This window comes from Microtus pennsylvanicus, chromosome 11 (genome assembly GCF_037038515.1).
Source record: "Microtus pennsylvanicus isolate mMicPen1 chromosome 11, mMicPen1.hap1, whole genome shotgun sequence".
Lineage (NCBI taxonomy): Eukaryota > Metazoa > Chordata > Mammalia > Rodentia > Cricetidae > Microtus > Microtus pennsylvanicus.
Window position 1 is genome coordinate 19213843 of NC_134589.1, and position 54955 is coordinate 19268797.

General features: G+C 42.9%; 2 protein-coding genes across 3 annotated transcripts; one reads left to right on the forward strand and one right to left on the reverse strand.

Annotated features, from left to right (window-relative positions):
* The first annotated feature begins 1685 nt into the window (after window positions 1–1685).
* Window positions 1686–17441, forward strand: Meioc (meiosis specific with coiled-coil domain). The gene is made up of 8 exons (XM_075942173.1): window positions 1686–1751; window positions 2028–2162; window positions 6654–6811; window positions 8177–8281; window positions 10345–12217; window positions 12851–12985; window positions 16293–16473; window positions 17150–17441. The coding sequence occupies exons 1-8, from the start codon at window positions 1686–1688 to the stop codon at window positions 17377–17379; spliced, it is 2883 nt and encodes a 960-aa protein (XP_075798288.1). The 3' UTR covers window positions 17380–17441.
* A 4204-nt stretch (window positions 17442–21645) lies between these two features.
* On the reverse strand, window positions 21646–35475 carry Ccdc43 (coiled-coil domain containing 43). Of its 2 annotated transcripts, none has more exons than XM_075990563.1 (5): window positions 35206–35475; window positions 30217–30304; window positions 27875–28010; window positions 26329–26387; window positions 21646–23533 (listed from the first exon to the last, which is right to left on the reverse strand). In XM_075990563.1, the coding sequence occupies exons 1-5, from the start codon at window positions 35401–35403 to the stop codon at window positions 23346–23348; spliced, it is 669 nt and encodes a 222-aa protein (XP_075846678.1). In that variant the 5' UTR covers window positions 35404–35475; the 3' UTR covers window positions 21646–23345. The 2 variants fall into 2 exon arrangements, with proteins under 2 accessions (XP_075846678.1, XP_075846679.1); XM_075990564.1 differs by having other exon boundaries at window positions 35226–35451.
* Between the last annotated feature and the right edge of the window lie 19480 nt (window positions 35476–54955).

The following is a 54955-nucleotide window of genomic DNA, read 5'->3' on the forward strand; positions in this document are numbered from 1 at the left end:
CAGTCTTGGTGACAAGAGCTTTTACCCATCGAGCCATCACACTGGCTCCCATCTTGTCTTTTGAGATAGGCCCTGTCTTTACTGGAATTCGCCTTGTAAGTAGGCTGGCTGACTGGCTAGGCCCAGTGATCTGCCTGTATGTACCTCCCCGGTGCTGGGATTACAAATTTCAGTTATCAAGCCTGGTTTTTTGACATGGGTTCTGGGGATGAAACGCAGGATCTTACACGTAAAGGCAAGTACTGGTAGAGCTATCTCTCTTTGCCCCCCCCCTTTTTTTTGAGACAGGGTTTCTCTGTGTAGCCCTGACTGCTCTGGAACTCACTCTGTAGACCAGGCTGACCTCGAACTCAGAGATCCGCCTGCCTCTGCCTCCCAAGTGCTGGGATTAAAGGCGTGCGCCATCACTTTTTCTGATTTGTGTTTGTTTGTGTGTTGTGTGCAAGTGTATGTGTGTGGGCGCTTGCCTATTTGTGTCTGGACAGAGGCCAGAGTTTGATGTTCTGTATTTCCTCTGTCCCTCTCCATCTTGAGTCTCAAGATGGTTGTGAGTCTGAAAGAGCTGTCAGGCCTACTTGGGCCGCCAAACTTGTCATCGTCCCGCTGGTCGACTTCCATTAGTGCCTGAGCGAAACGAATGTCTGCTTAACCGGGCAGTTCTCAAATTTTGATTTTAAGTGCAAACACCCTAAAACGCCTGTGTTTATTTATTTCTTTAATATTTCAGGATGCGCTCATGCTCGCGCGCACACATTTTGAGGCTTGCCGTGAGGGCGGATCTTGCATTTTCTGAGACCATCATACCCCGATGTCAAGCGCTCACAGGGTCCCCGGGATAGCTTTGAAATAACAGCGACAACAAAAATATAAAAATTTAAAAAAATTAAAACGATAAAAAACAAATTCAGGGTGAAGTTTGTTCAAAAAGTCACACACACAGTTAACACACAAAATACGTTCGCCGTGAAGGAAACCTGAGCCTAGGACAGCGGGCAGCTTGCTCCCAACCACCTAACTCTTCAAGGGTTTCGTTTCCTCGCCCTCAGAAAAAGGCCACAGCAGTGTACGGGGCTGGCAGCTCCGGGGAATCCTGGGAACTAGGGGAGGGGGACGAGGACACAACATGACGATGTTGACACAGAGTGCGGGGCGGAGGGCTTCACGGTCCTCGTCAGTTGCTGTGCAATTTCCCTAATCTTCCTAGCACCGCTCCCAAGCCCCGTAAGCTCGCGCCTCCTCTCAGCCAATCAGCGGGCCGGTGCGCGTCCACTCCGGCCAATCCCGAACGAGCTTGCTTTGGGCGGGAAAAATCGCCGAAGCGGCTTGAGCAAGCCCTGAGCGAAGTCCGCTAACTGCTCCTTCTTCACCCTGGGGGGGGGGGTAACAGACCCCGGAGGCGGTCGCCCATTGGCTGGGCGGCGGGCCAATGAGGGGTGCGGGATGAGGGGCGCCGGGCCTCCTAGGCGTGGGCGGGGCGGGGCGCCGGCGGCCGGTGCCTAGTCGCGAGCCGCCGACAGCAATGTAACGGCTCCTCGCCCGTCGCACCCTCTCGGCCCCCCAGCCACAGAGCGGCTCCAGGCGGCGCCGAGGTGGGGTGCGGGCTGAGGGAGCCGGACCTCGACGTCCTCCCTCATCCCCGTCCCCTCCGGAGCTGGAGCTCGTCCAGGAGGAACCGGGGGGCCCTCATGGAGGTGAGCTCCGGAGACACCTGCCGGCCCCGTCACCCCCAAGGCCTGAGGGAGGGACCTGAGGTAACCGGCGGGGCTTCGAGGACGGCGCCCCGGGAGCGACGCTGAGGAGAGATGGCCGGTGGTGGGTGGGGAGGCGGGCCTCTCGACGCCTGGCTAGCGATGGTGTCGAGGCGCTGTGGCCCGGCGGCGGCTGGCGCCTGTCAGAGCCGTCGAGGGGGCGGCCTCTGGGAGTTGGTGCGCAGCGGGGCGGAGGGACGAAGAGAGCCGGGGACCCCCGAGTCAGGGTCCCCTCAGGACCTGCGCGGCGGTGACCTCGCGTTTCCTTGTCCCGAGCAGCCGAAGGTGGCGTTCCGGGGAGGTGCGAACCGGTGCTGGAACCTCAGCGTGGACACCAGCAGTCGGCTGTCCGACGTGTTCAACAGCATGATGCTGACGGGCTCCACGTCCTTCTACGACTGCTACAAACCCCAGGTCCATGACCAGACCCGACGCCTGCCCGTCCCCGCCCTCCCGTCCCTTCCCTTTTCTTTCTTTCTTTTTTTCTTCAAGACAGGGTTTCTCTGTAGCTTTGGCGCCTGTCCTGGAACTATCTCTGTAGACCAGGCTGGCCTCAAACTCACAGAGATCCGCCTGCCTCTGCCTCCCGAGTGCTGGGATTAAAGGTGTGCGCCACCACCGCCCTCCCCTCCCTGTCCCACTTGTCGCTCCTTGCCCGTCCCTTCCCTTCTCCCCCCCCTTTTCTCCCCCTCCCTCTCCTCCCTGCCCCTCCGCTCCTTCCCCCCCACCCCACCCCCCACCCCTCGTCGGTGCTCTAGCTCAAACCCAGGACCTGGTACATCCAAGCTACAACTCCAGTCCTGTATAGATTGAAAAAAGTTGAACAGAATCAGAAAGCTAGGGAAAACTGGTTTTTTAAAATATTTTAAAAATTACATTGATATTACACTATGTAGAACCCAAATTTTTAAAATTACATTTTTGGGGGAACGGGGGACGGAAACGTGCCATGGCGTACCTGTGGAGGTCAGAGGACTTTTCAGACTTCTCCTTCCATCTTGTGGGTCCCGGGCTTTGAACTCAGGTCCTCAGAAATAGCAGCAAATACTACAGCCCCCTCCCCAAAGCCATCTAACTGGTTAAGAGGAAAACATTTTAAATAGAGTTTGCATAAGACACAGCTGGCTTTGGAAATGAGAGGATTTTTTTTTAATTTTGAAAATTTTGTTATGTATGATAGCTTTTCCAACATGTATGTCAGCGCACCACCGCCGGAGACCAGAAGAGGGCGTCAGATCACCTGAAATGTATGCAGCCATTGGAAGAGCAGCCAGTGCTCTTACTACTGAGTCATCTTTTCAGCCCAAGAAAAGATTTTTCTTTCTTTCCTTCCTTTCCTTTCCTCTCCTCTCCTTTCTTTCTTTTTTTTGTTTTGTTTTGTTTTAAATAAGAGCTCAAGTCCAGGACATGACACTTGCTATGTACTGTACATCAGAGCTACAAGTTTTGTCCCATATATGTTAAAAAAGCTCCACATGGAAACAGGGTTTTGTTTTAATTTTTTTATTACATCTATATTGTCCTATATAGAACCCAAATATTTTAAATTAGATTTTGTGTGTGTGTGTGTGACAGAAACATACCATAGCATACACGTGGAGCTCAGAGGACATTTTATGTGTTTCGCCTGCATATATGTCTGTGTGAAACTGTTGGCTCCACTGGAACTTAAGTTATACACAGTTGTGAGCTGTGGAATCTATGGACTTGAACCTGGGTTCCTTGGATGAACAGCCAGTGCTCATAACTGTTGAGCCATCTCTCCAATCCCCTAAGAAAAGATTTTTCATTGGCTCGTTTCCATCCTGTTCTTAATATATCAGTAATGTAAGAAAATTCATGCTTATTTAGTAAGAAGATAATATTGTTTTATAGTAAGCTTTTATTGTAAGCACTTTTTTAGTTTTTAGTTTCAAACAATTAAAATGTAAAAATTTTATACCTTTAATTTTCTTTATTGTGTCTTTAATTACCTCACTGTTTTGTTTTTTGTTTGTTTTGGCTTTCAAGACAGGGTTTCTCTTCTCTGTGTACCTTAGGTGCCTTGGAATAGGCTTTGTAGTCCAGACTGGCCTTAAACTCAGAGATCTGTCTCCCAAGTGCTGGGATTAAAGGCAGGCGCCACAAGTCCTGGCAAGACAGTTTTGTTAATCAGGCATAGAATAAATTCTTTTTTGTTTTGTTGCTGTTTAATGTGCATGAGTGTTTTCATCTGCATGTGTATATGTGCACAATGTGCTTGCCTGTGGAGGTCAGATGAGGACTGCATCCCTGAAATTGGAGTTACAGAAGGTTGTGAGCCACCATGTGGATGCTGAGGGTTGAACTGGGTCCTCTCCAAGAGCACCAAGTACTCTTAACTGCTGAGACATCTTTCTTGGCCCCTGCAAGTTTTCTTTATTTTGTCTTTTTTTTCCCTCGAAGCTGAGGACTGAACCCAGGGCCTTGCTCATGCTCTACCACTGAGTTAAATCCCCAAACCCAAGTTCTCTTTATTTGAAAAATTTTAAGCAGGTCATCAATATTGATATATTTTCAGTTATGACAATACATAGGAATAATTTAATCTGAATTATAACTTACTATAATATATCCATTTGCAGGTTGAGAAATGGAAGCTCGGTAGCTTGATTTATGCCTTATATAGAACCTGGATCTTTTTTTTCTCTCCTTTTTTCTTTCTTTCTTTTTTTTTTTTTTCGAGACAGGGTTTCTCTCTAGCTTTTGGTTCCTGTCCTGGAACTAGCTCTTGTAGTCCAGGCTGGCCTCGAACTCACAGAGATCCACCTGCCTCTGCCTCCCGAGTGCTGGGATTAAAGGCGTACGCCACCACCGCCCGACTTTTCTTTCTTTTTTTAAAATCAATTTATTATGTATACTCATGCCAGAAGAGGGCACCAGATCTTATTACAGATGGTTGTGAGCCACCATGTGGTTTCTGGGAATTGAACTCAGGACTTCTGGAAGAATAGTCAGTGCTCTTACCCTCTGAGCCATCTCTCCAGCCCTTCTTTTTCTTTTTTAATATCGTCTCATAACTCAGACTGGCCTTTAACTCACCATGTAGCTGGATATGACAGTGCACTTTTGATCATCCTTTCTCTACTTCTCCAGAGGTGAGAGTATAGGTATGGCCACCATACCCAGGTTAAGTGATGCTGGCTTTAATTCATTTAATTATTTATATGAAGTATATAAGCAGTTAACATTTATCCAAATATTTAAATATTACCAGTCTTTCATAAATATTTTAACAAAAAAGAGCCCATATATTTCCCACTATATTATTTTAGTTGTTTTTATCAAAAAGTACTTACTTGGGTTGGGGCTATAGCTTAGTTGGTAGAGTGCTTGCCTAGCACACACAGAGCTCTGAGTGTGATACCTAGCACTGCATAAACTGGGTATGGTGGTACCGACCTATGGTCCTCATGATGGAAAGGTGAGAATGAATGAGCAGACATTGAAGGTCATCTTCAGTTTTTGAGACAGAGTCTGATACTGACCAGGTTTGTCTTGAACTCATCATATAGTTTAGGCTAACCTTGAACTAATCCTCCTGCCTCCATCTCACAAGTGCTGGAGTGCAGATGAGTGCCATTACACCCAGCTGCTTGTATTTCCTTCTAATTGCAGTAATAGCTTTAAAATTTCCGAGAGACATATTTATCTTTTTATTATTTATTTTACAATATCTCTTGATTCAAAATTTAAAAGTTGTGGAAAGGCCCTTGGTTAGGAGTTGGTGAGCTATTTTCTCGACTTAATTTCTTTGTTTTAAAATAGAGAAGCCAGGTGGGGCTGTGCCTGTAATCCCGGTGTTTGGGAATCAGAGACAGGAGGACTGCTGTGAGTTCAAGGCCAGCTTGGGCTATAAAGTGAGTTCCAAACCAGCCTGAGCTATGGAGTAAGACCCTATCTCAACAACAACAAAGAGATAGTATTCATTTCCTAAGTTGACTAACCAAAATAACGTATGTGGAATTTATATGAAAATTAGAGTTTTAAATAGTTGTGTTTTCCATTGAATAAATTTTGTAAAACTCTGCATGGTGATGCACTCCTATAATACTAGATCTTGAGAGATGAAGGAAGGAAGATCAAAAATTTTAGGCCATTTTTGGTGAGTTCAAGGCCAGTCTGGACTACATGAGACCCTATCTAGGAAAGTGAATTTTCTGTAATATTTACTTAAAATAATACTACTATCTATGCAAAGTCTTCTGTGTTTATAATATTAGATCTACAGCAATTATAGCTATCAATAGGTTGTTGCAAAGAGAAAGAAACCTAAAGGAATGATGTCTATTTCTATTTTCTAACTTAAAATACCATTTATATTAAAATTATTATTATATATGATGTGTACATGTGAGTATAAGTGCACACATTCTATGGCACACTTATAGAGGTCAGAGAACAACTTTTGGAGTTTTGTTCTTCCATTGTGGGTTCCAGATATAGAACTCAGGTCAGCAGGTTTTCAAGGACAAGCACTTTTACCCTCTGAAACATCTCACCTGCCAATCCCCTTGTTTCTAATATAAGGGAGCTATTAATGGAGACTTGATGTATCTTTAGTTTAACAAAAGCTCTATATCTGATCGATAACTTTTTGTACATAAAAGTTTATTGCAGCACAAACATGTTCATTTGTTTACATACTGACTGTAGTTGCTCAGCATCAGTGCGGTAGCAGAGTTGAGGCGTTTCAGTTGACTGTAATAGCCAGCAAAGGTTTATGTTCCAGCTTTTGGCAGAGTTCCTGAGTAGCTAAGACAATTATGTTCTAGAGTTGAATGTTGTAATGCCGGCATTATTATGTTTTCTTATTATTTTCCTAATACTCTCTAATAAATGAAATTTTGATCTCTCTGATGTACAAAAATTTCTTTAAAATTTTAGAATGAAGACAATGTAGACCTAAGACAGACCTGCACTCCACTCTCTTCATCAACAGAGTACGCAAGCTCTATAGACTCCTCACTCTTCTACGCGCCGTGGTCTACTTACGGAGATGATATTAAACAACCTTCTAGTTCTCAGATCAGTGTAAAGAACAGGTAAATAGGAATAGTTTCCTCAGGCTAAATGGTTGGGTCTTTTTTAAAAGTATGATTTCACAATGATCAAAGTATATTGGATTTCTCTCTTTTCTATTTTAATATAGTGGGAATATAATTTTATCTTCATGAAAGTTTTAGGAAAGGTTAAACTAGGCAGTTATTTGTGTATAATTTTTAGTTAATGTTTTTAGACAGTGGTTCATTACTTATTTGTGGTCCTTCTGCCTTTACCTCTTGAGTGCTGGGATTGTGGTAATACGTAGTCTCAAATTTCTTTAAAAAGATTTTTAGATTATTTTCTGTGTATAGGTGTTTTGTTTGCATGTATGTCTGTGTGCCATGTGTGTACCTATTGCACACACAGACGGGGGTGTTGAATCCTCTGAACTGAAGTTATGGTTGCTTGTGAGTCACCATGTGGGTGCTGATAACTGAACCTGAGTCCTCTATATATAAATTAATACTGTATAGTGGAAAAAAGTATTGGAGTTGATGGCACCAGTGTTTGTTCAGTTTGTAAGTCACATACTCTTGTAATATAATTTTAATACTTCAAATGATTATCCATTCAACAGATAACTAGATGGTTACTAATGTTTACCTTTCTCAATTAAATATTTTAGTGTTAGTCAAATATATTCTTAATTCTAAAATATCCCACCTATCTCTTGTTGGTTCAGGCAGGTTACCTAAGCTGGCCTCAAACAACAGTTTTTGTTGTTTTCTTTCTGAGACCCTGTCTCTACATAATCCTGGCTGTCTTGGAATTACTATGTAGACCAGACTGGGCTTGAAGTCATAGATATCTGCCTGCCTCCACCCCCAGAGTGCTGGCATTGAAGCAGTGTGCCACTAGCTCATCTTTATTTAGTTTTCAAATAACAATTAAAAAACTGAACAGGTTTAGAATGATGTATAATTGAACTAAGCATGCTTTCAGGTGTGGTACTAAGCATTTTTTTTTAACACGCTAAGTCAGAAATTTGTGTCTTGGTCACTTTAAATTAATAGCATATGTTATAGAGAAATGAAAAATAAACATGTAAGCTAGACATAGGATTTGAAATGGAGAAATATTTATGTATACTAGATAATATATTTAACTTAGAAAATGTTCTTGTCTTTTCCTTGTTTGAAATTATGTATAGAGTCATTTTAAATATCTTAGAGGAAAGATGATAAGAGGGATGGGAATGTATGTAACTCAGGATTAGAATACTTGTCTAGCATGAATGAGGTCCTGGTTTGATCTTTAGCACCATGAAAGAAAAATGAATAAAAAAAGAAAAAGAATGGAATATGTATGGAAGGAGAAATTGATTTTAATAAATAAGATAGTTTATATATGATATTCATTTTTAGGATTCAGACCGAAAGAAATGACTATGGCAGTGAAACAGACTTATATGGACTTGTGTCTAACATTTTGGAAGAACAGGATAAGTCACAGCCATATTTTGCTGAAGGGTTAGTATATAAGCTTTATAGTGTATAATGGACCTTTTCATTGACATATGCTAGGTTACCTTCTTGTTTAACATTTATTTTTATTTAACAGTGGATCATAGAATAATAGGTATTTTAAAGTATTTGTTCCTAGGAACCTTGATTTTGCTGGAGAACTTTCCATACAACTGAAATTCAGTCTAATACTTTATTTGCTTAAGAACGTTGATTTGAAAAAATACTCTTGCATAATTCATTGTTATTTTCCTTGAGTTCATGAGCTAAAGTTTGGCTTCAGAACATAAGTTCCAAGAAGCTCTAAACTTAGACCTTGAAGGATAAAACTCAGTGCAGAAATACATACAGATTTTATTCATGCAGTAGAGGTTTTAAAATGTTTTGTTTTAAATGGGTGTGAAATCCATAGTACCCAAGTGCCCTATTAATAAATAAGAAAATATGTCATACACGTGTAACCAGTTGAAATACTTAGGTTCAAAAATATTTTAAGCAAAACACATCTTTTTTCATTAAAAATTTAAAAACACACTTTTGAATTATATAATAATCTATTCAAAGGAAATACTATCTGCTTAGTTTAAACAATTCATGTAAGACACTAAAGTCCACCTCAGACCTTGATTAATGACTTTTGGAAAAGTGTGGTGAAGATATTAAAATTAAAAGCCATATACTCATGCACTGCTTAATGATGGTGACAGGTTCCAAGAAATGCATCATTAAACTATTTCACTGGAACAACCCTTACCCAAAGCTAAATGGTATAGGCCAACCATTCAGTATAGCTTCTTGATATAGCCAAAGATACAGCAACTGTGAAGTGGTCTGAGTGGGGGCACATGCCTGTAATTGCAGTTTGGGCTGAAGCAGTACAATTCAGAGTAGGAGGCCATCCTGGGCTACATAGAAGGTTTAAGTATTTGAAGTTGACTTGGCTATATAACAAGACACTGTCTACAAATATACAAACAAAAGTCAAAGAGAGATGAGAGACGGTGTAACCATAAAATACATAGGGCTGCTGCTTGTGTAATGACCATTTTTACAGTTAATTTTTTTTAAATAAAAGACAATAAAAATATAGAGGGGCTGGAAAGATGCCACAGTGGTTAAGAGTACTTGCTGTTCTTCCAACAAATCTAAGTTCATTCTTCAGCACCCATGTGAGATGGTTCATGACCTTTGTATCTCCAGCTTTAGAGGATTTAATGCCTTTGGCCTCTGAGGAAACAACACATATGGACATACCCACATGCAGATACATACACATAAACATAATTAAAAATAACAAAAACAAATCTGAAAAATTTAAATATACTACAGTAAGTGCATAAACTAGTAACATAGTCATTATCATCACCTAATATTATATATTACACATAGCTGTGTCCTATACTATTAAACAACTGGCAGTGCAGTAAGCTTGTTTACACCAGCATCACAGACATAAGTAATGACTTGTACTATGCCACTATGTTCTGTTACTACTTCACATTTATTTGACACACACAACTTTTTTTTAGAGATTTATTTATTATGAATACAGTGTCTGTGTTTATTCCTGCAAGCCAGAAGATGGCACGAGATCTCATTATAGATGGTTGTGAGCCACCATGTGGTTACTGGGAAGAACTGCCAGTGCTCTTAATTTCTAAGCCATCTCTCCAGCCCCTGGCACACAACTCTTGGAGCAGACAGCACATTCCATATGATTGACTTGTTTGGAAGCAGTGATGGTTTATAAGAAAAGGTGGGGGGGGGTGCTGGAGAGATGGCTCAGTGGTTAAGAGCACTGGCTGCTCTTCCAGAGGTCTTGAGTTCAATTCTCAGCAACCACATGGTGGCTCACAACCATCTGTATGAGATCTGTTACCCTCTTCTGACCTGCAGGCATCCATGCAGACAGAACACTGTATACATAATAAGTCTTTTAAAAGATTGGTGGTGTCGGGTAAGAGAAATGATTTTTGTTTTGTTTTGTTTTTTGAATCTTCCCTAATGTTTCCAGAGGAAATAAAATCTCTAAGACTTAAATTGTAATTAAATGTGTTTACTTGTTCTAGGACCTGCTCCTCCAATTTAAAGTCAGTTTGGCCAATGAACACAAGCAGATTTGTAGATCACCATGACCTCTTAACAGAAACCAAAAGGCCAATAGATACAACTATCTCTCAGCAAGCTTTTTATAGTGGTGAATCTGTGTCAGCAGTGGAAAAGCAATACTTGCATAATAATAATCTCACACCACAACAAAAAATAGATGAACTTTATCATGGATATACCAGTTTAGACCTTGAAGAACAATGGTTGTACCTCTCAAGAAGTGATCATTCTAATTGTTACAATATTCAGACAAATGATACAGTTAAGGCAACTTTCCAAGAATATCCATTTATCAAAAACTGTTTTACACCACAAACAGGTCTGTCTGATATCATGAAAGAATCAGGAATTGATACTTACTCTTATGGAAGAGAGAAAATATGTACTAAAGGTCTTGAAACACCATTACAACATAAAAGGGCAGAGATATTTCTTTCCCAATTCAATAGATATAATGAAAATGCTGATTATTGTAGATACCCAGAATATGCTCATCCTAATAAGGCAAAGCTTAACAAATGTTCAAATTTTAGTGTTCAAGATGGTAAAAAATTAGCCAATGGTACACCTGAAACACCAACTGTGGAAGCAGATGCCTATACAAAGTTATTTCAAGTTAAACCAGCAAATCAGAAAAAAATGGAGGAGACAATACCTGACCAACAGAATTTTGCATTTCCGAAAACAACACCACATCTGACAGAAAAACAGTTTGCAAAGGAAGCAGCATTCACTGCTGATTTTGGCTTAAAATCAGAATATGGACTAAAGCCTCACACAGCTTGTCCAGCTAATAATGATTTTGCTAATGTCACTGAAAAACAACAGTTTGCTAAGCCTGATCCTCTAAACTCTGAATATTTTAAATCAGTGAATTTATTCTCGAATTCAGCAACATCTTCAGGAGGTATCAGCTTAAACAGACCAACTTGGATGAATGTTCAAACAAAAAATAACCTTCCTATTCCTTATCGAAATCAAGGTAACTTGATGAAATTAAATAGTCATTTAAGTGCAGCTTCAAAAGGTTCTAGCCATTCTTCAGATTTTCCCCAACTATCATCTGCAAATTTAACCTCAAATAGCAATTTATTTCAGAAGTATTGCCAAGAAAACCCTTCAGCATTTTCTAGTTTTGATTTTAGTTACAATGGTGCAGAAAGAATTCAGTCTGTGAATCACATGGAAGGACTAACAAAAACTGGAGAAGACAATCTCTTTGAATCGGTTACAGAGAAAAAAATAAAGCAGCCAAATGGATTTTGTGATAGCTATTCAGCTTCACAGTACGGGATAATAGAAAATGTAAACAAACATAATTTTCAAGCCAAGCCCCAAAGTGGACATTATGATCCTGAAGACATCCCAAAGCATTTTGATGGGTTACCACAAAATGCATATCAAGATCTGTTAGAGTCACAGGGTCATTTTAATAGCCACAGACAAGGAAGTGGAGACAGCAATATAAATAGCCGTGTGAATCGCACACAGGCCTCATGCTTTTCTAATAATTATATGATGGGAGATTTACGACATAATCAGGGGTTTCAACAACTTGGTTCAAATGGGTTTCCCCTAAGATCTACCCACCCATTTGGCCACTCAGTTGTTCCACTGTTGGATTCCTATGATTTGTTTTCTTATGATGACTTAAGCCATTTATATCCTTATTTTAATGATATGATGTATGGTGATAATTCCTTTTCTGGTTTTGTGCCAACGTTTGGATTTCAAAGACCAATTAAAACCCGCAGTGGACCAGCTAGTGAACTTCATATTCGTCTAGAAGAGTGCTATGAACAATGGAGAGCATTGGAAAAAGAGAGGAAAAAGGTAACAGAACTATTCATGTAGAAGTAACAGGGCTTGTTCCATCTGCTTGTCTTTGTTTACCCCAGTGTGGTCTTTATTTCTAAGCTGAATTCTGTGATATATTTAAATTTTATCGTTGATGTAAGGACTTAGCTAGGTCATTTAAAGATTGAAAGATCTTTCTTGAATTGTTTTGAAACAATCGTTATCTGAACTCTTAAAATTTTCTATGAAGTAGATTTGCTTTTTTAAAGTATTAAATTGTTGGAGAATATTAAAATGTATATAAGTATGAGAAAAATATTATGGTATTGTGGTTTATATTTGGGTTTATCTTTTTTTGTTGTTTTATTTTTTTGAGACAGGGTTTCTCTGTGTAGCCCTAGTTGTCCTGGAACTCGCTCTGTAGACCAGGCTGGCCTCAAACATAGAGATCCTCCCTGCTTCTTCCTGTCAGGTGCTGGGGTTAAAAGTGTGTGCCACCACTTCCCAGCTCAGTTTGTCATTTTCTAAGTTAGCATATGAATGTTGTTTATAATAGTTGTGTTTTGATACCAAAACAATTTTATTTAAAGGGAAAATTGTTCTGTTTCTTAGAGCTGTGAAAGATATTATCCACTTTTTAAAATCTAGTATCTAAAAATTATTTTACAGACTGAATTAGCCCTTGCCAAGAATTATCCAGGAAAAAAAGTATCCAGTACTAATAATACTCCAATTCCAAGATTGACTTCCAACCCATCTAGAGTTGATCGCTTAATTGTGGATGAACTTCGAGAACAAGCCAGAGTAAGCTGTAAACATGTTCAATAATGGTCTTTTTTAAATTACTTGATAAAAATTTAAAGGAATTTAGCAAGTTAGAGTTGTGAAGGATTTTATTATCATGTTTACAGCCAGGTGTGATGGCATACATATGAAATCTCTGCATTTGGGAGGTGGAAGCAGGAGGACAAAGAGTTTAAGGCCAGCCTCAGTTATATTAATGAGTCTGAGAACAACCTGGGCTCAAGACAAATGAAAAACACAGTAAAATCACTTTCATATAGCTGAAAAAAATTCTTGTGTGTGTGTGTGTGTGTGTGGATATTGAGGTCATAGGTCAACACTGGGTGTCTTTCTCAATTGCTTTCCACCTCAATTTTTTGAGTCACTAAACCTGGAGCTCAGATTTATCTAGGCTAGTTCTGTGGTGTTATTTTATTTGTGCTATAACAAAGCTTGCCTGAGGATCAGAGTGTAGAGCAAGCCACTAGTTAGCCATAGAAACCAGGCACTCGGGAAGAAGAGGTAAATGGATCTCTGGTGAGTTCAAGATCACCCTGGGCTACACTAGATTGATCCAGTCTCAAAGAGAAACAGAGCCAGATGGTGAGGTCTCATACCTTTAATGCCAGCACTTGGGAGTCACAGGTCTTTAATCCCAACACTAGGGAGGTGGAGCCAGGAAGGGATTTGGCTGGCCAGAGAGAGGAATATAAGGCAGGAGGAGACAGGAGCTCAAGGCATTCAGTCTGAGAACTTGTAGAGACAGAATACACCATTCAGTCTGAGGATTTCGTAGAGGTAAGAGCTAGTGGCTGGCTGCTTTGCTTCTCTGATCTTTCAGCTTTCACCCCCTAATATCTGACTCGAGGTTTTTATTATTAAGACCAGTTAGGATTCAAGTTACATTAGTTTACTAGCAAAACTTAGGTACTCTTTTGTCTCCACTTCCTCAGCACAGTGGTACACACCACTGTGTTTGGCTTTAAAAAAATTAAAAAAATAAAAATAAAAAGCAGGAGTGCTGGGGTTCTGAACTCAGGTTCTCATGCCTGCTCAGCTAGCACTTCACTGACTGAGCCACCTCCCCAGCACAACTCAAATACATCCATCTTTGGTTCTATAACTATGATGAATATTAGGGAAAGGCAAGAATAGTTATATTTAGTCTTTTAATTTGTAATAATTTAATAAGTAATTTGAGTGGGCTAGAGATAGCTGTCCATCAGTGTCAAACACTTTTCCCTAACGTGTGAAGTCTTGAGTTTCATCCTCAGCACCATAACATAATATTTTAGTAATTTAAAGAATCCTACTTCAGCTGGGCGGTGGTAGTGCAAGCCTTTAATCCCAGCATTCGGGAGGCAGAGACAGGCAGATCTCTACAAGAGCTAGTTCCAGGACAGCTAGGACTGTTGGATAGACAAACCCTGTCCTAAAAAAATAAAAAATAAAAATTTAAAAAAAGAATCCCACTTCAAACCCATCTTGGCAAATAATCCCCAAAAGAAAGAATAGTTTTAAAATCCAACACTTTAAAGTGCTTTAAAAGCATGAAAGATTGCTCAGTGTGTAAAGGTGCTTAATGCCAAGGCTGATGACCTAAATTTGATCTCTAGAACTCACATGGTGGGTGGAAGAAGAGAACCAACTCCTGTAGGTTATCACCTGAATTTTAACATAATGGGGTCATGCATATGTATATCCACATACATACATAGAAAAATGTGTAGGAGCTGGAGAGGTGATTCACTGGTTAAGAGCATGTGTTGCTCTTGCAGAAGACTCAAGTTCAGTTCACAGCACCCTCATCAGGCAGCACATCCATCAATTCCAGCAACAGGTAATCCAGTCCCCTTTTCTGACCTCCAAGGGCACCTGCATTCACATGCACATCACCCCATATACATGCACGCACACACACACACACACACACACACACACACACAGATCTTTAAAAAATGTTTAAAAAATTAAAATTATGACATTTCCATAATACATTTTACTGTACATTGCTCATTATCTGCCCCATTACCTTCTTTGTCCACTTTTCCCTTTAAGTAATTTCTTAAATCCAGATTTCACATGATTAAAACAAATGTGTCTTTCTTACCTCCATTACCCTCTTGTCCCTTCCCTATTTAGAAACATAAATTTTAGTTCACTGGAGTTTTTGCATACTTTTTTTCCTTTTATCTATTTATCCCTCAAGGATCTAACTGGTGTATAATAGAAGGAAAATATTTAAGACTGGAAACAGACTTGTTAATTAGTTCCCAATGATAATTATTCTACTTACTTGATATTCACATGTTGATTAATCAAAAAGTTCTTTAATTTACATTGTTTAAGTTTTGAAACATGCTAGGCATATTAAACATATAAACTAATTTAATATACCCAGTGACATTTTAGTTTTGCACATGCATGAGAGTGTGGTTTACATGCATATACATGCATATATATATATGTATGTACATGTGTATGTATGTATTTTACAACTGTGGGCCCACATGTGGGGGTTAATATGTATGTGTGTGCAAGGACCTGTAGAGGCCAGAGGTTGGTATTGAATATCTTCCTTATTCGCTCTCCACCGTATATGTTGAAGCAGGGTCTCTCACTTGAACCCATAGCTCACCAGTTTGGCTAATCTAGCTAGCCAGTTTGCCCAGGGGATCTTGTCTCTGTCTGTGGAGTGCTGGTATTATAGGCAGGCTGCCAAGATTTACATATGAGTGCAGGGGATCTGAACTCTGGTTTTTGAACTTGTACAGCAAGCACTTTAACAATCCATCTCCCTGGTGTCATCTTTATGTTTTGTGGGGTGTTTTGTTGTTGTTGTTGTGTGGTCTGTGTCTCCCCTGCTCCAAACAGGGTTTCTCCGGATAGCCCTGGTTGTCCTTGAACTTGCGTTGTAAACTAGGCTGGCCTTGAATTTACAGAGATCTGCCTGCCTGTCTCCCAGGTGCTGGGATGAAGGTGTGTGTCATCACGCCCAGCTGTAGTTGTCCCTTTAACTCAAATTCTCCTTTAGGTGGTTCTTACTAACAGCGCTCTATTTATAGACTTGCCAAAAACAATATCAGATCTTATCTTTGCACAGTCAGTGACATGACTGTGTTTAATATTTATTTTTCATTATTGTTTGTTCTCAGTAATCAACTCCAACTTTTAAAACTAACATACACAAGCTAATTTCTTTCCCCTAGCATAGTGTTAGGACAGAGTAAACATCCGTTTATTTACTGAACGATTATTGTTGCTTTCATCTCTACTATCTTTCATTAAAGACTTGTTTGCCTTATCAAGGTTTAAATGTTTCCTTCAGGTTGTGACTTTACTAGGCAAAATGGAACGTCTTCGAAGCTCTCCCCTTCATGCTAATATCTCTACTGCACTGGATAGACACTTGGAGTCAATTCACATTGTACAGTCACGAAGAAAGGATGAAATTGTTAATGCTTCAAATCGACAAAGACAAGGAGTGCCTAGATGCCAAGATGACAGAGGTACAAATGACTTGGGGTTTGTTTAATTTTATTTATTTTTATTTTATGTATGACTGCTCTGGAAGGGCAACCAGTGCTCTTAACTGCTGAGCCCCATCTCTCTAGCTCCAGAGGTACAAATGTTAATGCACTCTTTTGATAAAGCAGTGTAATAATTTGAATATTAATAAAGTCATACTTGAAATTGAAAGATTGGATTCCTGCATGCCAGAAGAGGGCACCATATCTCTTATAGATGGTTGTGAACCATCATGTGGTTGCTGGGAATTGAACTCAGGACCTCTGGAGGATCAGTCAGTGCTGTTAACCTCTGAGCCATCTCCCCAGCCCAAAAGATTGTATTTCTAAAATTAATATTCATTTAAAGAACAAATTAGCAAATGATCACATTATTTATTCCCAAAGTACTTTGTTCTCTTTTGTTAATTTTATATACTTAATTATACCTGTCTTACAATACAGTCTCTTTTACCAAAGCATAATTATTGCTATACAGATAAAAGAAAGTAACAACACTTTTAAGTATTTTAAAAAACAAAGTACTTCATTAGCTTAGCCATCACTATTTTTGTAAAAAAAAAAAAAGTTTGGTCATTTAGTAGCAACAGCACTGAGTGACTTAAGATGTAAGGGGTATTAAAGTGAATAATAAAAAATAACCTTATTTATTTTACAGATGTTTTTGCTCTCGCTACAGCAATTAAAGAGATGTGTGTAGCTACCCGGAAAGCACGCACTACCCTGTGGTGTGCACTACAGATGACCTTGCCAAAAACAGCAAGTACATCGGGCCAAGCTGACATGGAAAAGGCCTTCCAAGATCTAGTAAACTGTGAAGATAAAGTCCATGAAAGCATAAATAGTAGCAATCCAATGAACCAGAGAGGTGAAACAAATAAACATTAAGGAAATGCCAGCAGAAGGAAGAGTTAAAAAGCTGATAAGTAAATGTATCAAGATGTGCTAAAATTTTTAATGAACTTGTCAAACTTTCAGTACATTAATTTTCTTTCAGATTTAAAGTTAATACTTCAATGAAGTCTAACTTCTATTTAAAAAATCTGCTTGGAATGAATCAGATAGTTTAAAGTGAACTCAAAGGCAAAGTTGATTACTCCAGGAGTTCTGAGTAGTCAAAGATAGCAAGTTTATTTAATTAACTATCCTCTTACAGCCAAAAATTGCTTAAATCCATTCTTCAGTGCAGGTAAATGCAAATGTGAAATTCTTCTAGGAGATAAGTTTCATTTAGTTCTGCCTCAGTAAGTATAATTCCAAATAATGAGTCTAAGTGACTGTAACCCAATTATGGCTACAGTTAGTAACCAAGACAAGTTTTGATTGTGATTTAAAGTATTTTCCTTATGAAACTGGATAATACCTAGGAAACAAGGAAAACAAGGATAAACCCAATATTCATGTAAAATTTAATATTTAAAATACTACCATATTTATAAATTTGAAATCTTAGTGCCTACGTATATGGAGGGAAATGCATCTGATTCTCCTAGATTAGTGATAAAAGTGCCAGTGTGAAAACCATGCAAGTTACTGAATATAAAACCTGTTCAAATCATTAGTGTATATTCTTTAAATTTTAATTATACTATCAATTATTAAATATTTCCAATTTCAAACTATTTAATTGAATCAAAATAAAACATTCCTTTATCTGGATCTTTTAGACTCGATGCCTAGTAACTAAAATAATGACTCTTGTTTTAATACCCTTAGTTTGCTGTCTTTGATGAGGGTATCACGAAGTTCTAAAATGTATTTTTTAGGTTAATCTTTAACTAGTTTAGTTTTGCCAATTAGTTAGTGTATATTTTGTGTAGTTATGTTCATTTGTTTGCTTCTGTATTTTTTAAAAAGAACACTTGAAAGCTTGGCTTTTTCTGTTTATCATCACTTAATATCTTTGTATTAGAACCTGAATAATTTATTCATTAATATGAAATGTTGATATTATGTGACTCAGAAGATCTTGGGTTTTAAAGTTTCTAGCATGAGTTAAACTATAATATAATGTACTGATGAAATTTAATTGAAATATCCTTGACTAGAAACACTGATGTTTTTAATGTTAGTGTTTTTTCTTAGCTTTAGAAATCTGGTATATATATAAAAAGAAAGAGTGTAATCACACCAAATAAATTTTCTTTAGATGATGTTCGGAAGAAACTGATTGAGAATGCAGGAGTAACTGTTGGGAGAAACATTTTGATCACTGATATGCTTAGAACTACCAAATGAATTACACTGAGGGTAGTGAAATAAACTAGACCACTCCACCACAGTCACTGCATAGAAAGTGGTTAAGGTTGACATAACACATGTTGAATGTTATGAAAACAAATATTGTACTGAATTTAGTCTCTCAGGAAAAAATAAATTACTTTGTTGAAAATATTTGGTTTCATTTTTACATTTGTGTTAATTTCTAATGTATTGTCTGAAAAATCACATGAATTTCATTTAGCTGATAAGAGCCATTCTGGTTGGCTGGGCGGTGGTGGCGCACGCCTTTAATCCCAGCACTCGGGAGACAGAGGCAGGCGGATCTCTGTGAGTTCGAGGCCAGCCTGGTCTGCAAGAGCTAGTTCCAGGACAGGCACCAAAACTACAGAGAAACCGTCTCGAAAAAAAAAAGAAGCCATTCTGGTTTAAATTTTATTTTTAACACATAAGAATATTGGTAGGTGATTGTGATTCAGATAAGATTCCACCTGAGCTCTTTCAAAGATGAAACTTACTTTGCCTTGCTGAATTAAACAAACAAACAAACAAACAAACTCTGAAATACCGGTCTGTTAAGGAAAACCAAACCCTGGGCTGGGGATGAAGTTCAAATGGATGGATGCTTACAGAGTATGCAGGAGACTGATCCTGGGTTGCTCCTGGGCACTATATAAAACATGTGTGGTGCATGCCTGTAATCCAGCATTAGTGGGGTGAGGGCAGGAGGACCAGACAGTCAAAGCTATCATCAGTGACAAAATTTTTAAGGCTAGATTTAGCACTTGCGAGAGTTGGGAGGTCAAGGTAGGAGAATCAGAAGTTAAAGACCAGCCTCAGCTAAATAACAAAAGCCAGTGGGGCTGTCCTGTCACAGATTTCTGAAAGTTTGCTTTAGTGGCATTTTCTATAGTATAGATCAGTCATCCAAAAAGTATTTATTTGTTTGTTTGTTTGTTTATTTCGAGACAGGGTTTCTCTGTGGCTTTGGAGCCTGTCCTGGAACTAGCTCTGTAGACCAGGCTGGCGTTGACCTCATAGCCTGCCTCCACCTCCCTCAGAGCAGTGATTAAAGGCATGCACCACCATTGCCTGGCTAAATTACATTTCTTAACAATAGCAAATTTAGTGTTATGAAAATAGTTTATGGTTGAGGGTCAGTCAGCACAACATGAGGAACTGCGTTAGACGGTTGCAGCATGACAAAGGCGAGAACCACTGGTAAAGATGACTCTTTCCCTCTGGTTTCCTAGCTGTCCTGGAACCTGCTGTTCCTGCCTCCCCAGAGCTTGTATTACAGGCATGCTCCACTACACCCTGCTAGATGGTTCTTACATATTTCTAAATTGCAGCTTAAAAAGTATTTAAAATTATCACACAAAATCTGCAGTGAAGCCGGGCGGTGGTGGCGCACGCCTTTAATCCCAGCACTTGGGAGGCAGAGGCAGGCGGATCTCTGTGAGTTCGAGACCAGCCTGGTCTACAAGAGCTAGTTCCAGGACAGGCTCCAAAACCACAGAGAAACCCTGTCTCGAAAAACCAAAAAAAAAAAAAAAAAAAAAAAAAATCTGCAGTGAAACTGGTAAAGGTGATATTGATATTCTCTAATTCAAAGAAATTAAGTTTTTCTTTTAAAATTTGTGTGTACATGCACACACATATGACAACAGTGGATGTAAGATCAGAAGACAACTTTGTGTCCGGATGTGGGTCCTAGAGATTGAACTCATATCAGAATTGGAACACATGCCTTTATCCACTCAACTGACCTAGCCCATGTTTTTATTTTGCTTTGTTTTTCTTTAAAAGATTTACTTATGTCTGTGTGTTAGTAAGCACATATAAACACATAGAATAAAGTGTTTTTTTAATTAGATGGAGATATCAAGGAAGACATGACACACAATTTATATAAAGTTATTTGAAAATTACCTTAAGCCACCAGGCAGTGGTGGTGCACGCTTTTAATCCCAGCACATGGGAGGCAGAGGCAAATGGATCTCTGTGCATTCAGGGCCAGCCTGGTCTACAGAAAGAGTTCCAGGACAGGCTCCAAAGCTACAGAGAGAAACCCGGTCTCAAAAAACAAAAACAACAAAAGAGAAAATTAATCATTCTATCAGTACCCTTTCCATTTAAATAAGTGGTTACAGAAAAGTTTTGGAGGAAATACTACTATGATTAAAATCCCACCGAGGGCCAGAGAGATGGCTCAGCAGTTAAGAGCACTCTTCAAAGGATTTAGAGGATTTAGTTCCAGGTTTGATTCCCAGCACTCACAAAGTGACTCACAGCCACCTGCACTTCCAGCCCCAGGGGATCCCATGCCCTCTTCTGGCCTCCAATAACACTGCACATACTCATGAAGGCAAAACACCCATATACATACGAATAAAAATTTAATTTTTAGCTGTGTTGTAGTGGTGCATACCTTTAACACCAGCACTTGGGAAGCAGGTGGATCTCTGAGTTCGAGGCCAGCCTGGTCTATAGAGCTAGGACAGTTAAGGCTACACAAAGAAACCCTGCCTCAAAACAAAAAACTAGCAAGTTGAAATAAATATCCTTAAGGGATGGATATAATCTTGATTCCTCCAGAAGCCAAAATCAAGGTTAGAAGGAAACCCCAAATAAGGATTACTAAATTAAAACAGGTTCTTTCCCATACTCTTCAGAGCTGTGGCTCACTGCTACCACATAAAGGATAAAGACCAGTAGTACCTCAGAGGACTTCAAAACCAATTTACTCAAGCTCCAAAAAACATGGTAATCCTCTGAGCTAATCTTTACTTCACAGGAAACTTGCAAACAAATTTAAGGGAGAAGACGTTTCACTTGCAGAGTATCTACAGAGCTGACCAGACCAAGACCATTCCCAAGGAACCAACCACACACACCTTCCCACCAGCTGCTGGCAAAAACAAGGCAGACGACTCTGACTTAAATAAGTTTATTTAAAAAAAGGAAAAGGTGGTTATTTTTGCAGTGTCATGGTTGTAGGATAAAGAGGCAGCTTTCTCCTTAACCATGTTTTTTTTTTCTTCTGCACAAAGGTAGCTAATGATACAAAAACAAGTCAGAAGACTTTCTCCAAATGCTAGTAACTACTAGGTTTTATAGGCCACATATGGTCTCAAATCATGAATGTCTTTATTAACCCTTTAAAAATGTAAAAAAAACATTTTAGTTTGCCCCATACAAAAAAGGACTGGACCAAACTTGGCCTGTGAGTGGTAGTCTTCTAACCCCCGGTATAAAATATCTACTGTATCACATCAGAGAAATTGTTGAGGCTTTAGATAGCTGTTGCCCAAAGTCAAGTAAAAAAGGACCTTGTTTACAGCTGGATGCAGCTGTGGCAGAAGTAGACTTGGAGAGTTTCTGCTCACCCTTGACTCTCCCAGTTTTTCCACTCATAAGTTTGTTAACCACCAATTATACATACTTAAGTATCTTATTGTTAGCAAAATTTCCAGTGTTTCTCTCTCTAAAGGAGTAATTCCTTCAGTTTCTCTAAACCAGGAATTATTAAGTCTTAATACCCATGCTGCAGGTGTGTACAGCCTGTGGCTGACGATAGCTGTAAATTCAGCCTAATGCAAAATCATAAACTTACTTTTAAAACATGATTTTTTGCAAGTTTTAAAAAAAGTCATGCCACAATGTCAAAAGGCTAGACATGCCTGCAGAATAAACCAAGACTAAAATCAAGAGCGGATTCAAGGGAACTCATGATTTATCTAGCTAACAATGATAACCTTATACCCCAAACTAACACATCCTTCTTAAAGCCACAGACTATATGAAAAGTATGTAGCTCTCTATTTTAAAAGATATTTGATTCTCCCATAGGTTAAGTTTTTCTTCAGTATCGGGGATCAATCCCAGGGCCTTATATGCGAAGTAGGCACTCAACACAGCTACAACTTGAGCCCAAGTTGCCATATCAAAAAATAAATAAATAAAAAGTTCTTAGATCTATCACACCCCAAATACCCACCTTCCACTTTCCTATTTGATGTCATATACAATCTGGATCTAGGTAGGGCTCTTCATTAGTTGCTTCAGCCATAAAATACTGCTACTACAAGCCAGGTGTAGCCGCTTATGCCCATAATCCTAAAGCTGAGAAACTCAAGCTCAAGGTCAGCCTAGACTACGGAATTTAAAATTCAAACTTAAAATTCAAATAAAAAACCCACTACATTTTAAATTTCAAATAAAAAAAACCACATTTGAGGCAAATATTGCCTCAGGAGCAGTTTACACTTTTTTTTTTTTTTAAATCTCAGAAGGAATGGTCATGTTTCCTTCAGGATGTTCACTTTCTGAATCTGGCTAATTATACAAAGTGAGGGAAGACCTTTTTAAAAATAAGCCAGAAGGGCACAGGTTTCAGTACTAAAATAGAAAGGTTACCCTAATTCCAGATCTTTGGTAAAGATACTATAATTGATTGCCCACACTACCAAAACATGGCACATTTTGTAATTACAAGTGATTGTGATTTTCCTTTTGAACATGTAAACACGGGGGAAAGCCTTAGGAAATTTTGGGAAATGCATTAGTCTCAGTCTCTTAAGTAGACAGACGCACAATCAATTCCTGGGTGGAAGGAACGGAGTGGGCTGAGGTTATCGCTTGCGTTCCCCTCTCTGTGTCCTTTTCTTCTCCTTCTCCTTGCGCTCCTGCTTGGCCAGCTTGTCCTTCTCCCGCTGCAGCTTGTCCTGCTCCCTCTTCCTCTGGGACTCGTCCCGAAGCGAATCTCGTTCCAGTTTCCGAGCATTGAGAACATCTTCCACATTGGTGTTTCGGAACAGAACTACCAGTGAGTTAAGGGATTAAGGTACACATTCCACAAGCAACAATCCTGCAGTTTCAGTCTGGATGCCCCTTCTCTACACACCGAGTCCTAAATGCACTCGGGGCATTCCTAGTACAAAAAAAGGATCTTTGATTTGGGTTCAGTGATCACAAACACTTGCTCTGGCAGAGGTTCAGGCCCAGACAGTGGCTCATTCCCATACATAACTCCAGTTTCAGGGGATTTAGTGCCCTCTTCTGGCCTCTGTGGGCACTAGACATGAGGTGTGTGTCCAGGCAAAACACTCATATGTTAGGGGGAAAAAGAATCCTTGGTTTGATGGGAACTCCTGAAGGATATTTAAAAAAAAACTTTGGGCTGGGTGGTGGTGGCACAAGCCTTTAATCCCAGCACTCAGGAGGCAGAGGCAGGTGGATTCTTTGGTCTACAAAACGAGTTCCATAGGGGCTGGAAAGATGGCTCAGTAGTTAAGAGCAGAGATTGCTCTTCCAGAGGACCCAGGTTCAATTCCCAGCAACCATATGGTGGCTCACAACTGTCTATAATTCCAGTTCCAGGGAACCTGACACCCATGGCAAAACACACAAAACTGAGTTTCAGGACAGTCAGAGCTGTTTCACAGAGAAACCCTGTCTCAAAAAACCAAAACAACAACAACAAAATTCTCATTTGGACAACTAAACCTGAACTTTGAAATATTTTATAAAAATGTACTTCATTAACAGGGGGTCTAAAAAATACAAATAAAGTTTATACTTACAAATAACGTCGATTCATTTAAAATAAAATTTCACTCCAAGCTAAGTCCAAATGGCTGCTGAGCCCAGGGTAAGTCAATAAAGAGAGTATCACTGGCTGGAAAATGCTCATGCATGTGGCACTATTAAAATGCTTTCAAGTAATTAAGGTTTATTCTTATTGAATAGTTAATTTGACCTTTTCTAGATTAGCGTTTAAGTGAAAAACATGTTATATTGTCAACATTGAACTTATGAGACATGAAATAAGTTTAAATTGAGAAAACAGCCAAAAATTTTATTCCTTACTTCTTTTAACTTTAAGAACAAAATATCAAGAACTGGAGAGATGGCTCAGCAGTTAAGAGCACTGGCTGCTCTTCCAGAGGACTGGGGTTCCATTCCCAGAATCCACAAGTGCTTCACAATCATCTGTAACTCCAGTTCTAGGGGATCTGATGCACTCTTTTGGCCTCTGGGGGCAACAAGCACACACCTGGTACACATACATACATGCAGGCACTAAAAAGATAAAACATTCCAGGCAATCTCCTTTATACTCTTGAAACATGACTTTTTCTAGATTAGGCTACAAAAGTCTCAGACTGAGAAGAGAGCTCAGCAACAGAGCACTTACCTAAGCATACCCAGGGCCTTGGGGTCAAACGCTCGCACCAAAACTGAACCCCTGAGACAATATCTGATAGCCCATTATAAGCCCTCACCTGGGAGGTGAATTTCTAAATTTACCTCCTTAGGAACATCTCAGAGTGACCTGCTAGTGGGGACCTTCCTCAACATGCATTTCAATACTGATCAGATTTTGAGCTTCAAATACTTAGTGTCTTGAGTTCTCCTTCCAATGACGAGGTCTTTGAGAGTAAAGATAAAATTTAAACATTTTAATTTCCCCTCCCCAGTCCTGGGCAACAGAGCTCTGTGATGTGGGATTTCCCTCTGTATGCTGTGATGACCACGAATGAATAAAGAAACTGCTTTGCACCTACAGCAGGGCAGAACTTAGGTGGGGGGTGGGGGACTAAACAATGCTGGGAGACGGATGGGCGGAGTCAGAGAGAAGCATGGAGCCACCGGAGATAAATGCTGGGAACTTTATCTGGTAAGCCACAGCCACGTTGCAATATACAGATTAATAAAAATAGGTTAAATTAATTTGTAAGAGTTAGCCAATAAGAAGCTAGATTTAATTAATGCAGCTTCTGTGTGATTATTTCAGGTATGAGCTAGCTGGGCAGCTGGGAACCAACAAGCAACCCCTCCTACAATAATAGCTCTGGGGAATCTAGCTTTTATTTTTCTCTTGGAAATCCTTCTAGCTAGGTGTGGTGGCTCAAGCCCTACAAGAGGTAAAGGCAATTCAAAAACAGCCTCTGATAGAGCCAGTTTGAGTTTAGCATGGGCTAAAAGAAACTCTTGTCTCAAAAAACAAAAACCAAGCCAGGTGAGATCCAGTGTGGTGGACCATGACTTTAATCCCAGGACTTGGGGAGGCAGAGATGGAAGATCTGAGAGGTCATGGCCAGGCTGGTCTACAGAGAGAGTTCCAGACCATCCAAGAACACACAGAGAGACTGTCTCAAAAACTAAAACCAAAACGCAGCAACAGGCCAGGTGTGGTGGTGCATTCCTTTAAGCATAGCACTCAAGAGATAGAGGCAGGCAGATCTCTGTGAGTTCCAGGACAGCCAGGACTACATAGTATGACCCCATCTCACAAACAGAACATCCCGCCACCCCCTTTGGTAGATGTGACACATGCTTTTAATGACACACTTGGAGGTAGAACCAGAGACTAGGAATTCAAAGTCATCCTAGCAAGCTGGAGACTAGCACCTAGCATGTGTTAACTTGTTTTCTGTGTTACAGTGTATGTAAGTTGACTAACCAGGGCTGTGCTAAGCATGGGGCTCCCAATACTGGCAAGACATGACATCCTTGGAGATAAGAGGGAACCTGTAGCAGCGACAGCAAAATGACAACTGATCTCCAGAAGGACCTTGGAGAAAAACAAGGAATGGACAAAGAGAAGGATACATTTGTCAGAGCCGATGTTTGCTGTCGAAGTACCCGGATCATCTTTCTCATCTGCTTCGGTGAGTGACATTAAGGAAAACCAGGTTGAAAAAAAGGCCTCACACATCCCAAATTGAGTTTGAAAACCAGCCAACAGACATGGATAAGAGAAGCAAGCAGAATTCAGTGAGGATGGAGTCATAGGTGTGAAAATAAACCCCAGAGAGCCATTTCTGAAAACCCTAACTTGGGGGGAGATGTCTCAAGCTTCTACAAGACCCACTCCTAGAGGCTAAAAGGAAAGGTCAGGTGATCTGGAAGACCCTACATTACCTAAAAGCAGGGGTGAGACAGACTCTGAGACAGCACAGTTCCAACATTCGGAAGGAGGAGGCACAAAGATCAGGAGTTCAATTCCACTCGGGCTGCATGAGAACACGCATGCACACATATGTACAAACACTGTAACTCTTGGAGCCTCTAGGAACTTTCAAGAAGTCCACAGCCATGGACTCTTATCTTGAGCCTACTTTAGAACAGAAACTCAGGAAATGACCAGAAATCTGTGTTTTAACTTCAGGAGAGAGACCTCATACTTCGAAAGCCTTTTTTGGAAGCCAGGTGTGGTGACGCACACCTCGGAAGCACAGTGGCAGAAGGCGGAGTTAGGTGGATCTTTGTGAGTTTGAGGCTAGCCTGATCTACACAATGAGACTCTATGTCCAAAAAAGGTTATTTTTTTAAAGAAGGAAGTGTGGTGCTAGACTGTACACAAAAGTATCCGTGATGGGTCATCTTGGCTGTCAGGTGACAGGAGTTGGGGTCATCACGGACACAAACCTCTGGGATGTCTGTGACGCTGGAGGCAACCGTTCCCTGGGCTGCGGTCCCGGACTGAATAAAAGCAAAGACTGGTTCACAGCAACACTGATTTCTCTCTGCCTCCTGACTGTGTCTGCAACGTGACCAGCTGCCACCTGCTCCTGATGGAGGGCATCAGTTCAAACTGTAAGCCAAAGTAACCATTGCCTCGTTTCTTCTTTGTATTTGGTGACAGCAGTAAGAAAAGTAACTAATGCAGTGTCACACAGGTGCAAGGACCCACAGCAGCTTCCTACTCTAGGAATAATACCGACAGTCCATTACAGGCATTATTTGTCTTACACTGAACTTTTCTTGAGTATATCAATTATGTGTTGAAAATATAAGTCCCATGTCAACTATTTTAACATCATTTTGTTGTTGGGGTTTTGTTTTGTTTTGTCTTTTGACACAGGGTTTCTTTGTATGGCCTTGGCTGTCCTAGAGCTCATTCTGTACACCAGGCTGGCCTTGAACTCACAGAGATCTACTTGTCTCTGCCTCCAGAGTGCTGGGATTAAACACGCGTGCCGCCATTGCCCAGCCCAACAACACTTCTTAAGCCCACAAAGGCCCAGGATCATTGCCATTCTGAAAGTGAAAACTAAGCTAGAGATGGGGGCTGGAACTTCTTAGGGTGACACAGACTGTCCGACATCCTTAGCATGAGCCTCAGGAAATGGTGCTGAGCCTCCAGAAAGGATATTCCTCTTCGTCTGTCACATCAGCATATTGGGCCAGCAGGGCGGCTTTCCTCTGCTTCTCCTCTTCTGAAACCATCCTGGGCTTCACCACAATCTGGGCTTGCTTCTCAATCAAGGTGGCAATGGCCTGAACCTCATCTGCAAGGCGGACGAGGAAGACACAAGGAGAAGGTGAAGACAAGCCCCCAAATCACTAGCCTGCCCCCCAGTCAGTGCTGGTCTCTGAGGATGTAAAGTCATCCAGGAGACAGGGCTAAGCTACCCAGGCTTCAGGGCTTCTCAGACATGGTTTGGATTATGTGTACTTACTGGGGTTGTGTGTGCAGTGAGGTCTAGAGGATGACTGTGGGGAGCCAGTTCCCTCCTTTCCGGGGCCCCAGGGATGGAACTTGGGACCCCAGGTTTGTGTACTAGATACCTTTTACTGTTGACCCATCTCACCTGCCCTAGAGGAACTTTTTTAAGAACACCAATGCCTGGGGCTAGAGATGGCTCAGTGCTGAAGAGTGCAGAGGACCCGAGCGAGTGTAGTTCCCAGCACCCACATAAGATGTCTAACAGGCCCCTGTAGCTGCAGCCTGAGGCGCTCCAATGCCTCTGTGGGCCCCTCCATTCACACACACATACCCCCCCCCGACGCATAACACAGTAAAATAAAAGAAACTGATCTTAAAAAAACAGCTTTCAATTCCACGCCTTTTAAAAAATATTACTTATTTTATGTGCATTGGTGTTTTACCTGCATGTATGCCTGTGTGAGGGTGTCGGATTCCCTTGAACTGGAGTTCCAGACAGTTGTGAGCTGCCATGTGGGTGCTGGGAACTGAACCAGGCTCCTCTAGAGCAGCCAGTGCTCCATCTGAGCCATCTCCCCAGCCCTTAATACCATGCCTTTAATTACAACAAACCAAAGGCAAAACAAAACACAAATACCTGGGGCCCAAACCAAGTATATCATGTGATCCTACTGTTATATTCAAGACCGAGAACTAAACGTGTATAATTTTTTTCCCCCAAGACAGGGTTTCTCTGTGTAGCTTTAGCTGTCCTGGAACTCACTCTGAAGACCAGGCTGACCTTGAACTCACAGAGATCAGTCGGCCTTAATAGTGTATAATTTAGATTAGATTCTACTCAAGTTTAGCTTCTATGCTTTGTGTCTCTGTAGCTAATTTATCATCCTAATGAACATATAAACACCCCCCCCCCTCTCTCTCTCTTTTGGTTTTTTTCAAGACAGGACTTCTCTGTAGCTTTGGAGCCTGTCCTGGAACTAGCTCTTGTAGACCAGGTTGGCCTTAAACTCACAGAGATCCTCCTGCCTCTGCCTCCCAAGTGCTGGGATTAAAAGCGTGAACCACCACTGCCCGACTCCTCTTTCATTTTCAAGGGTGAAAGATTCAGCCAAATAAAGCAGAACCTCAACCATAAGTTATGCTATGTAATAAGAATATGAAAAGGGTGGATGAGACAGTGCCATGGTTCAGTGGGTGAAGGCTCCGGCTTTTAAGACTGTTGTCAACTTGAGTTTGGAAGACTATAGCTGACCCTGTATGTGTGATGCAAATCTACTATGGGCATAGGATGGGAGGAAAATAAAGACCAGAAAGATACAGGGATCGTGATGCACACCTGTAGCAAGTAGGAGGCAGGGGGCAAAAGAGTTTGCAATTCAAGGCAATCAGGGGCTACATAAAGAGTTCCAGGCATACCAGGCAGTGGTGGTGCACACCTTTAATCTCAGGCAGAGGCAGGTAGATTTCTGAGCTCAAGGTCAGTCTGGTCTACAGAGTGAGTTCTAGGATAGCCAAGGATAAACCCTGTCTCAAAAAACCAAAAAAGTTCCAGGCAAACATGGGCTATATACAATGAGACATTGTTTCAAAAACACAAGGAAAGAAACATACACCCACACCACAATGAAGATGACTGTGGTCAGTGTGGATTGGAAAGACACAAACGTAAATTCATGGTTAGTAAAACCTTAAAGAGAGCCTCTGAGTGTTTGCAAATTATCTTCGGAAGAGTGAGTACTCAAAGAAAACGAAACTCTTCGCTCCTTAACAACTATATAGGAACAGGCCCTGGGAACTGGATCCAAAACAGTAACTGAGACTAGCAAGATGGCTTGGTAAGGAGAGGCCATCCTCACGGCCTGAATTTGATCCTTACGGATCCAAATCCTGAAACTTGTCCTGACCCTCATACACCTCAGGAACACACAGACCACACACACACACACACACACACACACACACACGCACGCAAGCACGCACGCACGCACGCGCGCGCCATAGGATACAGAGAAAGGTAAATGTTTTTTAAAAAGAAAGGCCAACACTACCTTCTTTTTTCACTTTGGTGATGACACTTTGTGTTTCTGACCATCGTTCCACAATTTCCTTACATATATCGAGGAGGGAATCTTCTTCCTAAAGGGAAAAGCACACCAGTTAATTTCCTGAAAAGCCTTCAAAACCAACGAGCAAGCCAAGGCAGGCATGTGCAGAACACTGCTCTCCTCACTGGACATGAAAGGAAACCCAGGGACGGCTTAGGCCCCAGAAGTGTGTGCTCATGAGAGTAATTTTTTTTTGTTTTTGTTTTGTTTTGTTTGGTTTGGAGACAGGGTTTCTCTGTAGCTTTGGAGCCTGTCCTGGAACTAGCTCTTGTAGACTAGGTTGGCCTCGAACTCAGAGATCTGCCTGCCTCTACCTCCCGAGTGCTGGGATTAAAGGCGCATGCCTGACTCATCCGAGTAATCTTAAATGTCCCAGAACTGACATTCTCTAGGTCCGGAGTGTGCACTCTGCCTGCAGCTAACCTAGGGTAGCCCTTCTCATTTATTCACTCCTTTATTGACAGACTTTGAGGTTGACTTTATATTTTTTTTAAATTTATTTATTTATTTAAGGATTTCTACCTCCTCCCCGCCACCGCCTCCCATTTCCCTCCCCCTCCCCCGACAAGTCCCCCTCCCTCATCAGCTCAAAGAGCAATCAGGGTTCCCTGACCTGTGGGAAGCCCAAGGACCGCCCACCTCTATCCAGGTCTAGTAAGGTGAGCATCCAAACTGCCTAGGCTCCCCCAAAGCCAGTACGTGCAGTAGGATCAAAAACCCACTGCCATTGTTCTTGAGTTCTCAGTAGTCCTCATTGTCCGCTATGTTCAGCAAGTCCGGTTTTATCCCACGCTTTTTCAGACCCAGGCCAGCTGGCCTTGGTGAGTTCCCGATAGAACATCCCCATTGTCTCCGTGTGTGGGTGCAACCCTCGCGGTCCTGAGTTCCTTGCTCGTGCTCCCTCTCCTTCTCTTTTTTTTTTTCTTTTTAGTTTTCCAGGACAAGTTTCACTGTGAGCTTGGAGCCTGATCTGGAATTCTGTAGACAAGGCTGGCCTTGAACTCACAGAGACCCTCCCGCCTCTGCCTCCTGTGTGCTGGGATTAAAGGCACGCCGTGCATCACCACCACCCGGTCCTCATTCTTCATTATTAAAGAAGAAAATGTTTCATTTTTTAAATTGCTAATTGTATATATTGTCTATTCTTGGGATAGAATATATTACGATTAGTTCTTTGGTTTCAGTGCGCGTGTTTATGGCGTGTGTGGCATGTAACACAGTGTGTATGTGCTATGACCCCTGTGGAGTCTGAGGTCAACTGGGAGAGACAGTTCCCTCCTTCCACATACGGGTCTCAGGAATCAAGCTTGGAGGAAAGCACCTTTGCCTGTTGACCCACATCACTGGCCTGATATGTACATACTGAGGAATGGTTAAATCAATCTAACTAAAAAAATTTTTTAATTCACGACTTACCAGTTTCTTGTAGGGAAGCAATATCTAGTCTGTGAAACACACAATATATTATTACATTGTTATTCATGATAGCTTCCATTCCATGCTACAGATTGCTAAAGTGCGTCTCCTTTGCCAAAATCTTTATTTTGTTTCATTGGTTTTGTATTTTTTTTAAGTTTTTGTAGCCCAGGCTAGCCTCCAATTTGTTAAGTAGCTGAGGTTAGCCAGGTGGTGGTGGCACATGCCTTTAATTCTAGCACTCAGGAGGCAGAGGCAGGTGGATCTCTGTAAGTTCGAGGCCAACCTGGTCTACTAGAGCTAGTTCCAGGACAGGCTCCAAAGCTACAGAGAAACCCTGTCTTGGGGGGGAAAAAAGTAGCTGAGGTTAGCCATGAAGTCTTGATTCTCTTACTGCCATCCTTCCAAGTGCTGGGATCAAAGGCAAGCATCATCACACCCACGTGTTTTGCTAGTGTTTAGACAGGGTCACACTCTGTAGTGCAGGCTGGCCTTGATCTTGCAGCAATCCTCCTCCCCTTACCTCCCAAGTGCTGGGGTTACTAATACACACTTGTCGTCAGAACACCAAAGAGTTCAGCTCCCATAAACATGACACACTGATGATCTTAGCTGAGGCTGCAGCATCTCCCTCCACACCCAACCATTTACAGCACACCCCCCACCCCCACGCGCCCTTCAGACCTAGATCTCACCAGGCCTGTGACTGTGCTCATGCTGTGGGATGATTAGATTCCATCAGTCTTAGCTCATCACCTATAGTACTAACACAGGACTGCAACTTAGCGGCAAAGACTCTCCTTTCTCTTTCTAGAACAGTATTGCACAATGCCAGCGGTTTTTGTTTTGTTCCCCCGAGCATTCAAGCAGTGTCAGGGAGAAAGTAATCCCATGGATTAAAGAGAATACATATATGATGCGTGAGTCAATCATTGAGCACAGCTGCCCTTGGGAGGAAAATGAGGAAGAGTGGGGGAAGTTTCTATTCACTCCTGATTGCACACTACCTTGGTCTTACCTCGAGTTCTCGCTAATCCCTAATAGCGAATCCATTTTGTTTCTCCAAGAATGAGATTTCTGCAAAAGTCAAGGGCCTCTGGCATTATAAGCAGTCAAACAGAACCAGGCATGTAAAATACTTTCTGCAGAAGCCATATTCTCCGTAGGATGCTCTCGGTTGCTTCATCCCAGGACTCTTGCCCACTACAAGTCCTGGCATTCTATCCAGAGACAGTTTACATACAGGTGGGCTTTCAGAAAACGATGGGAAAATTACACATGAGATGTGAATTTGGCGGGGGGGGGGGGGGGGAATCATGGTTAAAATGATTTTTGTCTTCTGCAGTTTACACAGAGGAAGCTAAGAACCAAGTAAGTGTCTTGATAATGCTGCCTCTTCTAACAAGAGTCTAGAACAATCACTTGCTTCTCCTTAGCAACAGACACAGACTCCATCACCATCACTGTGGAAAATACTAAGTATCAAACTCAACTTATTCCCGGAGCCCTTACAAACCTCACAGTTGGAAATAACACCCCGAAGTCCTTGCCTCCTATTCTTCCATTTTACAATCTGCAATTCAGGGGCGAGGGAAAGAACTCACTGTGCTGCATTCCCACTGAACCTCCAAGCTGCGTTAGCTCTTTTCCATTTATAGACCAAGGTTTCTTGCCAGTGGGAGCAGAGACAGCTGCAGTGTTTTATTTCTAGCATGTTCTCATCAATGGACTGGACTTCAGGGCATGTCTCCAGCAGGAGCCCCTTATCCAAAGATTACTTTTCGGTTGAAAACAAAAATACTGCCTTCTATTTGTCTATATAAAGGATGGACATGCATATTTATATCTATGCTCACAACACCCTTTGATTCTTGGTGTCTTTGAATATTGACTTTAAGGACAACAGATGAACCCATTCTCCAAACCTGCTCATTGGGATAGACACCAAAGAGAAAGGCTCTGATGAGCTGGAGACTCTCATAGTAACAGTTAGGTTTTCAAGAGCTCCCCTAAACCTTGTGTGAGGGCAACAATTTCTGTGGGACTTAGTGAAGACACAGCAAATTTTACTTTAGAGCTGATAGTATTTATTCACTTATTAGATTTTTATTTATTTTATTTTATATATTATAGGTGTTTTGCCTGCATGTCTTTCTGTGTACCTCATGTGTGCCTGTTACCCATAGAGGTCAGAAGAGGGCATCTGGTTCCCTGAAACTAGAATTACAGATGATTATGAGCCACCCTGTGGGTGCTGGGAATGGAACTCAGGTCCATTGTAAGAGTGTCAAGTGCTCTTACCCACTGAGCCATCTCTCCAGCCCCTGAGGCAATTATATTAAAAGAAAAGACTGCAGGTCAGTCATAGACAACACAGGTAGGGGATCTAATCTATGCAACCAATCTAATTAGTTGTCCCTGTTGGAATGAACTCCACACAAATGATCAGATTAGAAAAGTGGGAATCTTGGCCACCTGATATATAAACATGGCTTTGAAGTACAAATTTCTACATGAGTGAGTCTGCCTGTTTTGTTTTCCCAGGGTCTCATTTTGTTGCTGTTTTTTGTTTTGTTTTGTTTTGTTTTTTGAGGGTTTCTCTGTAACTTTGGAGCCTGTTCTAGAACTCACTCTGTAGACCAGGTTGGTCTCGAACTCACAGAGATCCGCCTACCTCTGCCTCCTGAGTGCTGGGATTAAAGTTGTACATCACCACTGTCCGGATAGGGTCTTATTTTGTAAGCCCAAAGTTGTATGTCCTTCCCAGTGCTGGGATAACAGGCATGCATCCAGGCATACGTGGCATGAATCTGCTTTTGGATTTTTGAGACAGTGTTTCTCTGTGCTCTGGCTGTACTGAACTCACTATATAGATCACAAGATTGCCTGCCTCTGCCTCCTGAGAGCTGGGATTAAAGGCGTGCACCACCACGCCCAGTCCATGAATCTGCTTCTAAGAAGCTAAATGCTTCATCTGCTTTTCCAGCCTGTCTCATCACACTGCCCCACCCAACGCCCATCGATAATTGCTGAATTTCCAAATACTGCTTATCATGAAAGGATCTTCACTACCAGCTTACCTTTTGAAGACTCATTCCTCAAACAGGAGCCAAGAGGGAACTTACTAGTGGCATTTGTCACGGGGCAAGCCTAATACTACCCTCTAATGGGCAGACATCTCAAGAGCAAACTGCATACTGACGGGAATGGAACTGTTTGACGTTTATGATCAAACTGACAGACATCTCAGTGGCTTCAGAACACTATCCAGTCACACCCAAAGGCATTGCTGCCAGGAAAACGGGAATCCCATTCCTCTCCACGCACCTGCAACCTTCAGGCTTCCCAAAATCTGGCTGGGGAGCACCAACCCACTTCCCCCTCACTGTAAGCTTCTTCCCGATAAACCCACTAAGGCTCCGTGACAGCAACGGGCGAAGAGAGCTGTGAAGTATGCCAGAGGTTCCTACATGTCTCGGTGAGGTTGATGGAATGTGCCCGGACTACTCTACTCACCAGGAAAGCAGAGAGGATACCTTGCAGGATGTCCAGCTTCTCTTCCTCCTCCTCATCCCGCAGGACACCAAGGATGTAAGCGCCGTAAACGGCTCGGTCCACTCCCAGCGCCTCCAACCGTCCGTCCAACCAGGAGCCAAAACCCCCGCCATCGCCTTCACCGAGGACTGCCGGGGCCACTTGGCTGGGCGCCGCCATGCTGGGGATAGGGTCCTGCCGGACCCGGAGGTGCCTACCGCAGTGCCTGACGGGCCGCGCCACGGCCCCAGCGCGCATGCCTGGAGAGGGAGCCTCCACCTCCCAGCACGCCCGGCGCGGAGACGCCGGGTGCCGAGGTCTCGTGGTGTGTCCGCGGTCGCAGGGTTCCCCGCACCGCCGGCGCGTGAGTTTTTACGATCAGATCCGGCGTCATGGTCAGCCGCGCGACGGAGAGCTCAGAAGACCGGCGCTCGCCAGGGATTCCAGCGCTTCTGCTGCGCTTCGGCGAGCACTGTTGGGATGTGAAGCCAGGATGCCCAGCGAGTCTTGTGTCCCGAATACCTCCGTCGCTCCCATTTCCTAACCTCCCTTCCTGAAAACCCAAATTCCAGAAGACGGTCTCTAACTCATCACCGTGCGGAGACCATAGAACAGCAGCCTCAGTCATTGCTTTCACGCTTTGCTCGCGTGTTTCTACAGAAATATCTTTGTTGTTTGTTTGGTTTGGTTTTTCGAGACAGGGTTTCTCTGTGTATCTTTGGCTGTCCCGGAACTCAGTTTTTTTTGTAAATTTTTTTTGTTTTGTTTTTGGGGTTTTGTTTGTTTGTTTGTTTGTTTTTGTTATTTTTCGAGACAGGGTTTTTCTGTAGCTTTGGAACTAGCTCTTGTAGACCAGGCTGGCCTCGAACTCAGATTCGCCTGCTTCTGCCTTCCAAGTGCGCAACCGCTCCCGGCACACAGAAATGTCTTTAAAGGATGTCTTAGAGTTTCTATTGTTGGGATAAGACACTGTCACCGAAAGCAACTTGGGAAGAAAAGGATGTATTTCCGCTTCCACTCTTAGGTCCCACTCCCATCATTGAGGGGAAGGCACAGGAACTTAGAAGCAGGAGTCTTAGAACGTAGCTGCTCAGTGGCGTGTTCCTTGTGCTTTGTTCTTATACCATCCATGAGACACCTGCCCAGGAGTGACACCACCCACAATAGGTCGGGTTCTCCTACGGCCATCATTAATCAAGAAAATGCCGCACAGGCCAATCTTGTAGGGGACACTTTCTCAGTTGAAGTTCCCTCTTTCCTAAATGGCTCATGGGTCAAGTTGACAGGCAATAAATAGCCATCACAAGGAACTTATTTCGTTTTCTGCCAGGCACTGTGCTAAGAGGTTTTCATGAAGTACCTGTTGCGAACTTCCCAACAACCCTGCGAGGATAGTATAGTTTGTGTTCAATTAAAAGACAAGAACATGTGGGCAGTGGTGGCACACGACTTTAATCCCAGCACTCAGGAGGCAGAGGCGGGCAGATCTCTTGAGTTTGAGGCCAGCCTGATCTACAGAGTGAGTTCCAGGACAGCCAGGGCTCCACAGAAAAATCCTGTCTTGAAAAAAACAAAATCAAAAAACAAACAAAAAAGGTTAAACGAAACTATACTCAGTCAGAAAGAAACTAACCAGGGGACAGAACTCTACCAGTAGAATCGCCACGTGCTTCGGCTTATTCCAGAATACCATCTCTGGCCTGAAATGAATTACTATGAGTTACTATGCCCAAACTACAGAGGAGGAGGCTATGCAGAGACCTAGTCCAACTGTTTCCTTCACTGATACTTATTAAATACATTCACTGTCACACTGTTGCAAGACTGAAAATTCAAAGATGACTTGCAGAAGTCTGTTCTTGCAAAAATCAGTCCCATGAAAATAGGTGTTTATAGAAATAATGACAATTTTAATGGCATAATTCTTAATTTATGTGTATGGGTGTTTTGCGTGCATGTATGACTGCATGTGGTCTGTGCCTGATGCCTTTGTGGAGGCCAGGAGGGAGTGGATAGGTCCCTGAAGCAGATGTTTGTGAGCCACCATGTGAATGCTGCAAATCAAACCTGGGTCCTCTGGAAGAGCAGCAAGTGCCCCGAGTAGCTGAGCCATCTCTCCAGCTCAGAGATAAATGCTTTTTTTTTTTTTGTGGGTGGTTGTATAAGTGTTTTGATAAGGGTGTGACAGGATCTCCAAGCCATAGGTTAATGCTGCTTGGGATGTACGATGGAAGGGGAGTTGGGAAAATTGAGGAATCCAGGAATACTTCTCAGCAGTGATAGGAAATGGGGTGACCTGCCGGAAGATGCCTGCATTTCTATTGGCCATTAACTTGTATTGCCTCAATCCTGTCAGCACTGAAACAGGACAGTTGCCAGGGTCTGGAGTGACAGTTGGCATCTCCAGACAAGAAACCTGAGAAACATCAGTTCCCAAAGAATTTTAGGGGAAAATATTTGAGGAAAATGAGGTTTTCTGGAATGACCACGTCTGTCTCACGCAGTGGCACTGAAAACCGCCAAGAAGCCAGGCAGTGATGGTGGCACATGCCTTTAATCCCGGCACTCAGGAGGCAAAGACAGGTGGATCTTTGTGAGTCTGAGGCCAGCCTGGACTACAGAGCTCAGAGAAACCCTGTATCAAAAAACAAACAAACAAACAAACAAAACACTGCCAAGAGTATCATGAGGGAGAAGAGCGTGTAGGCTCTGCAGTCCCAGCAGTATTCTGCACTGACCCCAAGTCCACTGTCCCCATTAGCTTTGCCGTATCTGGAGAGCTGTCAAACAAGCGGTCATATATCATATACTGGTTGGAAACTAGGCTGCTCGGCTCCCAGCAGAAGATCCTACCTCAGTCAAAGCAAAAGCCAAAAGGTTTGGAAGGCCAAGAAATGCAGTACTGGAAAGGCCCTGTGTCAGCCCTCTTCTGACAACCCAAATATCCTCAGAAGAGCCTTTGGGAGAAGAAAGCCCACTGCTCCACCATCATGGAGTTCCTGTTGATGTGGGTCGACCATGAGAAAGAAGACAGGAAGACCTGTATTCGCTGTGTTTACTGTGTTTGTCAAGGCCAACATACCCTCGGTCAAACGGTCTGTGAGTTCTCTGACTCTGGTGTAGCCCAGGTGAACAAGCTGATCAGAGGCTTGCGGTCAGTCTGGCCTTGAGATACCAGCAAAACAGGATCACCAACTGAGTCCAGCTGTTCACCAGAAAAAAAAAAAGTAAAGATGTTTACCACTTCTCTCCCTTTATTTTCTTGAAGGTGTGTGCAGTGTTTATGAGTCTATGTTCACGAGTGCACACGTGACCTACTTTTGTGAGTGTGTACATCTGTGTGAGACCGGAAATTGATGCTGAGCATCTCTCTTGCTCTATGGGTTTCCAGTTTATTTTGTTTTCTTAAGATTTGTTTTGAGTTTTATGTATCTATGTGTGGGTATGTGCCTGTGTGTGCAGGTGCCCCCGGAGGCACTGGGTCCCCTGGAGCTGGAGTCACAGATGTTAGAAGCCTCTCAGTGTGGGTGCTGAGAATCAAATGTGGGTCCTCTGTGAGAGCAGTACATGCTCTTAACCATGAAACATCTCTTCAGGGGCCCAGCGTATCTCTCCCTGATCCCAGAGCAATTGCTAGTCTGACTGGCTATTTTGGGATCAGCATGTGGAATCAGAAGTTTCTTACCCTCTGCCTGATCTCAAATACCCCACAGCCACTTCCCAAATAATTGACTGGGGGCTTAATATTACTTTAAATGTCAGATGGTAGCTCAGGCTTGTTACTAGCTAACTCATTCTTAAATTAACCCATATTTCTATCTGTGCTTTGCCACGTGGCTTGATACCTTTGCTCAGTATATCATTCTCATCTTGCTTCTCTGCATTTGCCCACAACTCTCCACCCTTCCGGTTCCCAAAATTCTCCTTATTTTTGTCACCCTACCTCTACTTCCTGCCTATCTACTGACTAATCAGCATTTTATTAAATCAGTTCAAGTGACAAATTTTTACAGTATACAGCATTTCCCCGTTTGTCTAATTAAAAAGGAAGGTTTTGACTTTAACAAAGTAAGATTATATACAACAAAAACAGTTATTAAGAATTACAGTTACAGCCGGGCGGTGGTGGCGCACACCTTTAATCCCAGCACTCGGGAGGCAGAGGCAGGCGGATCTCTGTGAGTTCGAGGCCAGCCTGGTCTACAAGAGCTAGTTCCAGGACAGGAACCAAAAGCTACGGAGAAACCCTGTCTCGAAAAATCAAAAAAAAGAAAAAAAGAATTACAGTTACAATATCCAGTCTATTTGAATTTGACAAAATTAGAGAAAAATATTCTATTATCTATCTTATCTTGGTGTGTTCAAAGTTTTGTACCTAATTTATCTTTTATCATAACTAAAGGAAACTGTAACTATCTAGTCTTCCACTCTATCAAAGACCCTAGAAGGGTGAAATGTTACTAAATGACAGGGACCTCAAGCTGCCTGGACAATCACCCAAAGTTCTTTTGTAATGTTGTGTCATATGGCTCTGGTCTAAGGTCTAGCTTATCTGACAGACTTTTCTGTGAACAGGGAACTTTGAAGGGCTGTCCTACCTTATCTTGGCAAAGCTCAGCAGTTGCTTTCCTTCTGTCCAATTGGTCCAGTTTGGAAAGTAACTGTCAGCAATTCAGGGAAAGGCAGTTTCTTTGCCCATATGGCTAGCTTTTGCCATAAAAAAAAAACAAACTTCATATAGAGTTTCTTCAGTGCCCATTATCTTCTCTGATGTTGATTGGTGCTTCCAGAAGCAGATGTGTCTCAATGTCATGTAAAACCTTAGGTTATTAAACATACTAAATGTCTTATTCTGTAGGTCTTTGAAGTGTTTGAAGATTACCTGTCTATCTGAAATATATATATATATAAATGATATGCATTCTTAACCACTGAGCTATCTCTCCAGCCCATTTTTTAATATTTATTTATTATGTATACAGTGTTCTGTCTGCATATATGCCTGCAGGCCAGAAGAGGGTGCCAGATCTCATTACAGGTGGTGGTGAGTAACCATGTGGTTGCTGGGAATTGAACTCAGGATCTCTGGAAAAGCAGTCAGTGCTCTTAATCACTGAGCTATCTCTCTAGCCCTCTGAAATATATTTTTGTATGACCTTGAAAACATATCTAACATGACTATAAATTTGACTATTATATATGACTATTAATCTATATTTTAATTATATATTCAATTTTTAAATGAGCTGAATAAACTACAACCCTAAACAAGAGTAGACATATACATACAGTATAATAAAATTAACTTTAAATTTGTATCAATAAACCAAAATCTATATCAATGTAAAATATATAAGATTTATAGTTATTTTTTGGGTTACTAATAAAATTCAATAATCTACCCTTTTATCCCATCATTTCTATGTCCCCCCCTTTTCTTTTTAGAATGAGATCTCTGAATCTCATTTCCTTTGTTTAGCTTTTTTTCTGACCATTACCAATAACAACTGTACCCGATCTCACTTAAATGATAATATTGACAACCCAGTTTTGGGGAATGTGGGCATAGTTCTCCAGACTACTTCCTGCTGACTGGGGCACTGGTAATCTTTGAGGGACTCTGAGATAATTTAGGATTAATGGTTAATTTTGGATGCAGTTTCTGTAGGTCTGGATCATCTCAGCATCCTGAAGCTGCTCTGGATACAGAATTCTGAGGAGACTGTAAGATGGGCATTTGGAGATGTTGGATCACCTAGGCCATTTGTTTTTTATTTGTGTCTAGTCGCCTTGCTCTGAAAATGCATAAACTTTTAGAGGAAACACACGCATCTTCACTAATACAAGTACAGACTGTGCCCTGTACACAAGTCAGCCACATGTCTCTTTGCCTCTTCCCACACTAGCGGCTTTTAAAGTGAATTCTGGAGAGTCAAGCTCAGGTTCTCATGTTTGCATGGCAGACTCTTCACCAGCTGAGCTATGTCCCCAGCCCCCTCCTTTATTATTATTTTTTATTTCTTTATGAGTATGGATGTTTTTTCTCCATGTATATGTCTGTGCGCCATGTGCATGCCTGGTACCCTTGGAATTCAGAAGAGGGTATCAGATCCTTGGAAGTGGAGTTACAGATAATAGGGAGATACTGTATGGGTTTTGGGACTTGAACTCAGGTCCTCTGGAAGAACAGCCAGTGCTCTTAACCACTGAGCCATCTCCCCAGTCCCAGTCTTTACTTTTTAATTTGATTGTAGTGATGTTTATCATCTCAGCCATTTTAGGTATGCTGTTTATTCATGCTAAAGATTCGTTCCTTTCTTTTAAAACTTGATTTCATATTTTATATAGCAGCCATTTAATCCTTGACTTTAAATTCTATTTTTTTAAATTATCTGTGTTTGGGGGACTGTCGTGACAAATGATTTTTCAGTGGGTAAAATGTGAACGGGGCAGAATGATGGATACACAGGGGTTTATTACAGTCTGTCAACTTTTATGAATATTTGTTATCTCCATCTTAAAAATCTATGTCTTTGCACTCAATAAAGCTAGCCATTTTTCAGTTCTATATTTGAAGGCTTCTTATTGAAATTGGGCAAATAAGTTTCTATCTCCCTTGATGTTTATCAGTTGTTTTTTTACAAAATAATCACAGAATATTGCATTTTATATTTTTGCCAGCAGATTCTAAATCCATCGGAATACTTTCTTGGAACATTTTTTAATGGTTTAGGAAATTTTGTTTCATGGATTATTTTAAAAATTAGATTTATTCATTTTATTTTATTTGGGAGTGTCTTACCTGTATGTCTGTGTGTTCCATGTGCATGCTTGGTGCTAGGGGAGTTCAGAAGGGGACATCAGATCCCTTGAACTGGAGTTGTGGGTGGTTGTAAACACTGTGTGGGTGCTGGGACTCAAACGCGGGACTTCAGGAAGAGCAGCCAGTGCTCTAACCGCTGAGCCCTCTCTCCTGCCTCTGTTCTGTACATTTTTAAGTGTGCAACCACCCAGATGTCACAGCTACCTCACTTCTGGTCATCCCACGCGAGAGGTATGGCTCTTCGAAGACCACCAGAGCGTAGACTAAGATAGCACAGCTCGGAACAGAACTCTTAGAGTGAAGAGCACACACCTGCTAAGAGTCTCACCAAACTGCTCTTCTGAGGGCTTGGTTTCACTTACATTACCACTTTCTCCCACTAAAAATTTTTATTTATCAACTTGCTTATTTATCTATGTATCTATTTATCCAAGACAGTTCCCCCTGTGTAGTTCCGAATGTCCTAGAAGTTGCTGTGTAGCCCAGGCTGGGCTCAAACCTCACAGACATTTAGGATTACAAGTGTGAACCACCACACCCAATTTAAAACACTTGATTCTATTTAGTTAGTTAGTTAGTTGATTTTTTTTGTTTTATTTTTTGATTTTTGTTTTTTTAGACAGGGTTTCTCTGTGTAGTCCTGACTGCCCTGGGTCTCACTCTGTAGGCCAGGCTGGCTTCAAACTCAGAGATCCACCTGCCTCTGCCTTCCGAGGGCTAGGATTAAAGCCATGTGCCACCACCACCCAACTTAATTTCAATAAACTATTTTTTTTTCAGAAGATTGTAAGATGATGGTATCCAGTGGTGGCTTAATTTGCATATTCCTATTTGGTAGCAAGTGTGAGCATTTTAATACAATTATCGGTTATTAGACTTTCTCTCTCCTCTGCCTGTCTCTGCTTCCAGGATGCCATGATGTGAACTGCTCTGCTCAAGTGTGCCTTGCCCTCCATTCAGAGTGAACGCTCTGAAGCTGGGAGGAAAACAGACCGTGCCTCATTCACAATGCTTTTCTTAGGTATTCAGTCCCAGGAACACAAAAGCCTGATTCAGGGCAGCTCGTTCTTCCAGAGCTCCCCGTGTTCCTGCCCCATCTGGAGTGGTCATTCTTCAGGTGCCTTGTCATCTTGGAAGTCTCCCTCAGCACCCTGCTCTAGTACACGTTCTGGAGAAGGGTCACGCAATGAAAGGATGTGTTTGCACTGGTTTTTGTTTTGTTTTGTTTTGCTTTTTGTTTCTCTGTAGCTTTGGATCCTGTCCTGGAACTAGCTCTTGTAGACCAGGCTCAAACTTGCAGAGATCTGCCTGCTTCTGTCTCCCAAGTACTGGGACTAAAGGCATGCACCCCCACTGCCCGGCTAGGCGACACTTTCAACCCCTTTTTATCCTGAGACATCTCGCTGACTCGCCTGACTAGTCGTATACTCTTAGTCTTCCTCTGCTCCCGCAGTAGCTGCTGTTAGATGTATATCTACCCATGCCAATTCTTCATTATTATTATTTTTTAATTGTTTTCAGCCAGAAGTAATGGTACATGCCTGTAATCCCAGCACTTGGGAGGTGGAGGCAGGAAGATAAATTCTGGATTATCCTTGGCTAGACAGTGAATGTGAAGCCAGCCTGGGTTGCATAAAAAAAATGTCTAAAAAAATAAAAGTCTGGGCTTTGCAGATACTGCTGCCTCCTGTTGTCGCTTGCTATAGCTATGATCAATCCCACTGTGTCCTTCGAAGTCTCCACTGATGGCAAGCCCTTGGGCTGCATCTTCTTCATTTTTATAGATTTATTGATTATGTATACAGTGTTCTGCCTGCACACCAGAAGAGGGCACCAGATCTCATTATAGATGGTTATGAACCACCATGTGGTTGCCAGGAATTTAACTCATGACCTCTGGAAGAGCAGTCAGTGCTCTTAACCCCTGAGCCATCTCTCCAACCCCCCAAGGGCTGCATCTTCTTCAGGAGTTTCAAAGGCAGCAGATAGATATCCAAAGGTTTTGGACATAAAGGTTCCTCCTTCACGGGATTATTCCAGGATTCATGTGCCAGCGTGGTGCCCTCCCATGCCATAATGGCACTGGCGGGAGATCCATCTACGGAGAAGAATTTGAGGATGAGAACTTCATCCTCAAGTATACAGGTCCTGGTGTCTTGTCCATGACAAATGCCAGACCAAACACAAATGGTTCCCAATATTTTTTCTGCACCACCAAGAATGAGGGGCTGGATGGCAAACACGGGATCTTTGGAAGGCGAAAGAAGGCATGAACACCATGGAAGCCATGCGGCATTCTGGGTTCAGGAATGGCAAAACCAGCAAGAAGACCATCATTTCTGACGGTGGACAGCTCTAATTCTTTTGATTTGCAGGCTTCTTATCCACCAGGCCATCCCTTCTGTAGCTCAGGAGAGCGCCCCCACCTCATCTGCCCACAAAACCCTGCAATCTCTGCTCTCACTAAAGTTCTCTGGGTTCCATAGTCTTCTTATTCCAAGTCCAGCTGGATGGCAGAATTAACTTTATGATTATGAATAAAAACTAAGTCAGAAAAAAATGAAAAAGAAAGTCTGCTGGGTAGTGGGGGTGCATGCCGCCTTTAATCCAAAAATTTGAGGCAGAGGCTGATGGATCTCTGTGAGTTCAAGGCCAGCCTGGTCTACAGAGTGAGTTCCAGGATAACCAAGGTTACAGAAAGAAATCCTGTCTTGAGAAAACAAAAAAACAAAACAAAAGGTCCAATTTGAGGACTTGGTGATATAATGTGTTCATATTTTAAGGGATTGTCTTGTTTCTGTACAGCATTGTATAGTGAAATCCTTTCATCTCTTGCTAGTTTGTATTTCAGGGGCTTTTGAGCCTTTGCTATTTCGAACAATACAGCTGTAGATCCCTTGTCACGTGACTTCTGCTTTACATGTGAACGTGTCTGCACGGTGATGAGGGACGTTCTTCCGTATATGTGTTGTTCTTATTGGTTAATGAATAAAGCTGCATTGATAGCCAGCCTGGAAGAGATAGAGAGAGAGCAGGAAGAGTCAAGGAGACACCATGTAGCTGCTGAAGGAGAAGGACATGCCGGACCTTACCGGTAGGCCATGCTCTCACGGCAATACACAGGTTAATAGGAACGGGTTAATTTAAGATGTAAGAGGTAGCTAGAAATACACCTGAGTCATCAGTGTTATAATTAATAGAGTTTCTGTGTGATTATTTGGATCTGGGCAGCCGGGAAACGAACGAGCAGTCTCCATTTGCAGCAGGGAACTCCCAGAAATGGGATCTCTGGGTGGGAAGACACGTGCAATTGTAACTGTGCAAGCCAGCGCCAAATTGCCTTAGAGAGGGATCTGCTACAACCCCTGTGTGAGGCAACTTGGCACTCGGTAGCGAAAGTGATCTTTGTCAGTCTGCTAAGTGAAAAGTGGTATTTCAGTATAGATTTAATTTGCATTTATCTCTAAGTAAAGTTTAGTACATTTGAATGCTGTTTGTATTCATTGTCTATAAATATTGCCCTGTCTCTTTTGACTGAATTCTTGGTCTTTTCTGTATGTTTGAATAAAATCTGGTATTGGGAAAATCAGTCCTTGCTTTGTGATGTGAGCTAGAAGGTTAAAAAAAAAAAATCTCAACCTTTTCCCCTTAGGAGTTAAGGAAGATGGTGGGGGGAATTACTTGTTTGCTTGTTTATTGAGACAGGGTCTTACAGTGTGACCCTGGCTGGCCTGGAACTCATTATGTAGGCCCAGGCTAATTTTGACTCAGGGACCAGCCTGCCACTGTCTCCTCAGTGCTGAGATTAAAGGCATTGTGCCACCATGACTAGCTTTTTTTTCATGAAATATAATTTGGCCATATTTACCCCTTGCCTAGATCCTCCCACAGAAATATTTTTAATTATCTCACCTTTTTTTCTGCCACATAGTAAATGCTCTTTTTTTCTTTCTTTCTTTCTTTTGTCACTGACTAATCTTCAGTCTTTAAAATGTTTTCTGGCTGGAGAGCTGGCTCCGTGGTTGCGAGCACTGGCTGCTCTTGCAGAGGACCCTGGTAGCAGCACCACAAAGAAGCTCACATGCAGCCGTAGCTCCACTTCCTGGAAGTCCAGTGCCTTCTTCTGACCTCCAAGGACACGGGGCATGCATGGGGTGCACATAAATACACACAGAAAAAACACTGAAACAGACAAACTGTATATAATTAATATAAAACCTTACTGTTGGCCGGGTGTGGCGCACGCCTCTAATCCTGGCACTCGGGAGGTAGAGGCAGGCACATCTCTGTGAGTTTGAGGCCAATCTGATCTACATAGCAAGCTCCAAGACTGCATAGAGATTCTGTCTGAAAAAAAAATTGTGTATGTGTGTGTAGGGAAGGGTATGTGCACCTGTCTGTAGGTGCCTTTAGCAGCCGCCTTGAAGCCCCTTGGGGCTGGAATCAAAGGCAGTTTACCCAATTCGGGTGCTGGACCATAGCAATGTGACAAATCAGTCCATCTCCATAAAGATTACCGAAGACACCTGTCGCCCAGCAAGTTCCTCCCAAAGTCTGGATATCAGCATTCCCGAAAGCTTGCTAACTGTGACTCCTGATCCTGTTCCCTGAAGGCCTCCATACCCTTTAAAGCCTGAAGGACAGCTCCAGCCAGGCTTCTGGGCTCCGGGCACTCACGTAACCCTCCATACAACAGCCTTGTCTTGGCAATGGGCTCCGGGCACTCACGTAACCCTCCATACAACAGCCTTGTCTTGGCAATGGGCTCCGGGCACTCACGTAACCCTCCATACAACAGCCTTGTCTTGGCAATGGGCTTCGGCACTCACGTAACCTTCCTCACAACAGCCCTACCTTGGCAATGAGGGGATCAAACTCACCCTAGACGACAACCTCAGGTATGAAGGCCGAAAGGGAGACTGTAGGCCAGATCCTCCCGAGAGTCCCCAGTCCTTATACCTTTTGGGGGTGGTGTCTCCCACACTACCTAGCTCTCGGTGTGAGATGTTAAGGGTCCCTTGCTTGCATTCCTAGCCATCCAGACTTCCGCACAGGGCTCTCAGGAGTCCCTGCCTTTTCAGACAGACCCGAGCCTGAGACCTGTCCCCGCTGTGTGTCGTCTTTTTCAGTATATAAATGGCTTATTAACCCCAGCCTAAATGCACCCACTTTGGGTCAACGTACTACCCTAGTCCTCAAAAGCCTACCATCAGATGAATTTGGAATCTCAGTTTCAAAAAGGCCCAAATAACCCTATAAAAAGTCTAGTTCCTGGGGGATGGAGAGATGGCTCAGTGGGTAAGAGCACTGACTACTTTTCCAGAGGACCCAGGTTCAATTCCCAGCACCTACATGGCAGCTCACAACCGTCCAGAATTCTCGTTCCAGGAGACCTGACACCCAAGGCAAAATACCAATGTACATTAAATAAATTTAAAGAAGTTTTTAAAAAGTCTAGTTTCTAGAACTTACACTAACCTAGGCACAAGGAGCCTTCAAGTCACAGCAAAGAATCTCTCTAACTATGGGGACCCTGCTACAAAAAACAGCTAAGGCTATTCCTGGACTTTCAGACTATTCGGTTTTTGCATATTGATTCCCAAGTTCAATCTGACAACTAAGTCCCATGAGGCCTTGGGAGACTTAGAGGGAAGAGCTAGTCTACTGGTTCCTGAAGGCCAGAATGTTTGTGTCCCTGATTGTAATAAATCTTTTTTCCTCTATATGTATATGAGCAAAAGGCAATAGTGCTACCATGTTAACCCAAACCTTGGGGTGCCCCCAGCACCCAGTGGATGTGGGAGGTCCTTCTGTATATGCATTGCTTTTATTGGTTGATAAATAAATCTGTTTGGGCCAATGACTTAGCAGAGTGAAACCAGGCAGGAAATCAGAACAGGGATAGAGAAAGGGAGAGCAGATGGAGTCAGAGAGATGCCGTGTAGCTGCCGAATTAGACAGATGCTGGACAGAACCTTACCGGTAGGCGGCAGCCTCATGGCAATACATAGATTAGTAGAAATAGGTAAATTCAAGATGTAAGAGCTAGCAAGGAATATGACTAAGCTATTGGCCAAATAGTATTGTAATTAATATAGTTCCTATGTGATTATTCAAGTCTGGGCAGCTGGGAACGAAAGTGCAGGCTCTGTTTACATCCAGTTATCTTTCACTAGATGTGGGCTCAGGCTGGCCCCTTCACTCAAGACATTGGTAGCTCTGATAGAGAAGCCTCTAAATTAACTCTGGGACAGAGTTAGGTCACATACCTCTCCAGGCCCTTGAACTTCTCAACTTGAGGGCCTCCCCCTGGGTCTCATTCAACAAACACCAGCCTCTCCTCTTACAAAGTGCCACAGATTACTATAAAAACTTGCCAGAATTTCACCCTGCTACCCTGCTACCAGTTCCTTCCTCCCCTGAGGGTATTAGAACATTCCAAAATACAAAGGGTTGACCTTCCTGCAACTCTAGACCTGGTCTACAAGATTTCTAACCTGTGGCTGATGGTTTATAACACGTGCAACAGGAAGTCTCACAGAGACCAACTCTGGACTCCTGGATAATTTCGAGTCAGTTTGGTAAGCATGACTAATTGCCTCCACTGAGGACGCCTAACTTGACATCAGTGCAGCCATGACAGGCTGTAGACTAGCAATACTGGGACTAGGCCTTACCCTTACAATGGCCCCAGAACCAGGAACCAATCAGAATTGAGCCAAACAAGTACTAGATGCTCCAGAACATTAAGGATATCTTACATAACTTGTATAGAGGCTGCCAGTTTCCTTGCAGCAACACCAGTACCAATCCCGGTTTGACAAGACTTCTGTTGCCCCACTCCTCCCCAATCAAGAGTTAACCCCCATCTGGACCTGGAATTCCCCTACACCCGCCCCTAATCCTTTTCTCCTTAAAAACTTTGCCATAACAGAGCTTGGGACTTTCTGATCCAACCTGTCAGAACAGATGGAGATTCCCAGCTCGAGCTTGCATTAAGTCCCTTTGCTTTGGCATACGGACTCAGACTCCTGGTGGTCTCTGGGCTCCTGACGAGCTCACAGCTGGAGGCAAGATCCGGCCTCTGCTTACCTGCGACCTACATCCCTACAGCCTCTGGAGACAATGGGCCTCGTCACTGCCCATTGTATCCCGGTTACAAAGGTCCCTGAGATTCTGGCCTTCAGAAACTATTGTGAGAGCCAGAGTTACATTTTAAGTTTTAATTACTATGCCATAGAGATCCCCGAAACAAAGATGCCTCTGATCTGCAAGCCTCTCGCCCGAGGATGGAGAGTTCCTGCAATGTTGGAGGTGACTGTTTATAGGACATAACACGCCACATGTCTTCACTCCCTAAACAAGTTTGTTTGACCCAGCTGCTCCGGATGTGCTTGATCACACATGTGGGCAGGAGGTTCACAGGCAGGAAATATGTCAGGATATGTACTTGCCCATGATTGGATGTAGGCTGGAGGTACATCAGGATGTGTTCTTTCCTCTAATCGGACCTGATAAAAAATGCAATGATTTTTTTTTTTTTGAGACAGGCTTTCTCTGTGTTATTTTGGAGCCTGTCCTGGAACTCACTCTGTAGACCAGGTTGCCTTGAACTCCACCAGCCTCTTCCTCCCGAGTGCTGGGATTAAAGGCATGTGCTACCACGGCCCCGGTGGGTTTTCCTTCTTAAACTGTTGCAAGCTATGACTTGGGTCCATTTCCCAGGAACCTGGGTACGGACCTGGCCAGAGCCCATCCACCTGGCCAGTACTAATTCAAGTTTGCTTCAAATCTGGCTTTCAGCCTGGCAGTGGTGGCACACACCTTTAATCCCAGCACTTGGGAGGCAGAGGCAGGTGGATCTCAGTGAGTTTGAGGCCAGCCAGGTCTATAAAGCAAGTTCCAGGACAGCCAGAACTGCTACACAGAGAAATCCTGTCTGGAAAAACAAAAACAAGACAAAACAATTGTCTTCAGGGGCTGGAGAGATGGCTCAGTGGTTAAGAGCACTGACTGCTCTTCCAGAGGACCTGGGTTCAATTTCCAGCACCCACATGGCAGCTTACAACTGTCTGAAGATCCAGTTCCAGGGGATCTGACACCCTCACACCAATGCACATAAAATAAAAAAATAAATAAATAAATAAAGTAAAAAAAAACCAGCAATTGTCTTCAAATGGTGGTAATGGTCTTCTTCTCACCGTGGGGATTCACACCATTTGGCCCTTACATCTTGCAAGGCCCATTGTAACATCTCTCAGGTGAACGCTGGAGCCAGATCAGCTGGCTAAACAGACACCTCAGCTTCTGCTCTTGGGGGGGCCTTTAGTTCCTGAATACACTCTCCCACATCCTGGATGTACCCAAGGAAACTCACAAAGGCTGTGGCAAGGTGTCATGTAGCCCAGGTTGGATTTGAACTTCTGCCCCTGCCTCCCAAGTAATGGGACTCAAGGCACGAGCCTCTGGTGGTTTGAAAGAAGATGCCCCCCAAAGAGAGTGGCACTGCTGGGAGGTGTAGCTTTGTTGGAGTAGGTGTGGTCTTGTCAGAGAAAGTGTGTCACTGTGGAGGCGGGCTTTGAGGTCTCATATGCTCAAGCCATGCCCAGTGAGACAGTCTACTTCCTGTTGCATGCATATTAACTTGTGACAGCTACCTTTCCAGCACCACGTCTGCCTGCACGCTGCTGTGTCTCACCATGATGATAATGGACTGAACCTCTGAACGGTAAGTGAGCCACTGTAATTAAGTATTTGTCAGAGTAGCCTTGGTCATGGTCTCTTGAGAGCGATAGAAAGCCTCATTAAGCAACCTCCATGCCCATTCTTCTTTAAATGCTGCATTCTTATCTCTTTTGTTTAAGATTTGACTGAACTTCTTGTATGTGTGTGTGCTGGGACTGGAGGTGGAGGGAGGCACGGTTGCCGGAACACACATGGGGGATAGGGAAAGCTATGGAGTCAATTCTCTCCTTCCACCCTGATGTGGATTCCAGGGATCAAAGCCAGGCCATTGGGTCTGCGCAACTTGAGATTATAATACTGATGCTATCCTCTGGAGCTTTTCTGCCTGCCTACTGTGTTCTCTCCTAGACTGGCCTTGTAGGACAGTGGTATTGAGACAGGGTGCTCTGTAGAACAGGCTGGGCTTGAACCCACTGATGTCCACCTGCCTCTGCCTCCTAGAGGCTAGGATTAAAGGTGTGCACCACCAAAAAAAAAAAAGGTGTGTACCACCATGCCTGACTATTGTATCTGGGGGTTTTCATTACTTAGGTTTGAACCCAGGGCCTGGAACATAGCAAACATTCTGCCATTGAGCTACGCCCCATTTGTGCCTGTTAGTTTTATATCAACCTGGCATAAGCTATTGTCATCTGAGGGGACCAGGCTGTTCTTGAACTCATAGACATCCATCTGTCTCTGCTTCCTGAGTGCTGAGGATTAGCAGTGCCCACCAACATGCCTGGCCCATAAATAAGTAAATAAAGCCAGGGACAGTAGCCAGGCTGGCTAACCAGTGAGCTCTCCAGGTTCACCAGACTCTGCACTCTCAATACCAGCGTGCCAGGCACCCAAACAACACCAGCTTGTTATGTGGGTTCCAGAATTAGAACTCACCACCTGCCCTCCTCAACTATTCTCCTGCATCAGCTTCCCTAACGATGAGGTTACAGATGTGTGCCACCATGCCTGTGACCAACTCTAAACACTTTCTTTAGATTGCCTGGTGTTTGCTGGTTATCTGTTCTATTCAGTGGAGACAGTGAGATGACTGTACAAGCCTGGCCGCCTGGGTTTGATCCCCAGAACCCAGGAGAGGCGAGCACTGACTGTCAAAGGTTGTCCTCCAACCTTCACTGGCACACAGTGGCATGCCCCGGTCAACAGGCACAGGTACCCCTTAAACACAACAACAAGGAAAACTAACAAAGAGAAAGCAATAAAATGGTAATGGAAGGGGGGGCGTGGTCAGCTGGTGGCTTTCTTTGTGGTGAACAGGCTGGGTCCTGACCGTTTTATTAGGGAAGATTCTCTAATGTGGCTAATTTGTGTGTATTTGTCTTTGCCCACTCCGTTCTCTAGAGAGCAATCTTCTGGCTTTTTCCTTGCTTATTAAATATAAACTTGATCGTTTGCATTCTGAGAGCTCATTTCGCCTCTGGTTTCCTGGCCTTTCAGCTCTAAGCATCTTGTTTATTGTGTTAACTAGAGTTTGTCACTGGGAAAAACACCTGAGACAACTGGTTACAAGAGGGACAGATCTCGGCCGATGATGTCATAGGCTACAGCCGTGGTTGCCTGGTTGTGTGGCTGGTGGGCCTTGGTAAGAGAGAGCAACATGGAAGGGCATGTTGGGACAGAGCTGCTCCCCTCACGGCAGCCGGAAGTGGACAGGAAGGGGCTATGAAGAAGGCAGCACTTCCCCCAGAGAGGGTCCTAAGTCTTCATCGCCTCCCCACACAGCACCACCCCCTGGGAAATATCCCTTCAACACGTGAGCCCGTGGGACATGTCATAGTCACGCAACAGCTTGTTTCTTGTTGGCTTAGGTTTTGGATCTCTGGCCTCTTGTCTGTACTTTCCAAATTTTATTTATTGATTGATTGGGTCTCACTATGTAGCCCAGCTGCCCTAGAACTTGCTATGTAGCCCAGACCAACTCATAGAGATCCACCTGCCTCTGCCTATTAAGTCTGGCTCAACCTTCCTGTGTTTTATAGCATCTCTTGTGGGTTCTCATCTTCTTGCAGTGTCTTGGTCCGTTTCGTCCTGTCACTTCAGTGAAGTTTGGGGAGAACCGTTCTTGTGGTCTCCCTTCATAGGCGCTGTCAAGACTGAATCATTACTTCTTCGAGAACTTTCTACTCTCCATTATTGTTGATCTTCTGCATTTGGTTTTTGCATTTTTCTGATTCTATATTTTAAGACAGTCTCAATCTGGAACTCACTGTGTAGCCCATTCTAGACTCATGGCCGTCCTCCTGCCTCAGTTTCCTAAGTGCTAGGGCCATAGGTCTGAAAGACCCTACAGACCCCCTCCTCAAAACCCGCAGCTAGCATGCTCCTAGGGGAACGTCCAGTTTGCTTTAAAAAAACTTTCCAGATCAGCAGCCAGCCTGCTCCCGTAAGAACATCCCATGTGCCTGGAGAGCAGGAGATAGAGATAGGAAGACTGCAAGGCAAGATGTCAATAAGATAGGATATCAACAAAGCAGGTTAGCTATAAGATAGGAACAGGATGACTATTGCCAAACATCCATGCTGAGAGAGGAAACCATTCATGCCCCCGCCTCATTCCAGTCAACCGATAACCACGCTTTTGCTTCTGTAAACTTGCTTTTTGCTCTTCCCTATAAAAAGATCTCCCCCCAGTCTGCAGGCGCGCAAGTCCTCCGAAAGACTTGCTGCCCGCAGGTACCTGTGTTTACTCAATAAACCTCTTGCTAATTGCATCCTGTGGCCTGGTCTAGGAGTGTCCTGGTTCTGGGGTCTTCATCAGAGAGGAAAGGTTCTCTCTGAGGGTCTTTCAGGTCTATGCTGCCATACTTGACTCTTTATCTCTTTGCTGTGTGGGGACCAAGCCCAGCACCCCGTGCATGCTAGGAAATCAATCTGCATTGAGTTATATGCCCTATCTAGAAATATATTTCTTCTGGACATTTCATATTGATGCATTTATATGATGAGTCTTTTGTATGAGTTTCCACTTTGTGTGTGTGTGTGAGAGAGAGACAAGGTTTCTCTGTGGCTTTGGAGCCTGTCCTGGAACTAGCTCTTGTAGACCAGGCTGGCCTAGAACTCACAGAGATCCACCTGCCTCTGCCTCCCATGTGCTGGAATTAAAGGCGTGCACCACCACCGCCCTGCCAAAGTGATTATCTCTTATACTCCTTGCCCTGGAAGTGAAACAATTTTATTTCTTGCTCATCTTTAGAACAAAGACAGCCAGGGGCTGGAGCAATGGTTCAGTGATTTAGAGCACTATTGCTCTTGTGACAAACAAGGTTTAATTCCCAGCACCACATGATGGCACACTGCCATTTGTAACTCCAGCTCCAGGGATCCAACACCAGGCATGCACATGGGACACATCCATACATGTGGGCCAAACCCTCATACACATTTTTTCACAGTATCAGTCAGAGTGGTGATATATATTGGCAATCCCAGGCTAGCCTGGACAATATAACAAGACCTTGTAGCAATCAATCAATAAATAAACAATCTGGGGAGGTGACTCATTGTGTGTAGCACTTGTCACACATCCCTGAGACCCACGTAAAGCCGGACACAACAGCACACATCTGTGCTCCTGTGCACCTGTGAGAACCTTCAGGAGCTCTCAGGCCCGCTAGCCTGGTGTCCGTGGTGCTGAACCACAAGAGACCCTGTCTGAGACAAACGGAAAGCAGGCGTCAGCACCCGAAGTGTCCTCTGGGCTTCCTGCACGCGCACACGCATCCAAGTGCACACACACACAAGAGTTTTAAAAAGATATTTTCTTCATATAAAAACTTCACCCAGGCAGTGGTGGGGCACACCTTTAATCCCAGCACTTGGGAGGCGGAGGCAGGCGGATCTCAGTGAGAACTGGTCTACAAAGGGGGTTCTAGGAGCAGCCAGGACTGTTACACAGAGAAACCCTGTCTTGAAATAAAACAAAACAAAAACCCTCAGTCTAGGAGTTAGGGTCCCAGCTCAGTGGGAAAGCACTTGTCTTGTTTTTTCTAAGACTCTGCATGGGGAGAGAGGGATGGAAAGAAGAGATGCTAGTTAGTTGACTAGTAAAAATACTTTGTAGAAAATTGATTGCATAGACCTCCTCAAAGAACCCCTTTGTGTAGTTTAGTGAGGTTCTTCAAAAATACATGAATACTGATTCCTGAACCATACAGTTCTGGTTCA

Bases quoted from the DNA above. Each gene is read 5' to 3' on its own strand.
- Meioc (XM_075942173.1), top strand. From the start codon at position 1,686: ATGGAGGTGAGCTCCGGAGACACCTGCCGGCCCCGTCACCCCCAAGGC. The intron at 2,163-6,653 runs GTCCATGACCAG...TTAAAATTTTAG, and splicing joins ACGACTGCTACAAACCCCAG to AATGAAGACAATGTAGACCT. The intron at 12,986-16,292 runs GTAAGCTGTAAA...TGTTTCCTTCAG, and splicing joins AACTTCGAGAACAAGCCAGA to GTTGTGACTTTACTAGGCAA.
- Ccdc43 (XM_075990563.1), bottom strand. From the start codon at position 35,403: ATGGCGGCGCCCAGCCAAGTGGCCCCGGCAGTCCTCGGTGAAGGCGAT. The intron at 28,011-30,216 runs GTAGTGTTGGCC...TCCGCCTTGCAG, and splicing joins CACCAAAGTGAAAAAAGAAG to ATGAGGTTCAGGCCATTGCC. The intron at 23,534-26,328 runs GTATCCTTCTCT...ACTCACTGGTAG, and splicing joins AAACATCGGCTCTGACAAAT to TTCTGTTCCGAAACACCAAT.